Here is a 71,819-nt window from a genome sequence, read left to right as displayed (position 1 = left end):
GCAGCGTAACAGGAAGGATGCGGAGCGTAACAGGAAGGAAGCGCAGCGTAACAGGAAGGAAGCGGCGTGTAACAGGAAGGAAGCGCAGCGTAACAGGAAGGAAGCGGCGTGTAACAGGAAGGAAGCGCAGCGTAACAGGAAGGAAGCGGAGTGTAACAGGAAGGAAGCGGAGTGTAACAGGAAGGAAGCGCAGCGTAACAGGAAGGATGCGGAGTGTAACAGGAAGGAAGCGGAGTGTAATGGAAAGCAGTTTGAGGAGCGGCGGTCGGGGGGAATTTTTTTACCTTTTTCACAGGCCAGGTTCACTTCCCAGCAGGAAGGGAGGTTTGACCCATTTTTTTTTGAAGGAACTGAGTGTCTCTTTTCTTTTTATTTTCCTAACAGAAAGTAGATCCGGCACGGCGACTGCAGGACTCTTCCGCGGAACAGGGAACCATGGTTTCATAAATCATTTTTCTTCCTTGTTGATGTTGGTTTCTGTGCTAAAGGTGTTATTTTGGGAGTGAATGGAGAGATACAAATCCAGTGCTGTGGATTAGCAGCGCAGCAGAGCACACACACACACACACACACACACAGGGACCTAGACAACACCACACTGCATGTGGTAAGGTTTACTTTAAGCTAACCTGAACCAAACTGCTTTGCTGCACATAAAGTACAAATTAAAATGTTTGTATTTTGGTGCTTTGGGATCGCTTCATTTGCATAAATCATGTCTGTTAGTGAACTGCTTTATGGTTCATGTTGTGACGTTTTGTGTCTGTGGATTAAAGCTGACGTGCCGACAGTATCGCCGGGCTGAGCGGAGAAGACCTGAGTGTTGAGTGGAACCAGATGAAACGTTGAAAAAATAAAGTAAAAGCACTTCAGGTTTGTCTTTCCTCTTCATTTCCTCTCACATCAGCGAGCAGGAAGCCACGTGGAGTGGCGGCGGTGGCGGCGGCGGCTCTCATTCATCTCCTCTGAAACAAACAGACGGGCACTGAGGGGTTTGTTTTTGTTCGCTGAGAAGTTTTGTTGGCGATAAAAGAGCGTCTTCCTCCTGGAGAAACTGGAGCGAGGGCGGCGGGGCCGGCCAACGCTCCCGACGCTTTTCAGACACATTTGCATGACATTTGCACATCCATTTCGCACATCATCACACGGGCAGCGCGCAATCAGCCGCCGCCTCGCCTACAGCAGGACGCCGCGCTCCGCCGCTTCGTGTGCGCCGGCTGCGTGGGAGAGACGGAGAGACCGTCGCTTGGCAAAAACAAACCAAAGGAAAAAAAAAGGTGGTGAGAAAATAAGAGGGAGGGAAGTGAGGGAAGGTTCAGTGTGTTTGCAGCACAGCCTCACTCACTCAGCTTCAAGGAAAATATCACTTTTATTTCATTCATGTTACTGCAACTGAGCAGATTTTGTGTTTTTTTTTTTTTTTAAGTCTGTAATGTGACTTTTCCTTCAGTCCGTTTCTGCTGGAGTTTTGTCCTTCACTGCATTTTAAATTAGATCCATCACAGAGAACAGACTGTGGAGCCTTTCAAAATAAAAGCTCAGTCAGCAACGATGAGAAGAGGAACCTGCTTCTACTTTGTTGCTTCCACTTTTTGTCCCTTTATGTCCCGTAATGTCCCTTTAAAAGCATGCAGTGTGCAGCGTGTTCTCTCCTCCTTTTCTAACTGCATGGAAAAGATCCCAGCTAACACAGTTACTGTTTGGAAAAAGGAGCTCAGTCACTTTTACTGCCAGGACATTTGACATGAGACACTTTGGACTTTTACTGCAGGACATTTTTACTGCACTACTTCTACTTCTACTGCAGTCACATACCAGCAGAGGAACAGTACTTCTACTTCTACTGCAGTCACATACCAGCAGAGGAACAGTACTTCTACTTCTACTGCAGTCACATACCAGCAGAGGAACAGTACTTCTACTTCTACTGCAGTCACATACCAGCAGAGGAACAGTACTTCTACTTCTACTGCAGTCACATACCAGCAGAGGAACAGTACTTCTACTTCTACTGCAGTCACATACCAGCAGAGGAACAGTACTTCTACTTCTACTGCAGTCACATACCAGCAGGTGTGTTATCTGCTCAGTGTGTAATATCACACACCTCCACGCTTAATCACTTCAAACCACAGGCAGCAGCTCCCAGACTGAGGCTGTGGTCTCTCCCTCACACACACACACACACACACACACACACACACACACACACACACACACACAGATCTATAAAGGCTGGAGTGGAAATGTTTGAGGAAGCGTCCCTCAGGTGAAATTTCCTCTCCTGAATTTTCCTCGAGCTGATTTCACTTCCTGCCTGTTTCCCAGAGATCACCTGTCAATCAAACACTGTGGGCGGGACTTGGACTAAGGCGGTTTGCGTGTGTGTGTGTGTGTGTGTGTGTGTGTGTGTGTGTGTGTGTGTGTGTGTGTGTGTGTGTATGTGTGTGTGTGTGTGTGTGTGTGTGTGTGTGTGTGTGTGTGTGTGTGTGTGTGTGCAGCAGCCCTTGGGGATGAAGAGTTTTGTGTGTGGAACTACTTTCTGCTGAAGAACACCAACAAACCGTATCCATCCGCCCCCCAGGAGCCTCGGATCCCCCCGGGATTATAATTTCTGCTGATGCATCAAAAATGAATGTCAGAATAAAAGCCTGACGTCTGGAACCAAATTCAGCTCCGCACAGATGATCCCGCCACGAGCCTCCCTCCCGCTCTGAGCCTCCTGCTCAGTTTTAAAGGGATATTTCACTGAAGTCTGTTCTCAGGTCCGTCCTCGTTAATTTGCTCTTTGACTTTTTCCTCATGACTGCGACAGAGAGTCAGTCAGTCTGCTGGGGAAAAGATGAAAAAACACTATCAGCAAAAAACAACCTAAACAGATTAAAACCTAAATAGATTAAAAAATGGAAATATATTTCTAATTATGAAAAGTAATTAATAATTACTGTTTTTGGAAAGAAATGCGGTGAAAAGGTTAAAGGTTCATTTCACTGGACAGAAACGGGTCGGAGTGTTTATGTGAGCCTGAGGCCCCCCGCCCCCCCCGCCTCGTGCAGCCCAGAGCCGACCTGCAGGTGTGAGACAGGCAGACAGACAGGTGAGCCTGAACCCTGCTGCTGGTCCTGCTGGTTCTCCTGGGTTCTCCTCTGGTTCCTCTGCTTCCTCTGCATGTGCATGGAGGCTGATGGGGATCGAGATGAAGAATAAAGTCCCTGAGGGTCGACTCCAGAAGCCCCTCCAGCTGTGCGTCCTGCCGGAGTGCCTCTGAGCAGCGCCCTGCAGCCTGAGCCTGCGATGGCGGCGGCGAGCGGTAAATCAGCGGGGGAGAGGGGGGGTCCTCAGAGAGGGGAGAGAGGGGGGTTTCATTAATATTTTATGAGCGAGGAGCAGCCATTAACGGGACGAAAGGTCAGTCCTGCAGAAAAGCCCCAACGCAATTCTTCCCCCGTCCTGCGATCTGAGGCCACACACACACACACACACACACACACAGCTTTACTGCCTGCGAGCCAGGAGTCAGTGCGCTCGTTCCAGGCAGCTTTAACCCCGTCACTCCGGGACGCCTCATGGTGCTGCAGCGGTGGCTTCCTGTTCCATCACTATTCCAGCAGCACCTGAACTCAGTGAGCTCTTTAGAACCAGACGCTCTGTCACTGATGTTGGTGAAGGCAGACTGCATGGCTGCTGCTGGAGGTGACACACCTGTGGGGGCGGGGCTGAAGGAAACACCTGAGCTCACTGAGGAGGAGCTGTGGCTGATGCACAGTGAACACTCTGCCAAGAGCAAAGAGATTTTCAGGCTCTTTGACTCGTCCAGCTCTGATCAGCAGGTGTGTGACCAGGTGTGTGACCAGGTGTGTGACCAGGTGTGTGATCAGGTGTGTGACCAGGTGTGTGAGCGGGTGTGTGATCAGGTGTGTGACCAGGTGTGTGAGCGGGTGTGTGATCAGGTGTGTGATCAGGTGTGTGATCAGGTGTGTGACCAGGTGTGTGATCGGGTGTGTGACCAGGTGTGTGAGCGGGTGTGTGACCAGGTGTGTGACCAGGTGTGTGACCAGGTGTGTGAGCGGGTGTGTGATCAGGTGTGTGACCAGGTGTGTGAGCGGGTGTGTGATCAGGTGTGTGATCAGGTGTGTGATCAGGTGTGTGACCAGGTGTGTGATCAGGTGTGTGACCAGGTGTGTGAGCGGGTGTGTGACCAGGTGTGTGACCAGGTGTGTGACCAGGTGTGTGATCAGGTGTGTGAAGGTGATCTGTCACTGTGAGGAGAAACCATCCGTCTGCGTCGCAGTGCTGACCTCACAGCCGACACCGACCCAAGTACAAAGACAGATCAGTGACGGGCCTCCAGGGGCCTCCAGGGGCCCGGAGAGAGTCTACTGCCATTAGGAAGTGACACAGATAGAAGAGAAAGTGATAAATAGAAGAGTCAATGTGTGTGTGTGTGTGTGTGTGTGTGTGTGTGTGTGTGTGTGTGTGTGTGTGTGTGTGACGGGTTTCTTTGCCTTCTGCCCAAAGAAAAAAAAAACTGACTTCCATGACCGGACAGTCCCACACACTGACTCTCTTTTCCAGGACAGCTGACCAAACTACCCAACTACCCAGAGCCATGATGATGATGATGATGATGATGATGGTGATGATGATGATGATGATGATGATGATGATGGTGATGATGGTGATGATGATGATGATGGTGATGATGATGATGATGGTGATGATGATGATGATGATGATGATGATGATGATGGTGATGATGATGATGATGATGATGATGATGATGATGGTGATGATGATGATGATGGTGATGATGATGATGATGATGATGATGATGATGATGATGATGATGATGATAATGACGATGATGATGACGATGATGGTGATGATGATGGTGATGATGATGATGATGATGATGACGATGATGATGACGATGATGGTGATGATGATGGTGATGATGATGATGATGATGGTGATGATGATGATGATGGTGAATAAACCTGGACTCCACACTCGGAGAAATGTGGTTTTGATGAAACTTTAAAAATGAGGCAACACTTTTCCCAGCTGGCCAAACTCACTAACATGTATTTGACTGTATGTCAGAAAAATGAGCATGGAGTTATCACAAAGCACCGTCTCTGTGTTAGCAGTTAGCTCTCCTGTTCACGACAAAACATAAAACATAAAGCTCCTCACAAAGACGCTCAGCAGGATTTGAACCCGTTGCAAAGAACTCCAACAAAACAGATCCAAGTTCAGCCGACGGGCGCAGAACAAATGGAGGGTTTCCCCTGACGTCACCGCCGTCCCGAGTAAAACTGCACACAACAAAAACAGACTGACGTCCTGTCCTTTGGGCTCCCCTCTGCCTGTAGAGCCAAGCGTTCTGCAGATATGAGCTCATTTCCACAGAAGGCGGTGGACGTGAGCGCCGGGCGGCTCCTGAGCCTCGCCGCCGCTTCACCTGAGCCTCGCCGCCGCTTCACCTCAGCCTCGCCGCCGCTTCACCTCAGCCTCGCCGCCGCTTCACCTGAGCCTCGCCGCCGCTTCACCTGCAGGTTTGTTTTCTCGCTCTGCTGCACCACGGCCTCACCGCGGGCTCACCGAAAATTATGAAGCCTTTTGTGGCGTTCGACTCGTTTAACGATATCACAGACGGGAGGAGCGACGGCATGTCAGCCGGCCTCTCAGTCGCTGCTGAGGCTCAGAGACGGAGGATCAGTCCACATATTCACTGACATATTTACTGAAATATTTCTGTGCATCAGATCAGCAGCGAGGGATGGAATGACATGAAATAAGTCCACTGCCATCCTAGGGAAAAAATCCTGCAGGCCCCTCCCAGGCCAGCGTGGCGTCGCTCCTCCTCCTCCTCCTCCTCCTCCTCCTCCTCCTCCTCCTCGCTGTGGAACCAGCTTTGTCTGCTTGGCGTTTCTCTTCGCTACATTTCCCTTTTTCCCGTGATTTTCGTGGCTTCCTATTGGACGTGCTGCTATCGATCCGGCACAGTGCTGCGCTGTGATTGGCTGGGAGCGACACACCCGCCGCCCAAAGGCCGACGCCCACAAGAGTCATGAGCTCAGCAAAACAAGGAAATCCAGGCAGAGGGCAGGGTCACACACACACACACACACTCACACACACACACACACACACACACACACACACACACACACACACACAAGGTTCCTGCTCGCTCTGCCTGGAGGAGCTCAGATGATCAAAGGTTTCTGGAAGTTTCCCGGCTGCAGGGTGAGGTGGCGGCGCTGGTGGGCGGCGGCGAGAAAACCCCCACATCAGCACAGCTCCCCTCCCCCTCGCCCCCCCCCACCCTCCCCACCCCCCGAGGGACTTCAAGCTAATTTTAGCCGAAGTGGCGCTCTGGCCCCCCTGCCCTCATTAGGCACGCCTGACTTTAAACACACAGCCTCGCCCGCTCCAACATGACTCATGCGCCTCATTATGGATTTAACACGGGCCGTTTCCTCGCCGGGACGTGCAGCACGCCGCCGCCGCCGGCCGCGTTTGGCTCCACCGCCTCGCCGCAGAAGGTGTTCGGCCGCGGCGACTCGTTATTATTCATCACAAACGATTGTTGCTGTGGAGGAGAGCAAAGCGGGACGTCCCGCGGCTGTTTGTCCCTAACGAGACTCCGACAGGGAACACAACACACACACACACACACACACACACACACACACACACCTCTACAGCTCTGGTTCATCCAATGACTCATGTCCCTTGCTTGCAGCACTGACACACACACACACACAGACACACACACACACACACGTGGCGTCCCGTCCTGGCCGGGGTCAGGGAGCACAGCAGGGGGCCGGGCCACGTGGAGGAAGGGCTCGGGGCGTCTGCAGGCCAGCGGAGCGTTCAGCCAGGACTTCTGCCTGCCTGCTCACACGATCACACACACACACACACACACACACACACACACACACACACAACCAGGGCCATGTTGGTCACCTGATGCTTTAAAAAAATGTATTTGGCGACGTCGGTTTCCTCTGACACTCTCATCTGACTTTATTTGGGCCCATTTGAACTCATTCTGATTTTACAGTCACCGAATAAAAAAACAGATTCAGCTAAAAAAATAAAAGAAAAAAACTCATTCTGAGTTTTTTCTCAATAAATTTGTGAGAATTTTTTCTTGAAAATGTGTCAGTATTTTTCAGGTAAATTTACCACTTTAATCTCAGAGAATATCTGAGTTTTTATCTCTTTTCTATTTCTTCTTTCTTTTTCTTTTTCTCTTCTATTTAATTCTTCTCTTGAGAATCTGAGCGGCTGCTGCATGTGCATGGAGGCTGATGGGGATCAAGATGAAGAATAAAGTCCCTGAGGGTCGACTCCAGAAGCCCCTCCAGCTGTGCGTCCTGCCGGAGTGCCTCTGAGCAGCGCCCTGCAGACGGAGCCTGCGATGGCGGCTGGTTCCCCCTCGAGGATCAATAAAGGTTTTCTGATTCAGATGAATTTCAAAATTTTACAAATTAAGGCGCTTAACAAAAACACAGTGTTCACTCCTTCAGGTTCCAGCTCTTCTGTTTGGCCTCTCCTGTTGACCTTTGGCCTCCCCTGCTGCCACCGTGTTCTCCGCCGTGTTCTCCGTCGTGTTCTCCGCCATGTTCTCCGTGTTCTCCGCCGTGTTCTCCGCCGTGTTCTCCGTGTTCTCCGCCGTGTTCTCCGCCGTGTTCTCCGTGTTCTCCGCCGTGTTCTCCGCCATGTTCTCCGTCGTGTTCTCCACCGTGTTCTCCGCCGTGTTCTCCGCCGTGTTCTCCGCCGTGTTCTCCGCCGTGTTCTCCGCCGTGTTCTCCGCCGTGTTCTCCGTCGCTCGGAGGAGGAAAACAAAAGTTGTCAGGAAGATAAAGACGTGGTGAGATTAGAGAGCGGAGCGAGGCGCCGCCATCCCCCGAGGAAACTTAATTACAATCCTGTAACGAATCGCCTGCTATCGCTCTGCCTGTGTAATGAGTCACACACACACACACACACACACACACACAGACACACACACACACACACAGACACACAGCAGGATCATTCACACTCTGTGCTGGCAGGAGATGTTTGTGGGAGCAGGTACAGATCCATCACACTCACACACACACACACACACACACACACACACACACACACACAGTGTCATTTTAAAGGACATATTCAGGCTCTAAAACCTTTCTCTAGTTATTTACTTGATTTATCATTTGTTTTATATTTTTTTAAAGAAATGTTCCTCAGGGTACGATGTATTTCCCTGCGTCACACCGTCTGTAAACTCCATGTTTGTTTTTTCCACAGGACGTCCCCCCCCGGCCTCACACTGAGCACGCTCTAACGGCCTGTCATGATCGAGCTGCATCGGCTCCTACGACGAGCCAATCGAGCGCGGGGCCTTTACTGCCCTCGACGCCGCGTGGGAAATGTCAACGCCGCCGACTCCTCGACAAAAAGAGTCAGCAGCCGAAAAAAACCCAGGGCAGCGATACCGGACGGTCAGAGGTAAATGAACTGAAGCCCAACATTAAACATGATGCAGTGAAGCTACAGAGGTGACCTTTGACCTCTAGTAGCGAGCATGACTTCACCTGACAAAGCAGCTCCTCACCTCCCAGATCCACACTGATCAAACCAATCAATTATCAGCTGTGTGGAGCCTCAGGTCTCTGTTATTGACGACTGACAGAGTCACAGCACACACAACCTGCAGCTGGAGAGCCGCTCGTGTGTGTGTTGTGTGTGTGTGTGTGTGTGTGTGTGTGAGAGAGAGTCATGAGAGGAGTAAGAGATAAAAATAAAGCCCTCAGACCTGCATCAGGCTCGGCTGTTCTCTGGAACGAAGGAAACACAGGAGCCTCGTCACGTCAGGACCTTTTTTATTCCCTCAACAGTTTTCGGACAGACAGACAGACAGACAGACAGACAGACAGACAGACAGACAGACAGACAGACAGGAACCGGAGGAGGAAGATCAGATCGCTTCGTGTCACTCCACAGAAACCCGTGAGCACGATGTGAGAGCGTCAGCTGAGATTACAGACAATTCTGGGGTGAAACCGAGAGGCATCACTTTTTGCGTCTCTGCATCGATAAAATCCGATCCATTTAATCATCACATGTTCTCTGCTTTTATTTACACGACCCATCCAGTAATTTGACCTTATGGACTATTTCCTCTCTGTTATGTGACGTTGTGGAGCGGGTTGAGGCATCACAACACACACACACACACCAGAAAACCACAGATCCAGAGTCTGGAAGCACCACGGATTGTACAAGTGAGACGGACAGCTTGACCAATCACATTGCGCCGCGCTGCTGTGAAGTCCACAGGCAGCACAGCGAGCCTCATCACATCACACACCTGAGGCGGCGCCGCGGCGCGAGCCTGGAGGCGTCGGCCATGTTGTATTGTCATACTGCATCAAACTGCATGGTGCTGAATGAAACTGTTAAATTGCTCTGCAGCGCGGCTGGGGGGTGAATCAGACGGAGAGACGCATCGTGTTGGCCTCACACCAGAGATACACAACCCTAAAATGGAGCGTGTGCAATTATTTAGATACACAGGACAGGCAAATGAAAAAAACTAAGATTGGTAAAAGCAGCATTATGACTTGTTAGGGTCCCAAACCTCAACATTCAGGAGTTGGGACTTGCAAAACAATGACCTGGTCCCTCTGGCTTGTGCATTCACACACACACACACACACACACACACACTGTTGCCTGGACGACCCCGTGTCAGTGTTCAGACTGAAGTTCACACACTCATGCGAGGAGCCACAGACGACACAAATCGGACGGCCTGTCTGAGAGGCTGAACCTGCTTTTCAAGATTCAAGATTCAAGATTCAAGATTCAAGGTTTATTTGTCACATGCATGAATGTACAGGTACAGCAGCAGTGAAATGTAATTGCAACAACTCCGGCACTGTGCAAGTAAAAAATAAAATAAAATAAAATAAAAATACAAATTTGCTTTGGTTCTGCGATTCCAACTAAAATGCGTCTCTGGTCTCAGTTCTCATCGTTATGGGCGGGAAGATGTGCGACATCATGTTGGCGCATTCTTAACAGAAACACAAAAAACACAGCGGTTCCTACCTTGAAGAGTCGCAAGATGTTGGCCACCATGATCGACACGGAGCTAGCCGCCGCCCCGATGACGCCCACCACCTTATCCGGCTTGGCGAAGATGGGCGGGTCTCCGTTGGCGCAGCGGACGTCGGAGCCGTCCCGCTCGATGAGCGCCTGCACGAAGGTGAGCGACTGCTCCAGTGCGTAGGTGTCACGCGAGCACGTGTCCAGGATGCGCGCCCCCAGCGTCACGTTGGGCAGCAGCTCCGGGTCTTTGTTGATGAGGTCGATGGCAAACAACATGGCCTCCAGCCGGTGGATGCCCTTCTCCTTCTTCAGCTCGCCACAGGGCACCCCCCTTTCGCCACGGGCGTGCACGGGGAACAGGCCGCCCAGCATGATGTCCCCGTCCAGCCGGATGGTGTGGGCGTACTCCTGCTGGGCCTGCTGGGGGTCGGCCGACGCCACGGGCTTCTGGGTGGTGGAGACCGGCAGCCAGCAGCTCTGCAGCGCTAACAGGGATAGGAAGAAGGAACCAGAGGGCACGGGGCGCCTTAAACCCTTAGCCATGATCAGGGTGAGTCAGGCGGCGGGACGAGGGGGCGGGGGTTCAAAAACGCTTTTGTAACCGAATGGCAAGCGGGCGATGAAGTGGCGCTGGTGGTGTCGCCTGGACGGGACGGGACAGAGCATGAGGTCCCACCCAGCGAGCGGTCCCACCTACACGGGGCAGCCTCCGGGAGTCAGCGCCGCAGGCTCAGGTGGCGAGCATCGCCGTGAGCAGAGGAGGAGGCGGAGCTTCAGGTGATCTGGCTGCTGTCTGAGACCCAGCACCTGTGGGTGTCACATTCTCACTGGAACCTGTTTGGAATTAGACAAAGAGAGGAAACTGTAAATGTGCTTTCCCTAAAAAAAAAAAAAAAGACAATTTCAAACAAGTGGGTAAAAAAGTTAAATCTCTTAGGCTTTCTTGCCCTGGACGTGAAGCTTCAGGAAGCTTTTACCTTCCTCTGCCACACAAACTGCTGGCTTTGAGCTGGGGATGATCAATAAACCACAATCCATTAAATAATAAAAACACAACCCCAGTGTGCAGACAGCAGTAAGGAACATGGTTCCAGTGTGATGCTGTTTACCGGTTTAGCAGAGTTATTGCACTGGGTGTCAAAAACTTTTCGTAAATGGTCTTGGTTGCTGCAGCAGCTCTGTAGCGCCCTCCTGAGGCCACTGTCTTACTATTGTTCACAGAGAGGCCTCAGTCTTCACAGCACTGAGCTCAGCAGTACGGTGGAAACATGCAGACCGAGTCACCGCGTCGCCTGTCTGCACGAGACGAACAACACCAAGTCATCAGCATATCGGCACAACTGGCAGGCTGAATCCATAACACAGGAGCTCGAAAAACCTTGGTAAAATAAATCTAGGCGGTAAAACAATAAAAGATGTTACATTATTTTGTTTTCATGGTTCTCCTCTGACTCGGAATCAGAATAATGCTCTTTGTGATGTTTTTGCAGATGAATTCAATTTTGTCTAAAGTCAAATTAAATAAACCTGGCCAGCTGACATGTGAAACCCTCTGGCCACACACCAGCTGAGGTGATAGCTTAGAAGCTACAAAACAGCCGGACCAATCAGTGTTGTTTAAGGGGCTATGGCCGTTGCCTTGGCGACAGTTTCCTGAACTGGAAAACAGCAACAACAGGACATCAATGTAATTTTTCCAAACAAAACAATCCAGTCAAGGTTGTCAAGGTTTGTGAGCCAAAAATACGGCTAACAGCTGATGTGGTGGAGCTGCATCAGCGTCACCTGACTGTCAACATTCACTCATGCACAAATGCTAGCTAACATTAACTTGTTAGACACTTTAGCCACTTTGCTTCATTTGCTGCGTTTGCCACCAAATCTACTTGGTTAAGGTTTCCAGGGTGCAACTGCAAACAAGAATTTGTTCTTAATGACTCGCCTGCTTAAATAAAGGAGCTCAACTTGGTAGAATCAATTAAGTGTCTGCAAGAAGGAACATTATTCACACACAGACCATCAAGAATAAATATTAACAAAAGGAGAAAACGACTAATCAATCGAGGAATAAACCTAATCATTTACACACAAGGCAAACACACAGGGAGAGGAGAAGTCGGGAGGTTTCCCTCTCTCTCTCTCCAACACTGACACCTGCAGAGCGACACAGGTATGACATCACCGCTTTCTAGTCAGGGACTAAACAGCCTTTCTTACACTTACAGTTAGGAAAAGGTCATGGCTAAGGTTAGGAAAATGTTAATCGGCGTGGTTAATCTTAGGAAAATATTCTTTATCAAGGTTAAGGTTAGGAAAATGTCATGTTTAACGTTACCAAATGTTAGCTAATAATTTGGTTATTAGTTCATTTAAAATAGCAGCTAAAAAGGAACATGGCTGTTGCCTGACATGGGACTCAAAGCCACAAACAAGGCCCTGCCCCCTTGGACGGATCTCAGCGATTCTTATAGTGAAGGAGCCAATCAGGACGTCTTTGAGCCTGTCTGGACTTTTCTTTGTTGATATCCACTGTTGTCCATTTATTTTGCACGACGGCACCTTTAAAACACCGAGCAACAACCAAACTCTGAGGCTCGATCACAGAAAATCCTTTAGTGCCGCAGGAGACCAGAGGAGAGAATCTGAAACAGCGACACTGAGCAGAGTGAAGCTCCTGAAACATCACAAAGCTTCATGAGAACGTCACACACACACACACACACACACACACACACTGCGGCCAAGGTATGATATTAATCTGAATGTCTGATCACTACACTCACCTCTTCTTCTAATGGGATTATAATCTGTCTGTAATGAACGGCATGTCACCGAAGGCGCAGAAAGTGGATGATGGCTCAGTTAATACACACACACACACACACACACACACACACACACACGCATGCACGCACACACACGCACGCACGCACACACACACACACACACACACACACACACACACACACACACACACACACAGTGAGAATATTTTATTTTTTCCTTTGAGGTTTATCCAGCAAAGTTTAAGTTTAAATGACATGACTGACTGACTGATTGATTGATTGATGATCGATTGTTTGATTGATAAATTCAGTTGATTTCATCTCTTTGACAATTCACCTAATTTAGCTTGAGAAAACTCGTGCGATGAGCAGTGCCAAAACCTCTCTCTCTCTCTCTCTCTCTCTCTCTCTCTCTCTCTCTCTCTCACACACACACACACACACACACACACACACACACGCTCATAAACGTGCAAACTCGTCGGAAACATTCAGTCAACACACACAGATCTGCAAACGCAAAAAGGCTCAAGGCCAGAAACAAGCAAACTCACACTTGCATCAGTCGCTCGCCGCTGCACGCACACACACACACACACACACACACACACACACACACACACACACACACACACACACACACACACACACACACCTCATCAGCATGAGATCCTCTAAAATTCAGCAGCATCAGCTGAAAAGAATCAGGACGCAACTCAGATCCCCGTGAATCTGAGACTCTAATCAGCCTGAAATCCGGCAGATTTGGAATCAGATTTGAAATCGAGATTGAATTAGTTCCGCTGCTGGAATCTCTCCCAACCAGCAGCAGCTCTCCGCACACAAACCAAACACTGCACACTCACTTAATTACTGAGATCAAAATGTAAAATCAAGTCGGAGGCATCTGTCATCATGATCCGCTGTCAGCACCTGGCAGGAAGGAAAATTAAGTCCAACTGTTTCTTTTTTTAAAATGTCTCTTATAAACTATTAGAATATTCTCTCACATTTATTTGTAAATCTTTTTTTTTTTTTTTTTTTTTTTTTAAATCTCAGTCAAATTACCTTTTTGCCGCAATAGCCGGAGCGTGAGTCCGCGCTCCTCATGACAGTGGAGCTGCTCCCCTCAGTTTGGCTGTCAGGTCGCCGCCAGCTGCTCAGGCTCTCCGCTGCTCTCCGGTAAATTCCTCTGCAGCTCCTCCGGCCGCGCCGCGCCGCTCCGCTCCGCTCACACCAAGTGTAAATCCCACTTCTTTAATTAGGATGCGCTGCAGCGGCGGAGCGTCCTCACACAGCAGCACAGATCAAGTGGAGAGAGAAAAAATCCCAGAAAACAGATAATGTGTGTTTGTCCCTCCTACTGGCCGCAGGAATGTGAGCGGATCCCACCTGGAGCTGCCGGTTCGAGTCCCTGCCGCTGCGCAACCGGACAAAGCTCCAACCCGCCACCGCGACGCGACCGCTCCCAGATCAGCCTCGGAGTGCCGGGCAGGTTGCCGCTAAGGCATTTCCACACGCAGCTCTCCACTCAGCATGTTCGCGCAGCGCAGACTCCGCCGCTGCGATGCCAGCGGACGGACGGACGGACGGACGCGCGTCCCGCCGCTCAGCTCTCCAACCGAGCGCAGCGCGTCCTGCGTCACAGGCAGCGCGCACCGCGCCGCGGAGCCACATGCAAACCGACCCCAAACTGCTTATCGGAGCGCACACAGCAACAGTGTCGTGAAGTTTGCAGTCACACAGATCCCAGCAGGTGACGGCAGGTGTGGTCCAGCCGCAGCGCGCGGTCTGTTAAAGTTGTTTTTTCCCGCGTGGAGGGAAATAAAAGGCGCGCTGAGCTGCTGGAGACACGGAGGACTGATGAGCGAGGAGAAGCATGCAGACACACAGGACGAGGGACCGGGCTTCCTCACACTGTGGCTGCTTGATGGGTGAACTGGATTTGAGACGGGTGGAGTGCGCCACCATGTGGACAAAGCTGAAACAACCTAATAACCTCAGGTTCAAGGCTGTGAAGTTTTAGTTTAGTAAATGTTAGAAACGTCATGGAAATATCACGACACAACTTAAGGCTCAGTAGGAATATTACAGTAAAAAAAAAAAAAACACTGTAAAATAAAGGAATAAGGTCCACTCTGAAAAATACTACAGTATATCTATCTATTAATTTTCTGAGTTTTCCAGAGTGTTTCTCTAACACCAGTCTCTTTTATGTCTTCGTCCTTTGGAAAGTGTTAAATTTAACGCTGAGCTCCGTTCCTGGAAGCTGCACTTCCTGTAAAACTTATAACTTGATAAATCAGATTCTTTCAGTGATATAAAACCATCTGACTCCACACGGAGAAACTGATTTAAAGTGATAAAAGTGTGTGACAGGATCAGATGTTTTTAGTGGATTAAAACGCCGCTGCAGAGCAAAGTCCCAGGATGCAGCGGGGAATAAGAACGAGGACATGTGACGCGCACAGAGTTTCTATCAGGGATCAATGACACTGATCAGCTGTGGATCAGGGCCTCATCAGCAGTCTGAATGGTAATTATTATTGTATTTATTCAGTGTGTGGGCAGAAACGCAGACACTCGTATCATCACAAACACTGAAACCCAATATGAATGAGAATGTGACAACTTATTTTAAAGTATAATTTAATTACAGAAGTGATTCAGTATAAAGACATTCTCATTAAAAATATTTTATTTTTTGAAGCGTACTTTAATTGCAGCTTCAGTTTGAGTTGAGTTTAATTAAGCTGAGTCTTAAAAAACGTACCAGAATCTGACAGAAGTGACAGAAGTGAAAATGAACAAATGTCTCATCTCATACATAATTTTTTACAAAATTATTTGGATAACTACATTTAGCACAATTTTTAAGACAAAGCATGGATTTCTTTTCTTTTTCTTTTTTTTTTTTTTTTTTGGAACAAAACTACTGTAGCATAAACTGGAAGCGGTGGAAACACTTTGGCACTGTGTTTTAACGTTCATAAAAAAGGTGCTGTACTTAAAGGTTAAACCTGTGGACTGTCAGGTGTCAGAGCTGCGGCTCCACCTCGACTCTGATCAAACTTCTAGTTCCTGAGAGGAAAAAGCAAAAGTTGTTTGTGTCTGGCAGGCGAGAGGCCGCCCTGCTGCAGCCTGCAGCCTGGTGTCGGTGATCTGGCAGCAGAAATGTGTTTGTGGCAGATTGTTGTGGCTCAGTCGGCGCTGCAGTAAAGATTCTCCCTCAGGAAGTCCAGCGTCTTCCTCCAGGCGTCCTCCTGAGCGCGGGAGTGCGGCGCCACCTCTCCGCCCCACAGAGCGATGACTGAAAACAGAACAGCAGCAACACGGTGAATGAACACTAAACTGACCCGACTCCACTTCCTGTCACTTCCTCCGACATGACGGCCTGACTGCCTCTTCTTCTGTGGTGTTCAGATTAGGGCGTGGATCGGGTCGCACGTTTGTGTCTGAACCCGACCCGAGGCCCAGATTCTGCTGGTCCTCCATCGCTAGGTGACATTTACCACCTGAAACAGCCTACGTGTTGCCTTCAGTGTCGTCACGTAAACTCTTCACAGTAGAGTTTCACAAAACTAACGCCGTGACCGAACCCAAACATAATTAAAGCTGCAAGCAGCGTTGGACGGCCCTCGCACCCGTGCCCCCCGCTGGCCGGCAGCTGTGGCACAGGCAGACCGAAATGCAGGCAGACCGAGAAATCCTCATTCAATCCAATGGAGAAATCGATCAAAATAAATTTTGTTCAACGCAAAATTTCGGGCGTGACTTTTACTTTGAAAGGCAAATTGCTGGTTTGGTCTTTCTATCACTTTCCTGTGGGCTGCAGCGGCCGATTTAGTGTGCCTAGGTGGCGCTAGAGAGCCCAGTTTTGCACTTTGGGGGTGCGTTTTTCCATTTTATCGATTTTTTTGCCAGACCTGGGGGGCGTGCGAAATTTGGTGAGATTTTGAGCATGTTTAGGGGGTCAAATTAAACGTTAAAGTGACGTATATATAATAATAATAAGAAGAAGAAGAAACGGTACAGAAACAATAGGCCCTCTCTCCGATGGAGGGCGAGGGCCTAATTCCTCCACTTTTGCCCAACGGGCTCAGGTCAGGTGTCCACACATGAAGGAACAGCTGACTGTGAGCATCATCATTGTGTCTCCTCCTGCCCTTCATGACCTCCTTTACACTCAGCGTTAAAAAGTGTTTGGGTGATCGGATTGCATTCAGACCAAGCTGGACCAGGTGGAAGTGAGTATAAATAAGTTTTAATAGTTTTCTCTGTTTTTTTTCTTATGTTCTGGTCATTGGGAAAATATTTTAGATGAAGATTTCCACCGATGTGGAACTGGAGGCTCAGGTTGGCAAAGCACCTTGCTAAGACACCTGGCTGCCTTTACCTGTACCTGGTAACCAGTCTGAATCTTGACAGGAGCAAAGTGTTGCATAGAAACCGCTCAGCTGCTCTCTGGTTTTGATGTGAGCAGATGAAAGTGACATTGTGGGAATCAGACAATGTTTGGCTTATTTTCTTGATAAATGACAAATGATTGATCCATTATCAAAATTCTGATCAGTTAATCCTCTGTCCTCTGTTTTAGGCTGCTCTCTTATTTATTTATTATTTGAAATCAGTCAGTTTCAATCCGACCAATCAGCGAGCAGGTGCGTGTCGGCTCATGAAAACAACACAGAATGTAGAATTAGATCAAGCAGAGGAGGCACATGCAGCAAACACACAGCAGGCAGGTTTGACTTTTACCTTTGACTTTAATAGGCTGGAAAATTCTACTCTTTTCCCCTGGGTTTCCTTTACTGGGTTTAATTTTACTGCCAGCCAATGGAGTTTTAGTTTGTGTAGTTTGTGGTCCAATTAATTGATCATAATTTATCATCATTAATCATTCATTTATCATAGAAAACTCTTATTTTGCTCATTACACAGAGTTGATAATAACTGGATGCTAATATTTAAATAACAAAAAAGATTTAAGACATATTTCTGTTTGTTTTTTCTTTGTTTGTCCCCTGAGACACGGCCAGCAGGGGGCAGCACATGCCCCCCCCCCAAAGTGGTTCTAACACAGATGAAATGTGCTTGCAGGCCATATCTCTGACATTTCTTGTCTATTCAATCAAATGTTTTTTCAGTGATGATTTAATCACTACATTCACTTAATAATTAAAGATCAGAGACGATAAAGTGAATGATTGACTAAGTGTCGTGTCAAACAACAACAAAATGAGGCAAGTCCTACAGCTTAATGCTTCCTTTTGCAAACACACACACACACACAGCCTTACATTTCTTCCTGCTGCCGGCCGCCATGAACGTGCCGGCGCGGCAGTGTGGGCTGTACGGCGGCTCGATCAGGTGACCGGCTCTGGGATACGACAGGACGGTCAGCAGGTGGCTGTTCCCCGCTCCCTCCATCATCTCCCTCATCTGGGAACAAACAGGTGAAACCCTCAGGACACTCTCACTTTCTCTCACCGGATCTTTTTTTTTTTTTTTTTACTTAACTGCCGTCTGTTATGACTCAGCTTGTTAGTCCGGAGCAGGAAACTCACATCGTCTGCAGATTCAGGTACAGGCCAGTTCTGATCATCCTCGCCCACAACCAGCAGGAGAGGACACTGCAGCCGGCCCACCTGCAACACAGCACACACACACACACACACACCTCCTGTTAGGGATAAAGTGTCGTAATTTACCTTTTCCTTCTGACAGTGAAACCACTTTCCACCTCATCCTGCCCTCTCTGCTTCTGCTTCTTTTGATAATTTACTAGAATTCCCAGAATGCTTTTTGACAACCCCCAGGTCATGAACCGGTGGGTTTCATAGGTGGAGGGGGTGTGACGGCGTATTGGGGCCGCTGCAGGGAGAAACAACAAATAACCAAGATTATAAACTGACAAATTTATGAGAAAAAAAAACTTGGAAAACTAGTTTGTCTTTTCCTTCCTGTCCAAGGCTCCACACGTGTTGACTCATTATTGTGTGTGTGAGATTTTATAATTGACAGTTAATGGCTTGTTGGCTTCCGCCCGTCATCCTCTGTCCTTTGTGGTGTTAAAGCCCCTGCACGGTGTTTTAGTTATTCGTCAGTGGGGAGAATGTGGAGCTGGTGCGATGCAAGAGGCCAGGGAAATGATGTCTGGGGGAGTGGAGCTGGAGAAAAACCCTGCAAGGAGTTTGCTGTAGCTGACATTCACTGATACAGAACTGATTTACTTGTAAAGCCTGTTAAACACATTTTCTGTGCAGATAGCAGCAGCCCCTGCAGGAGGATTTAAACTCTTTTAGCACAGTTAATAATAATTAAAAAAAAAAAAAAAAATCAGTGCCTCTGTTAGACTTCCAAAACTCTCAGCAGCTGAGGGCGAAGGTTTTCTAGGTTTTCAAAAGACCCTCAAGTTTATTTTCAACAAGCTGCCGACCCCCTTTTGAAGTGACTTTGCCCTGCAGGGACTCTTACATGAAGAGATTTATTTTTACACACAAAAAAAATCTGCCATCATTCCAGCATCACTGAACTGATATTTAAATATATAATTTGAAAAATTATAAATGTAGTTTTCTTGCAATTTATGCCATGATCATTATTATTATCATTATTACTACTAGAAGTAGTAATAGTGCAATTCACATTTGACATTTGGCAGTAGTACTACTGGTATTGGTGTTATTAGATTATTAGATATTAGTATTTTTAGAGGTTTTAGCTCCTTTTATACTAAACCACAGTGTTGTTCTTGACATGACCACTAGAGGGCACTTAATTTTAAAATGTAACTACAGCTGGTGATAACCTGCTGTACAAATGATGTATTGGGTCATTTTTTACCAGCAGACAGTCTCGAAAATTAGCCACAAAAATATGTGAAAATGAAAAGAAAAAAATATGTAGGACTTATTATTTTAATATTTAATTATTTATTTATAATTACTAAAATGACATGCTGAAATTTCAAATGTCTTCAGTTTAAATGCTTGCTCTTGACTCACATCCACTTTCTTGCTCAGGTCGGTCGGGACGGGCAGGAGCAGGTCGCGCCAGATCACCTGGTTCTCCTCGTTGTAGCGTGTCTTCTTCTGGTTCCTGGTCGGACACAAATTGAGGATTTCTGAAAAATCCTCTGGCTTTCAGAGAACTTTATGAACGAGGCGAGAACCGGCAGCACTGGAGCTGCCGACCAGCTGAACCCACAGCCCCATGACTTACTTCGCAATGTCGGCAAAAATATCAGCCAGAGTTCCTCCCACGTGCTGGATGTGACTCCCACTCACACACACTATGCATCTGGGCTGGGAGAACACACACACACACACACAAACACACAAATACAGTTTAAATACACACATCCATGTATGGAGCTAAATATTAAAAAAATAAAAAAATAAAAATAAATAAAATGATTTTTTTTAAAAAAGTAGGACTGAATTTTGCCAATGACCCAAAGTTGGAGGAAACATGATTCTATCACTTTGGCCACCTGGATGTTAAACTAGAGGTTGGAATCACAGGTAACACCCAAATTGTGAGCAGGACAAGCAGCTGGTTCAGAGTGGAAGGGACCGGTGGAGCAGACGGGACAGTTTAAGAGGATCTCAGATTTCGCTTTGATCAAATGAGGGAAGTTGTGTAACAGCTTTTCATTTCCACAAGACAGGACATAATGTGATTTGACAGAATTGACAGAATCTGGATGTACAGCCGAGTGTCATCTGCATAACAGCAGAAATTAATATCGTGTCAAACAAAGACAGGGATCGTTTGCTGAATGAGGTTTATTTCTGATTGGAGTTTGGGGGATTTTTTTGGAACTGACTGATTGATACAGAGATGCATCCATATTATAGCTATGGAGAAAAGGAGGAAATACAACTCTGTGCAGGTAAGACAGGAAGTGTGCAGGCATTTCCTCACCTGGATCACATTGGAGTAAACAGACATTTTCAGAGCCACAGAGGAGCCGAAGGAAAGTCCCACCAATCCGATCCTGTTCTTGCAGACCTGAGGATGCTGCTGCAGCACTCTGTAGGCGTCCTGCAGGACAGCCACAGCACCAGACCTCAACACAGACCCAGGGCTTTTGAAACAACACTGAGGTGTCATAACTTTGCAGAGAGGTGCACAGAGCAGGCAGGTGTGAATTTAAAAGAAACAAAGCGACAAAGTCCGTGAAGAGAGACTGGTGAGGTGGTGGAGTACCTTCACTCAGCAAACCCAAATTCAAAGTCTGTCTAACAATAGTAATAATGATAATGATGATAAGGAGATATTCCCTGGGGATAGAAAAAGTCACAATGGCCTTTATTTTCTCACTGACAGCCATGTATTTTTTTACTTTACATTGCAGGTTTCAAGGTCCAGAGTTTGATGAGGCTCACTTAATACGTATGTAACTGTGGAAGTTTTTCCAGGTGGAGCAGGTTGGAGCGGGTTGAGCTGTAATTCATTTTCATTACAGGTGTGGCACACCAAAGGTCACTGGACTCATCTGGAAAATCAAACTGGAGAATCCCTGAATTATACGTTCATAAAGCTATTCAGCTCAGAGGGCTGTTAAATCTTAGCCAAGCAGGGGAAATGAAGTTTGTACAATATGGAGTTTGCTAAAGACAGAGGCCAAAGTAAATGAAAGGGCAGCCATAAAAAAGCTTCTTATCAATACAGCAACAATATAAAATCGGTGTGTTTGTGTTGATTTTTTTTTCCTTAGTCATGAAAACTGAGGTTTACTGCTCAGGTCGTGTTGTAATGCAGCATTATCACTGTGGCAGCTCTAACATTATGCCATCTGTAGAGGTGAATGAACCTTCATGCCTCTGAACTGCTTTTATGGGTCAATGATCACGACCAAACACAGCAGACACCACCCCACACCAAAGACCAACAGGCTGCAGCCCAGGAGACAGTGTGGTGTCTGCAGCTTTCATCCAGTCCAGTTCAACACGTTTTCAAAGCATTTATGATCTGGCCTTGTTATGCATGACAGTGCTGAACAACTGCTCTCTGAGATATACTGTCACTTTGTTTTCTTATTTTTAGGTACCCTGTATTAACAAATTCAAAATATTTGCTGATAGATTCATTTTCAGTTTCCAGTTTGTGCTACAGTTATTTTGCATATGCAATTCTGTAATTCAGTCACACTTTTTATACATACATCTCTACTTTGTGTTTCATGCTGAATCGTGCTGAATGCATTGGTTATATTAAGCTTATGAGTACAGTTTTGCTACAGTATATTCTTTTTGTTATTGTATTTTGCTGTATCCTGTTATTATTTGCTGTTGTAACAACGCAATTTGCCCACTAGATGACTAAAAAACAAAATACTGTCAAAATTACTTTTTCAATCAAAATCCCATGAAATACTTGCACCTGAAAAAATCAATCAACAGCATCTGCACAGTATTTTTATTTTAATCCCCAATCTATCTCCAACTTGATGTCCTAGTGGCTTTCAGTCATCCCTCCCCATGTTATGTCCCGCCCCCACATCCTGTTTCAACAGGAAATAGATTAAATTAAAAAAGTAAGTGTCTGATCTGATTGTTACCTCAAAGTATTCATTCTTCACATCAGCCTGTTTCAGGTAGTCCAGGGCCAGAGAGGCGAAGCCGTGAGAGGCCAGCAGTGCTGGGCGGTACTCCACCAAACCGCCACCGCCGCCCCATAGGTCCATCAGGCCGGGGAACGGTCCGGGCCCTGCAGGGGCAAACGCCAAAACAGCTGACTTTACATTCAGAAACCTGCAGAAAGCTTATTGGTCTCACAGTCTGCAGAACATGGTGCAGGTAGCACTCTTTATTAATCACAGGTGCATTTCGGGTGTAACATGCAAGAAGGGGGAGTTGGTAAATTTAGAAGAGGGTGGTGCTAGAGGAAATGTTACTAAAACTGACAGGGTGAATAAAATGTTTTGGGATTCCTCTTTGCAGGAATGGAATTAGGAAATTTCATGTTAGTGTTTAAATTACATACAGTGGTGGACTGGGCCGAGGGCTCACCAAAACACAGATAGTGATCATTCAATGGGAATGATAGCACTCATCAAATGACAAGCTCAATCCACAACATTCAAAGACAAATGGAATCGAGTCAAATCTTTGGCCTGAGGGTGGCGCTAGAGGAAGAGACATGAGGTCACAAAAGTTGGCAGGGTCAAGCTCTGGGTAGCATGAGCTCTCCACATTCCAAGGCAATCCGCTCTGTAGACTTCACAATATAAGTGTACTCATCACATGGTGCTCTTGCTAGCAGGACGCACTCATCAAATGTCATGGAAATCTGCCCAGCAGGTTTAAAAATGTCAGATTTTACCTTCTGGCCAAAAGGTGGTGCCAGAGGAAAGGTCATAGGGTCACTGCAATCAAAGGGAATCTTCCTCTGGCGAGTACTAACACAGTCACCAATCATGTTTAACCACTGAGTAGATTTCATGGTACCTTGTGTAGAATTCAGCACTTTGACCTCAGGGTGGCGCTACAGGAAAGGTCATGAGGTCATTAAACAAACAGGGTGCATGCATGTAAGTCTCATGAATGAGGTCACCAAATTATAAGGCAATACACACAACAGATTTCTCGACATGTTGCCTTGGAAAAGCCTTACAAACCAACACGGGCCCCACCAGCCGGCGGGGCAAAAAAAAAAAAAATCTTTGACGCTCAGTCTGGCAGCTCAGGAACTCTCCTCTGCTCCTACCTGGAGGCAGGAAGAGGGTCCCGGTGACTCCACCCTCTGTGATGTTGACTCTGCGGACGCCAGGCGCCATGTACCAACGCTCCACCATCACACTGGCCAGCACCGCCCGATCCATGAAACCCTCCGACTGGTGACCCTGGTACACCGAGAGCCTCACCTGCATGGGCGTCTGGGCGTCCCGCTTCCTGAACCTGAAGACGGACGATACAAAGTTTGCTTAGAGGAGATGTGTTGTGAATGAATGAAAAATTGACCGCTGGGGACAGATCGCCTGGTAGAGCATGTACCACTCGTTAAAGCTGAGTCCTGATCGCAGCGTCCTGGGTTTGAATCCGACTTCAGGCCCTTTGCTGCAGGTTGTCCCGTCTCTCTCCCCTGCCTTTCCTGTCTCGCTCTACTGTAACTATCCCATAAAGCAGAAATGCCCAAAAAATAACCAAAGAAAAAAAACTGACCGACTGAAACTAATTCATGCATTGATTTCCACAGACTTGACTATTATAATGGTGTTTTTTGACTTCCTGTGTGTCAAAGGACAGACTTTAAAGTCTCATAACCTGTTGTCAGAGCACCAAGTGTTTCTGGGCCGGGATACCTCTCTGATTTACCCCCCAAGCCCTCAGGTGGTCTGGGAGAGGTTCGCTCAGTGTTTCCCTGAATCCAAACCAAACCAGGTGAAACAGCTTTCAGTTCCTCTGCTCACCTGTGGAGCAGCTTCCTGCTCACCTGGGCACTGCTGCAACAGCGAGCTCACTGAAATCAGGGCTTAAAACTTTACTGTTTGCTGCAGCTTTCCACCTTTTCACCTTCTAATCATAAAGTCATTTTTTTCCTTCTTCTTTTGTTTCTGCTTTTATCATGTTTAAACTTTTCTTGCTTTGTTTTTTCATTCTTGTGTTTAATTTTTTTGCTTTTGTTGATTTTAAACTTTTCACATTGAATGGTGCTGCATAAATAAACTTGCCTTGCTTTGCCTTGCCTTATATGTATATGGCTCATACAGCGACACCTGCTGGAGCCAAAAAAGTCATTACTAGGGCCCGACCGATTTATCGGTCAGCCGATTTAATCAGCCGATTATAGCCATTAGGGAATAATCGGTAATCGGCCAAAAGTTGGCCGATTGACGCCGATGTTAACACTTATTTTTCCACTAGTAAAATGCAGGGAATATGGTGTTTTCTTAGAAGTAATGTCCTTGCGTTACGTATCCAGTAGAGGGCGCTCCGACTCCTTTCACATCCCGCTCCACAGTAAGCCTGAAGAGCCGACAGCGCATTTACTGAGCCCAGCGGTTTGCCTCAAGGGTAAATTTTAGGGCTGGGCAACAATTAAAATCTTTAATCGCAATTAATTGCATAATTTGCCTGATTAATCACAATTAATCGCATTGTATTCGCAAAATCCAATAAGTAGTGTAAAGAGCACTTTTATTTCAATGTTCTGCTGCCATATAAACGAAAGTGCCATAACATTTGTTGTGCAAACACTTTTAACATCACCACTTATCAGTAACACATATTTAGTGTAAATCTCAACTTAAAAAATGTCATAATAATAATAATAATAATAAATAAAATAAATAATAATAGTAATAATAATAAATTAAAGCTTATTGCCACTGCCAGGACATTCTCTTTATGAAAAAAAAAAAAATCTACCAACAAAATCCTGAGCCACAATCAGGACAAACAGGCAATTTCTGAGGTAACAGCAGAAACTTTTAACAGGGAGCAGCATTACCAGTCTATGTTCAATACCAAAGTGTGAAGCACAAAAAAGTTCACTACTGAAACTTCCTTTACAGGGGACTAGAATGTAAAGCGCATGTTTTACTGGACTTCTGTTTTTTTTCTATTCCTCTGCACTAAGCCAGTTGCTAAGGCACACACGATTATTTACATTTTCATAAGATAAAGAAGCTCTCTTTTTATTTTGCACAATGTGACCAGCAAGAGAAAACAACCTTTCACAAGCGATTGTTGCGCAATCAATAATCAACCATGTTGTCTGTGTCGCTGTCCGTTGTGCTGCTGCAACCGCGTATAAACAAAAGTCTGTTTATAATGAAAGTACAACAGTCTGTGTGCGGGGATCCGGCAGACCTGGTGCTGGCCGGCACCGCGTCAGTACAGCCAGCACCGGCCGCGGCACCGCGCGGTGTGCGGCAACCCGGTCAGGTCTATTCTGCTGGATCTGCCAGGTGCCGCTCCGGCTGTCAGTTGGACCTTTCAGAAGGAGGAGGAAGTTACCTCCGAAACTGTCACGGTAAATAAACATCCCATGTCTGATTAAAAGGACCAAAAACGTCTTTTAGTTAAAAGGAAGACATGATGAATGTATTTGAACTACACTGATTTATAATGTCGTCGGGCCATGCCTGTGTCTGTTTCAACGTGATGACGCGCACACCAGGGGCAAACGTGCTTGGGCGCGTTTGGGCTTTAGACTGAGTGCAACAGACTTTTACAAAATAAAAGCATGTGAGCAACATGCGTTAATGCGCGATAAAGTAAATATCGGCGTCAATAGTCTAATGAATTAACGTGATAATAACGCGTTAACTTGCCCAGCCCTAGTAAATTTATAACTAATTTGTGAAATAAACATAACTCAGTAAGTTTGTATTTCCCCATGGCGTGCCTCGTTCTGTCTGTCACGCTTGACTGATATGTTAACAAACTAAAGTTAGGATGACCTAGCTTAAATATTACCTTGCTAAGCACTTTGCATGCTGACAGACTAGATCAGGCCGGAGCACATTAGGATAACACGTCGTCACCGTGCAGAAACCCTGTGGGCTGCATTCATTTACAGCAGAGCACCGACTGCTTTGCCTTGCCTTATATGTATATGGCTCATACAGCGACACCTGCTGGAGCCAAAAAAGTCATTACTAGGGCCCGACCGATTTATCGGTCAGCCGATTTAATCAACATAACATAACGTAACGCAAGGACATTACTTCTAAGAAAACACCATATTCCCTGCATTTTACTAGTGGAAAAATAAGTGTTAACATCGGCGTCAATCGGCCAACTTTTGGCCGATTACCGATTATTCCCTAATGGCTATAATCGGCTGATTAAATCGGCTGACCGATAAATCAGTCGGGCCCTAGTAATGACTTTTTTGGCTCCAGCAGGTGTCGCTGTATGAGCCATATACATATAAGGCAAGGCAAAGCAGTCGGTGCTCTGCTGTAAATGAATGCAGCCCACAGGGTTTCTGCACGGCGACGACACGTTATCCTAATGTGCTCCGGCCTGATCTAGTCTGTCAGCATGCAAAGTGCTTAGCAAGGTAATATTTAAGCTAGGTCATCCTAACTTTAGTTTGTTAACATATCAGTCAAGCGTGACAGACAGAACGAGGCACGCCATGGGGAATGGGAAACTTACTGAGTTGTGTTTTTTAACTCATGGTGTTGAGGAGGAAAAAGCATTTCTGGTCCAAGTTCTAACTTCATGGAGGAAAGAAAATATGAACGCACGTTTAGAGGACATCAGAGAGGCGCATTTCAGATCATGTTTTACCAGAGACTTTTATGACGCTGTTTATCCACCTACCTATTACCTACAGATAATAATTTATTAATAATTTGTAATTTATTACACTCACTGACCACTTCATTAGACACTGTGCAATGTAATGCACACCAATAACAGGCCTACCATGAATTCTACTTTAATAAATGTATTAGGCTACTTTGTAAATGCTGACACTGTCAGAGAGACTTCTTTATGTTTACTGAGATGATAGTGGGTGTTGCTGTTGGTGTGCAGAGCAGTATATTGAGAGGGGTTCAGAGTATTTTGACCCTCTGATGCATGTAAGTGGGGTTGACAAAATATCAGACACCCGAATAGGATGCTCCTCACACCAACACCGCCTACCACCTCAATAATAACCATAAAGAAGAATTATCAGCTTTCTTGCAGTCAACAACATTTTAAAAGTAATAGGTTTAGTCTAGTGAAGTGGCCAGGAGTGTACAGGCCATATTCATGTGAACACAAGACAAATGCTTCATGTCTGAGTTTCAAAATGGCCCACGTAACTAGACAGATTTGTAACGTTATTTTTTAACTAATGTGTATCATGTCTTACTGTTTTTTTTCAGATGGCAAAAGAGGGTGGACTTGGTACGGTGTGGGACTACGTCACCAAGGATGTCACTGGTGAAGCTGTCTGTAATATTTGTGCTACTTCTGTGAGCCAGGGATCAAGCAAGCAGAAAGCAAAAAACACAACCAACCTATGGCAGCACCTTAAAGCTAAACATGATGACATGATGATGCTGCCTTTTTGCACATATTTTTGATTTGTTTTATGTTCAAATTGTTCATATGCTGCTTGTTCCACACAATTTCTGGTAATAAAAGTATTTGAAAATAGTAAAATGTTCTCCCTTCAATTAATATCTTTGTAACAAGTGTTTGGAATATATTTAAGCCATCCAAAGCAGGTATTTTGTCTTTTTTTTTTTTTTAATTTGAAAAATGTAAAAATTTAATCGGCCGATATATCGGTTATCGGATTTTATTTTATTTTATTTTATTCCCTAATATCGGCATCGGCCCCAAAAAATCCATATCAGTCGGGCCCTAGTCATTACATCATCGATATCAGTCAATTTATTTGGTGAACATGAAACATTTGATTCATGGTTGGATGCTGAACTGTCAGCAGAAAAAAAAACAAGGAAACAACAAGGATAGCGAGCAGGACGGCGGACTGCATCACGTAGCAGGTTAAAGGCCTGAACAGATGGGATGGGGTGAAGTTTCATGAAGCGGCTTGTTCAGTGCCTTTCGGTTTTCATTTCGAACAACTCAAACTTTCTGTGTGACACTTTTCACCATTTCCTGCCACTGTTAAATATAGTTGTATCACTTTTCACCAGGCCACAAAGACAGGCAGCTTCTGTGTTTTCTTAACGTTTTTACATGTTATCCTGTTTCCTGAATGGAAATGAGAAAGGACTGCTGGGTTTGGGTCGTCCTTCCACAGGAACAATTTCATCAAGCAAATTTGTCAGTAAAACAGGATAACAACAGGAATCCTAATTCTAAGACCAGATTCTTTATGTTTATTGACATATTCAGTATGTGTTGATGTCTTTAAATAAAATACTGAGACAGAAATTGGATGCCGTATTGATCGATCAGCCTACCTGAGCCCTGGTCTGCTGCCTGGTGCCGGCCTCAGGCTCCACAGTAAACCCATCGGTTCCACGCCATCATACGTCCCTCCCAGACTGGGGTCTTCAGAAACTGTAAGGCACAGGGAGGAAAACCAGACATTTAATTAGTTGCTGACAGTGTTTTCAGTGTTGCTGCACATATTTTTACTCAAATTTCCAGACTTTTCTCCAGACCTCCAGCGGTTTACGAGTGAGTGTGAAGAATGATGTCTGACTGTCAACAAAAGCTCACACGAGTATGTAGCCAAACATTATTCCACAATACAGCTGAAGTCATGATACCCCTCCTGTCCAGATACTTTACACAATTCACAAATTTCTAAAGTCCTGGAAAGTTCATATGTTCTCCATATTCCAGACTTTTTGTGCAACTAATTTTTCAAGACGTGGAATTTTTTTTTTTTTTTTTTTTTTTTTTTTTTTTTTTTTTTATCAATTTCTACATTGTTTTCCAGAATATTTGTGGAGTTTCTGCTTTCCAAGACCTGAGCTTTTTTTCCAAATTAGTTTTCCAGACAAATTTGTGTGAATCTCAAACTTTTCAAGGACTTAAAAAAATTGTAAAACAATGTTTTGACTCAATGCTCTTCCAGAATGAGGCTGAAGATTGTGACTGTAGTAGTAGTAGTATTTTTATTTCAGTCACCCAATGCCATTTGCACAAACAATATACAGTATACATAGAAAATAATATTTAAACAATGTAAACCACATTATGAACAGACAACAATCTATGTAGCCTATTTGGTGGTGACTGAAAAGGTATAGGCTGAATCTTTTGTTGTTGTTGTTTTTTCATGATTTCATAATTTTTTCTCTCTGCTTGGTCTAAAAAAGTAACTGTTACTGACTACCACATTTTTTTTCTTGATTTCTTTTAGCAGTTCTTAAAGCCAGAAAGTTGCCATCTGAAATGACTTTAGTTTTGTGTCATGTCTGTGATCTGCTTTTTTTCTACTAAATTAAACAACTGAATGAACATCCTCCGAGACTGGTGATTCCATAATTTTTGCCAGGGGTTGTATATGCCTATCCTTTAATTTATCCATTTATCTTCTAACCCCCAGAATTTAATTTAAGTAGTAATAATAATAATAATAATAATAATAATTTAATAACAATACCAGTTTCAACAATAATCATCCTTCACTTTTATAACCCTCAAAGATAGAATTATAAACCATTTTTTTGAAAACCAAAAGCAAATTACACAATCTTATATTTTCATCAGCATCATTCCAGAGTTTTACCCCAACAATAGAAATACATCTCTTTTTAATCTCTTTTTTTAGCTTTTTGTATAGTAAGCTTAATACCTCTCAAATTATATTTACATTCCTTTATTGAGAAGAATTTTTGTATGTTGTCTGGGAGTGACTTTGTTTTAGTTCCGAACATAATTTGCATTATTTTATAATCAACCAAATCTGACTTTATAAACAGCGGATTTGTGTGGTCGTAGTAAGCAGCCTTATTTATAATACGTATGGCTCGTTTTGAAGTAACGGTCAGGGAAGTCTGTACCGTTCACGTCCCCGCCAGAATCCGTGACGTAGTGACCGAACGCCTCCCAGGTGTCTCCGTCCTCTGAGTGCAGGAGGGCGTGCATGGTCAGCGGGTGAGCAGGCGGCGCGTTCTGCACTCGAACACTGAACTTTTCATCCACCAGTCCTCTGGATGGCTGGACTGACAGCAAGAGACGCCACAGGTTTGTCTCCATCCTGAACTGAGAGGAAAATAAAGCAGTACCACTGAATATTAAGGGGGAGAAACGGGTGGATTTTAGTTTTTCTTTTCCTCAAAATGTTCTGCTGTAACTCTCCTCGAACAAAAACATTTGTGCCGGAAAAAAGAACAGAAAAAAAAGATGCAAAATCCTCTCCTCTCCTTCACCTCCTCCAGCTCTTCCTCCTCTAGTTCTCTCTCCTCCTCCTCTTCCTCTTCCTCTCTGTCCTGCTCTGACCTGCACTGTTGCCCAAACCAAATGCTCACCCTCTGCCTCAAACTCTGATTTTGTTTTTGACCTCAGTGTTTTCTCCTGTCTACATGTGGAGAGGCAGAACATGCAGCGCTGCAGAGAGCAGCAGAGTGTGAAGCACATTAATTATCTGCAGAGTCTTCTGCAAATAATTAATGTTTCACCTTTATCTCTGTGTGCGTGTGTGTGAATGGTTGATTTGTTGTGTCGTTTTTGTGCGTGCTCTGTCTATTACTGACCCAGGTCTTCATGGTGTTGGTGTCTGTGTGGCTCGGGTCCCTGGCTGCTCTGGTGCATCTGGCTTCCCTTGGCGTTCCCTTGTTTTTACACTACATCCTTTACATTATACATATCTTTTATTGTTTGTTTTCTGTGTCTACAACATCTATTGCACGTCTGTCCGTCCCGGGGAGGGATCCCTCCTCTGTTGCTCCCCTGAGGTTTCCTCCTATTTTTCTCCCTGTTAAAGAGGTTTTTAGGGAGTTGTTCCTCATCCGATGTGAGGGTCTAAGGACAGAGCAGAGGATGTTGTATTTCCTGTACTGCTCACGGCCTACAAATGCATTCATGGACTGGCACCCTCTTATCTGTCTGAGCTCCTCCATCTCCACACCCCCTCCAGAGCCCTGCGGTCAGCTGACCAACTGCTCCTGGTGGTACCTAGGTCCCGACAAAAGACCCGAGGAGATAGGGCGTTCTCGGTTGCAGCCCCCAGGCTCTGGAACTGCCTTCCCATCCACATCAGAGCAGCCCAGAGCCTGGAAATGTTCAAATCCCTGCTAAAAACCCACCTTTTCTCACTGGCATTTCCTTCCTGTACACCTGTTTTTAAATGTGCACTTATTTTTACTGTGAAGCACTTTGGTTCAGCTAAGCTGTTGTAAATGTGCTATAGAAATAAACATGACTTCACTTGACTTGACTTGACTAAAGCCCTTGGGGACAAATTTGTAATTTGTGATTCTGGACTATATAAATAAATAAAATTGAAATTGAATTAAAATTGAATGAGCCTCGGTACCGTGGCCAAATGAAGAGGTGGAGACTTTCCTGTGCTTGGTGGCGGGGCCGCCTTGCTATGACGACTCCACCGACGATGAGGTGCCACTCAACTGTCACGGAAAACGAGCGAAACCGAGGCGAGCCGAGTCGGTGCTAGTGGAAAAGCGGCATTAGACTCACCTGGTCTAAGCAGCGGCTGCAGGTGTTACAGGTTTCAGACACGGAGCTTCAGGAAGCACTGACGCACTTTAAACACCCAGGAACAAAAACTAAACTTAATAACACAACAAAAAAGATAAACGATACACATCCGGCTCTGAACGACAAAATGGGAGCATAACAACAGCGAACAGGGCTGAGGAAATATCTGTGCTGGGAGGCTCCGCCCACCTTCCCTAACATACGACAACATGCACATGCATGCCGATTTTAGGGTTTGGAATATTTTGTGATTAAAAAAAAATTGTGAAGCATTAAGTGTTTTGAAGTTGCAGCTGAACGAAGAGACTTTCTAAATAAACATCTGACGTGTGCATCGACTGCTGACAGTATACACACACAGCAGCATGCACACACACACACACACACACACACACACACACACACACACACACACACACACACACACACACACACACAGCACACACAGCACACACACACACACACACAGCACACCGCGGGGCGGGACGGCCCGGGACCCGACAGATTTGAGGATCATGTTGACCGTTTAAAGGAGCGGTCCTGGTTTCTCCCCTGCGCTCGGTGCTGTTTGGGTCGGTGTCCCTTTAACAGAAAGACAGAAAGACGGGCTGCAGAGCTTTAAGAGAGTCCAAGTTCATTTGTAGCCTACTTTGTTGATTTGTTTCAAAATAAAAGTCTGCACATTCACGTTAGATTTTCAGACAGAGTTACCAAAATGGGATCTCACATGCTCCTGAATAAATATTGACCAAAGATTTTTCACGTCATCCCGTCTCCACCATGACCATCTAATAAAGCGGAAATGTCCCCAAAAATAATAAAAAATAAACAAAACATTAATGAGTTTTACTCTGATGTTGTTTTCTAACCACTACCCTCAGGGCGCAGGTACAGAACAATCAAGTTCAGGAGGGCTCGCCTCGGGAAAAGCTTAATCCCCGCAGCCATAGCTGCCCTGAACGGCAAACCACACTGATCTGTCTGTCTACCACTGCTGTGTGTTGCTATTGCTGAACTGCTATATATGCACTGTTAGGTATGTACAGTTATGTTGGTATGTGGTATTGTTACTGCTGTTGTACGTTTGTGATGTGAAACTCTCCTGTCATGTACAGTCGGTGAAGACAAATCTCCCTTCGGGGACCAATAAATCAAATCAATCAAATCAATCAATCAATCAATCAAAAATTCTGTCTGACTTTGTGTAACTCTGAGCCTGTCTGCCAGATCTGGGGTTTCCTGGCCTTTCCTGCAGGGTTAAGAAGTCAAATAAATTATGACATAAAGACATACAAGTACAATTTAAGAACTGTCTAAAACCCTCCGGTCCATCAATTTAAAGACGGAAACAATAAAGTAAATCTCAGATATATGGAGAGAATAACATGCAGAGTTAAAGCATAAAAGATGCCGGTTTGAGTGGATGAGATGTGACTCAAACTCAGATAAACAAAATTAATTTGCAAAAGGACAGAGGCAACGCTTCAGAAACATTTTCTAAACGTAGAGATAGACTCAGTGTGTGTGTGTGTGTGTGTGTGTGTGTGTGTGTGTGTGTGTGTGTGTGTCGGCTGTGTTTGCTTTGGATTACACACTACGCTGCCTCCTAGTTTAATCTTTAAACGGACTCGTTTCTCTGCACTGCAAACAAAAAACGACATCAGAAATCAGTTCAGACGCCGTGCAGTTTAACCTTTTATTGTTTTAGGTGCAAGTATTTAATAAACTCAAAAAATATATGTTTTTCATCCACTGCAACACATCTGCTCTTAATTAGAATGTTAACTATCATCTGAGAGGAGGAGGAAGAGGATGAGGAAGAGGAGAAGAGAATGAGGAGGAGCAAAAGAAAAAAGATAATAAAGCAAAAATACAAATGAATTTAAAAAATGCCAGTGTATGATAACAGACTCACTTAAAGACTTAAAAATACTGTTCTGAGAGATTTTTGTTTTGTAAATGTGGAATTTGGCACAAAGTAAAATTAAATCAATAAGAAAAAATGCCTTATCATCTTTGTTACTATAATCACAGCCACCGAATAAAATGTTTCCATAGGAAAGAGTGAAATGTGAGGAAATGTTTCCCTGAATAGAGTCTGAAAAACCTGAAACCTGGGACTCTGCTACCTGATTTGTTAGAAGGAATTTGAAGGTAAGGACCAAATTTTTTTCGACTCAATATTACTAACAAAATGATGAGTGAATGCAGCGTTTTTTCTGGATGTTTTGCTGCTTGCGACCAGCAGGTGATCCAGGAGGTCAGGAGGGAGCAGAGCAGGGAGGAGCACCTGAGGCCTCAGGTGAGAGTGACCTCCTGATTCACCTGGAAGCTGCCAGGCTGATGCGATGCTGCTGCCCAGTTTTTTTTGTTTTTTTTTTTGCTGTGTTCCTTAAAGTTTAGACTAGTTTAGATGACTCAGTCTCTCAATGTGAAGCCTCCCCTTCAACACAAAGGTGGAGCTGACAAACACCAACATCTAACCAACAGTGCCCCCTGGTGTTTATGTTGAACACCAGTATCAGTGTGGCAAATAAAAGCCATCAGCATCTAGAGTTTTTCTGCAGCAGCTAAAGAACCCAGGAGGATGAAACAGGATTCAAAAACCTGCAGATCCTGCTAACACACATGGAGAATATGAAAAGCAGCAGTGAAAGAGCAGAAAAAAGAACCAATAAAAACAGAGAATCAGATTATAAACAGAATATAAGAAAAGAATATATGTAGCTACAGCTGTGGGGATGTGTAAATTAAATTTTTGCAGTGAATAAAGGTGAAGCAGCCATCAGATCACACTAAGCTGTCACATTCAGTCAATACTGAGTGCCAGCCCGGCAGGGCTGTCCAAATACGACCGAACAGCAGATAATAACAGGTAAGTTATAATATCAGCGGGGAGATTCGCATTTCAACGTGTCCTTTAGTCCAGTGGTTCTCAAACTTTTCTCAGTGAAGTACCCCCCATGAATTATTTTTGCAGCCAAAGTACCCCCAAGTTCAGCGGTGGGGGGTGGGGTGGGGGGAGTGCATCTTGATTTCCCGAAACTGAATAAATACCAAACATAGCAAAACAAAACTGCTCTGCTAGCTCAATCATGTTGTAACTAGAATATCCGCTGGAAAAAATATTTTAAATGGACTGATAGTTATACTTCTGCCGACTTCTCAGTCATTTTTAATCTACAGGTGCCGTGACAGCGACTCAGCAGCACAGCTGATCTTTATCTACAACTAACTTATATTAACAGTTATATTTAAATACAGGCTGCTGCTTTCCAGTGTCTGCCAGAACAAACATCTGTCTTTTCATAAACTCACTGGCAGATATTTTATTTCAGCTGGGGGTGTGTCACTCCAATTTAACGCCAGCTCCGATTAATGTGGCTAAGCAGCAAAAGTAAGGACAGTAAGCAGTCACATTAAGGCTGAACAGAGTTATAGAATCGCCTTTTCAGGCTGTTATCAATTTACCTCTGAAATAAAGACGACAGTTTTCACAGATGTGTTGATTTATTAAATGTTCATTTGAATGTACAGATGCAAACAAATTGACAAATTAATTAAATCTTTGGCCCAGGAAACTTATAAAGACTGAACAAATTAATAACGATTAATAGGCTAATTAATAACTGATAATAAACAAGAACAAAGTTAAGCTATAGCCTGCACATCTCAACAGGTACTGTCCATGGTGCTGAATCAGCCTCAGCAGGTACTGTCCATGGTGCTGAATCTGCCTCAGCAGGTACTGTCCATGGTGCTGAATCTGCCTCAGCAGGTACTGTCCGTGGTTCTGAATCTGCCTCAGCAGGCACTGTCCGTGGTGCTGACTCTGCTGAAAAAAAATCTCAAGTACCCCCTGGAGTTCCTCCAAGTACCCCCAGGGGTACGCATACCCCCAAACACTGCTCTAGTCTATTGGATAAGTGCAGATAATTGTAACATAACTTCCAATGTATGCTGTTTGAGTGACTGGGGTCTCTACCTACCAGAGTTAAAATGTGACTGAGCATTAACAGTAGGCTGAACTTTTGACTGAGAGATACTGTTGGGGTTCTTGGCTCCGCCACTGCCTGGATAACTACAGTTTCAACTGAGACTGGTGAAAACATTTTGACATTTACAATGAAAAAAGGAAAAAAAGGTTAAAACTCAGAGTTTGATAAAAATGATTTTTTTTAAAAAAAAAATTATTATATACTATATATGCTCTTATTATGGGTAAAAGCAGGCGAGAGGCTGCCCTGCTGCAGCGCTGCAGCCTGATGTTGGTCATCTGGCAGCAGAAATGTGTTTGTGGCAGATTGTTGTGGTTCAGTCGGCGCTGCAGTAAAGATTCTCCTTCAGGAAGTCCAGCATCTTCCTCCAGGCGTCTTCCTGAGCGTGGGAGTGTGGCGCCACCTCTCCGCCCCACAGCATCATTACTGAAACCAAAACAGCAGCAACACGGTGACTGTAAGTTCACCATCACCTAAAGCCCACCTGCAGGCCCTCAGAAGCTGCTGGGGACCCTGATCAAACTTTAGCCAAACTGCGTCTGCAATACATGGTTTTAATGCACACCTGCCAGCTAGTGAGAAAAGAACATTTATAGAGCTGCAACCAGAGATTATTTTGAGCTTTTTTTTTGGCATTTCTGCTCCAGTCAACAGCAACAGTAGAGAGAGACAGGAAAGGCATGATGACATGCACCAAAGGGCTTGGGCATGAATTGAACCCGGGCTGTGTTTTTGGATATTACTGAGTGTTAGGAACATGAGGCTGCATGAGACCTTGGTGGAAGGTTGGTTACGGGACAAGGAGGAACTGGGGAATTACCTTTATTACCTTTTCACACTGACTGCCCAAAGGGGGGTGAGACTTTCAAACAGATTCACACAACACCATGGAACGTTGTGGAACGGCTGGTCATGGGTCAAGGATGAACTGATTCAGCTGCATCATGTTGGCAGAGGTACGCACTCTACTGAGGGCCATCTAGTTTTATCAAACATCAGATGATAGTAATGTCTGAGTGATCTTTGTGAAGCTGGAATCAGATGATGTTTGGCTTTTTCACTTGGTAAATGACAAATGATTCATCATATAATCAATTATTGACTGTTTCAGCAGTAATTTAATTATTATCATTACCTGTCAATCAATACAGGTTAAAAATAAGATTTAAAATGTGACAGATGCACACACACGCACACACACGCACACACACACACACACACACCATGGTTAACTTACATTTCCTCTGACTGGTAGGTTTTATAAACTTGCTGGCCCGGCAGTGTGGGCTGTACGGCGGCTCGATCAGGTGACCGGCTCTGGGATACGACAGGACGGTCAGCAGGTGGCTGTTCCCAGCTCGCTCCATCATCTCCCTCATCTGGGAACACACAGTTAAAATACTCAATGTATTCTCACATTTTCTTTACCACAGGTGGATTTGCAAGATGAACATATTTACAAAACACAAAGAGGAAGTCATTAAGGCAGAAAAAAAGAGGGGAAAAAAGAGGATAAAAGCAGGGTGGGGGTACCAGTCATTATGGACAGTGTTGAGTAAGCACACTGTAGGTCACTGTGATTTACCCATCCATAACTGGTCTTTATACTATGTCAGCGTACAGGGTCCCATTTAACTGGTTGAGGCAGACTGATGACAAAAATAGATGATAACAGCCTCTGACCACGAGAGGGTTTACCACTGATAATGTCCACTCAATTGTGTGACAATATTCAAAGCAGGGGTACTGACAGTTTGCTGATTCATCAGTGCCGCCTGATCTAAGACCGTCTGTTATGACTCAGCTTGTCAGTCCGGAGCAGGAAACTCACATCGTCTGCAGATTCAGGTACAGGCCAGCTCTGATCGTCCTCGCCCACAACCAGCAGGAGAGGACACTGCAGCCGGCCCACCTGCAACACAGCACACTTCCACTAGTTAGTCATTTGGGGATAAAGTGTTGTAATTTACTTACAAGTGAACTCATGCGGTAGATACAAGTTTCTGCCATTTGGGGCTGACCATGATACCCTCACTCCCCCACCCACCCCTTCCCCATGTGACCCTAGCCTCCTCCTTGTGCTGGTCTTCCACACCCCTGGGTTTGGTGAAGCGAGGTCTGCAGTTGCCCCCTTGTTGCCCTGCATTCCCTCCATATGGTCTGACCCCCTCCATGTGGTGGTCTGACGTCTACCACTACTTCAAAGAGAGGAATTTGAGATATCTGCCCTATAGGCTCAGGTACGTCAGGCGGCTTCTGTGCTCACTGGGTCCTGTGGAACGGCTGCATGAGTATATTGTATTTCTCCAGTCTGTGGTGGCACTGCTGGTACTGTTATGACTGGGGCCTGGATTTCAAGAGCTGGAATCTGTCCTTTGTTCTTTGCTCTTTTTCTCTGTAAGCTCTCCTGATTGTTGCTGTGCCATTTTGGAAGATACTTACTTTTCCGTTCTGCCACCTAATGCTTTTCTCGAGTTGGCGTCCTTATGATGTACAATATGCTCCTCAAACAATTCCCATGAGTCCTACTGCTGACTCCAAACATCTCTGCACCTCCTGGCTGGCTCGCCAGTTATCGCCGTGGCTTTCTTGCTTCAGCTGGGTCAGCCAATCTTCAGGTTTCCATAACTCATTTTATCAAAGAATGACCCAGGCAATGAAATACAACTCATAGTCAGGCAGAATCTGGTGCAAAGTTAAAGATTTACTGTAAAAAAGAAACAAAAACACCTTCTTTCCTCCCTCGCTCCTTTCCAGCTTACTAAGAATGTGAGCTCCACATGGGATGGATGCAGAAAAATTCAACATAGGCATTCCATAATAACTGCTGGGAGTTGTTTACCCCATGGTGTGGAGCAGGAAGTCTGGACCCAGTCTTTTGCAGGAGGCTGGATGTCATGCCCTCTGCTTCTACACAGCAAGAGCATCTTTCTCTTTCTCTCTCTCTCTCTCTCTGCATATGTGACTGTGCTTGATTACAGGAGTGGGATCAGGTGTGCAAGACTCAGGTGGCAGCTCATTTATCATTTATCTCATTTATCCTGGTCACCATTGGCTTCATTAATAGCCTGATGTGATCTGTCCTTCCCCAGAAATACTTGGAGTCTCATTATCGATGGTGTGTCCACTGTGTGCTGTGTGTCCTGTATCCTGTGAATATGAACCTGCTGTATTTAGTATTTATTATTTATTCATGTATTGTCTGCTGGCTGTACAAAGAATTACCCCATGGGGACAATAAAGTTTGCGTAACCTTAACCTTAAACATCTACTCAGCTATATAAACCAGGCCTCGACTCAACCACGCCCAAATCTTAGACTCAGCGACCAGTCAGTTAAGTTCTACCTCCATCTCATTCTAGACCAATGTGCCACACATTCTGGATCTGCTCTCCACCCTCAAACTCTGGACTCATTTTCCTTTCTTCTGCTCACTCTTCATCAACTATCCTCTGGCTCCCGGCTCCCCCTTCCTGCAAAAGACTTTATTTAAGTATCATTACAATAAATCCCTTTGTTGCACCAGTCCGCTGTCTCAGTGTTCTGCGTTCTGCAATTGGGTTCAAGTTTTGCTTTCATGCCTAACACTGGATCCAACACTTACAAGACATATTTCAGGCTGACCATGCAGATTAAACCTTGAAAGTCCATAAAGCAGCTGTATCTGTGCAGCACGGCTGTGTGCTTAGTAGACCAGTTGGGGCATATCACTGTTTGCTACGCCCTCCATGGCAGGGCCGGCTTTTGGCATAGGCGGTATAGGCAGTTGCTTAGGGTGCCATCTGCTGGAGGGGCGCCGCTAGCGGCCGGAGGGACGCCGGCAGCAGTTGTTTACCGGTGGGATTTTGTCGGCGTCTGCTCCGGCACTGCTCCATGGGAAAGGTGTACCCTCACATGGGACCTCCGTTTGGTACTGCGGGCACTGAACATATCACCCTTTGAGCCCATGTCAGACTTGAAACTTGTTAAGCCAGCTTAACATATTTTCTTGAAGATAGTCAAAGTCTCTAAAAGGGGATTTAAACACATTCATCACAGCTTTCTCTTATTACATGGCAGAAATACATTTAAGGCTGATGAGACAAAAAAAAATGCCTCTGTTAGACTTCCAAAAGTATCAGGAGGTATGAGACAGAAGTTTTCTAGCAGATTTCACTCACATCCACTTTCTTGCTGGTGTCGGTTGGGATGGGCAGCAAAACATTACGCCAGATTACTTGGTTCTCATCATTGTAGTGTGATTTCTTCAAGTTTCTGGTCAGGGATAACATGAGTTACCAGACTTGGAGGAAAAAATTGTTCAGCTTTCACTAAAAATTGCTAGCTACTACTGCTAACAGGGAAAACAGTTGAACCCAGTTAAACGAGTCACAGCACGTGATAAAGTCATCTACCACAATATGACTTACTTTTCAACTTCATCAAAAAAATCAGCTATAGTTCCTCCAACTGGTTGGATGTGAGTCGCACTCAAACACACCAGGCATCTGGGCTGGGAGACCACACACACACACACACATTTAATTTCATTTCATTTATTTGTTTCACACATGTACAAATACAAAGAGAAAGGCGGGGAATCACATAAAAAAAACAACAGCAACAACAACAAAAAACAAGAAAAATATGTGTGAGGTGTGGTCAGAAACCTATAGAGGCTTATATGAAAACCACACCCAAAAAATACTAATGTTAAGATACACACAATACAAAAATCACAAATACATATTAAACACACACACACACACACACACACACACACACACACACACACACACACATTCATCAGCTGGGAATAAACCCCATCAGCTTAAGTAGCCAAATAATTAAAGTTTAATTTCATGGATTTCAATAAAACAGGAACAAAAGTACTGTCCACCAATAACTGATTACTAAACTAATGAGCTAATGACTTAAGTTACTCATTACTGCAAAAAATAATCAGATTCCTTGTTTACTTTGTAACTCATTACCCCAACAATGGAGCAATAAAACAGGATTGACTGACTGACTAATACAGCAATACATCCATATTGCAGAGTCTGGCTGCACCTTGATACAAATCTCATTGAAAAAGCACATGAAGACAGTGTGCAGGCATTTCCTCACCTGGATCACATTGGAGTAAATAGTTTTCAGAGCCATAGAGGAGCCAAAGCAAAGACCCACCAATCCGATCCTGCGCCTGCAGACCTGAGGGTGCTGCTGCAGCACTCTGTAGGCGTCCTGCAGGACAGCCACAGCACCAGACCTCAACAACTGACAGTTTACAAAAACCCAAAACACTCTGCCTCTTACTTACTGACAGAGCTGTTGAAACAACATCTAAGAAGAGTTAAAGAACAGTTTGTTTTTCAGATGGATTTTATGTCACGCCCCCACATGCTCTGTCAACAGGAAACACATCAAATTGAAAATCGAAGAGGCTCTCAAAAGGAACCTTGAAGCTCTCATGCTTTCCAGTCTGAACTGATCATTACCTCAAAGTATTCATTCTTCACCTCAGCTGGTTTCATATAGTCCAGGGCCAGAGAGGCAAAACCATGAGAGGCCAGGAGTGCTGAGCGGTACTCCACCAAACCGCCACCGCCGCCCCACAAGTCCAACAAGCCGGGGAACGGTCCGGGCCCTGTAGGATCAAATGCATAAACAGCCGACTTTACATTCAGAGCCACACTGGCCACAAGATCAGATCCAAAAGGTGTTGGTCTACCAATAAAGTATTGCCTGAGGCTTGATCTCAAAAGGTCAGATCCTCCTTTCTGAACCACATTAGAAAAGTTCACTTTGTTGTGTTGATTTTAGGGCTTCATTTAACCAAGCATTTAACCAGCCATTTTTTTTTTTGTCAGTTAATCTACTGATCATTTTTTCAGTCAGTAATTTCATTAAAACAAAGTCTCATGGGAAATGCAGAGCCCAAGGACAGCACATCATATTGCTCCCAGCAATTGCATTTCCTCTGCCAATTGCTTCTACCTGGAGGCAGGAAGAGGGTCGCGTGAAGTCCACCCTCTGTAAAGCCGACTCTTCGGACGCCAGGCGCCATGTACCAACGCTCCACCATCACACTGGCCAGCATCGCCTGATCCATGAAACCCTCCGACTGGTGACCCTGGTACACTGAGAGCCTCACCTGTATGGGAGTCTGGACGTCCTGCTTCCTGAACCTGAAGACGGATGAGGCAAAGTTTGCTTAGAGGAGACGTGTTGTGAATGAATGAAAAACTGACCGCTGCTATAAGCTGGGTTGATATATCTCCGCACATAAAGTCCAGTCCATTTACCACTGTTAATCAAGCTAGCTAACAACAACTGTAGTGGCAACTTACCGGTTATTACAAAGAAAAAAAAAGCCGGAGCAGATTTTCAGGTCCCTTAAGGCCCTTTTATGGACAGAGATGCTAACTTATGTCTGAATTTAAAATCAAATGTAAATGTGAAGCAATCATTAATAGACTTAATTGTATTATTGTGACAACATCTGATAGTGACAGAGGTAAGTACAGTAAGTATAGCACTGGTTTTTATTAATGAGACTGAAAATTGATGCAGTATTGATCGATCAGCCTACCGGAGCCCTGGTCTGCTGCCTGGCACCAGCCTCTGGCTCCACAACAAACCCATCGGTTCCACCCCAACATACGTTCCTCCCAGACTGGGGTCTTTGGTAACTATAAAGCAAAATGATGAAAACAATAAATTGGGATCCTCAGAGTTTAAGGTTGATTACAGCAGGGCTGTAGTTTTGTTCTGAGAAATGAAATAGCCACTGAGGAAGTCCTATCTTTAAGATGCTTTAAGAACATTTCAGTGTTGTACAGTTAAAAATAGCAAACAAACAAACAAACGAACAACAACAACAAACAAAAAAAAACACCCAGGAAAATAAAAACTCAAAACTCACTCAAAAACACTCAAGGAATTTTGTTGATTTTGGTGATAAACTTAATTAATTACAGACTAATTTAATTAATTAAATTATTTTGCAGAATGGGGCTGAAGATTCTGACCATCAGGAAAGTCTATACCATTCACGTTCCGTAAACAAGGTCATATGAGTATGTGGCTAAACATTATTTTACAATACAGCGGACATCATGACAACGCTCCTGTCCAGATACTTAACGCAATTCACAAATTTCTAAAGCCCTGGAAAGTTAATATTTTCTCCATATTCTCCTTTCTAGACTTGTGGTGCAACTAATTTTTCAAGATGTGGAATTTTTTAAAGGAATTTCTACATTGTTTTCCAGAATATCTGTGGTATTTCTGCTTTCCAAGACCAAGACAAATCCCAAATTCCAAGACAAATTCCAAACATTTTGTGTGAATCTCAAACTTTTGAACAGGGGCGTGTGGTCCATTAAGGGCGCTGGGGCACCGCCCCTCTTGCAATTCCAACCGTAAAATGCATAATTTAATTAAAAATCGTTTTTGTTGTTGTTGTGTTGTATGTGTGTGTACATTTCTGTTGTTACTCTCAGATAAATCATATGTAATCACAGAAACATCTAATAACTAATACAAAAGCGCTGCCGACAATCTTTCTGTGTGCCGAAGGGCGTACTTCTCTCCGACCGACGGTGTGTGTATGGAATACGTTGGCTTTTCTGATAGCCCCCGATTGGCTGACACCATACACCGAAAATAACTGGATCTTTCGGGCGGTGAATTTTACGCCCAGGAAATGTTGCCACATTGGGCGATTTTCTGCTTAATTCGGTGGCGTTACAGTGGATTGTGTCGCTAAACATGAGCTTCGGTGGGTTGAAAAAATGTTGGCCTAGTTCAGGTTACAGACGTTTTAATAAGGCTATTATTATTTCAATGTTTGGTCATATTCTTTTCCGGTAATAATTCAAGTTTTTTTAATCAACATGGCAACCCTGCTCAAGTGCGCCGTCTGCATTCTAGCTGGTCAGACGGATAGCAACAGTGGCTAACGTTAAAATAGATGTACACTTTGCTGAAAACAGTATTGATTCACTACTCAAAAATCCATTTAGCCGGTGGACGTTATCAGAAAAGCTCACAGTGAAAAATCTTGGGCCAGACCAGCCGAAGGACCTGAATATCCAGCAGCCTTCTGGACGTGATCGAGGGAAATTCTACATTCGGAGTTTTGCTAGCGAGTGGTATCAACGCAAACCGTGGGTTTCTAGTTGTACCAAAAGGCGTGCTCTTTTTTGTTTCCCATGCCTCCTGTTTCGGACGTCCACATCTGACACAACGTGGGCAGAAACGGGAGTGACAGATTTGAAGCATCTTTCAGAAAAATGTAAAAAAAAAAAAAAAAACATGAAGAAACCAAGTATCATATTGATAACGCAATGAAACTGGCTATGTTTGGAAAAGCAAACATTGCTAGCCAGATTAGCGACAGCTATCGGGTTGGTATAGCTAAGCACCATGAAGAGGTCGGAAGGAACCGAGCCGTTCTTTCAAGGATTATTGACTCAAATTTTGTGGTGCATATGAACTTGCATTACTTGGCCACGATGAGACCTATTACACGGCGAACCCTGGGATTTTTAACGGACTAGTGGATTTTGTAGCTGAATTGGACAGTGTGTTGAAACACCATTTGGAAACGGCCACGGTGTTTAAAGGTACGTCCAATACAATACAGCATTTATCCCCTGAAAGCAGGCAAAGGGTACACGGATCTTTGTTTGTGATAATGTGATAATAATCGTAAAGTGAAAGCAGCAGGCCACATATATCTTTTTTTTTTTTTTTTTTTTTTGTAAGTTATAGAAACCACTAGCCTAGCCGTTAGCCACAAGCAGCTGGCTTTCTGCTACCTTTACGGTGCATGAGAGGTGCCAGAATACGCGGAGGCTCAGAGAAACCTTGGTCCATAGCCCCACCTAGTGGAAAAGTCACGCCACGCTACTGCTTTTGAAGGACTTAAAAAATTGTAAAACAACGCTTTGACTGAATGCTCGTCCAGAATGGGGCTGAAGATTGTGTCCGTCAGGGAAGTCTGTACCGTTCACGTCCCCGCCAGCGTCCGTGACGTAGTGACCGAACGCCTCCCAGGTGTCTCCGTCCTCTGAGTGCAGGAGGGCGTGCATGGTCAGCGGGTGAGCAGGCGGCGCGTTCTGCACTCGAACACTGAACTTTTCATCCACCAGTCCTCTGGATGGCTGGACTGACAGCAAGAGACGCCACAGGTTTCTCATCTGTCCAACTGTCCTGAACAGAGAGGAAAATCAAACAGTACCACTGAATATTAAGGGTGGAGAATGGGCAGATTTTAGTTTTACTACTGCAGACTTGAGTTGAATCTGCTGCTTCAAAGGATGACCAGGGGGAATTAATCAGCAAGGCAATAAGCAAGCCCTCCTGTAAATATGGATAAATTATAGAACTGTGTATTTACAGTGTACTTACTGCTGCACAGAGGAGATGCGAGTCAACACACAGAGCACACTGGGTTAGAGACAGAACATATCCACTCAGCTGCTGGCCGTCCTGCTTCCTCTCTGCTCATCACACAAGCTCTGGCAGGTAAAATTCATAGAAACATCTACGTCAGAAGTATTAAATTCAAATTTTGGGAGGTTTGATTAATCAAATTTCCTCCCCAGCATAAAGGTATCCCATCATATCTTGATGTCCCACTTTTCTTGTGATTGGTAAACCTAAAGGGATGTAGTACTGAGGATTTATATTTACAATAAAAAAAAAAAAAAGTAATAAAACAGCCATTGCTATTTCATATTTCAGGAACTGTTTGCATAATCGTTGTGGGCTTTTAAATTTTGCTATTTTAATTTGTGCTGTTTTTGAAAGCACTTTCTGTCAAAGAATCTGCACTTGTCAGAGTCAGGTGCCACAAAGCATTATGGGAAACAACTGCTTTACCTCTGATCTCGGTGGTCATTGGCTCAAGAATGTGACCAACATCACCATGTTTCTGTGGTGAACCGTACCACAGTACCTGGAAGCTTTACTCTCTCATGTAATGTGTGTGTACATGTGTCTGTGTGTGTGTGTGTGTGTGTGTGTGTGTGTGCATATATCTGTAGGCTGTTTCCATGCAGTCTTTGCAGAAAATAATGAGTAGACATGGCAAAATGTTTATCTAGACTTCCTTTGGGTGCTTTGGATCACATATTGAACTGGCTTGTACTTCAGATTCAGATTCAGATTCAGCTTTATTTGTCCTTTACAGGAAACTTGTTTTCACCAGCCCGTACAAAAACAGGAAAACCTCCTCAAGATACAACACGCATTATAAATACGTCACACACATATAACAAAAGAAAACACACATTTAACGACCAATTGATTTGTTTAGCTCTGTTATAGCAGAGGGGACAAAGCTCCTGCTGAGCATGACGTCACTTTAAGACAAGGAGGCGCGTTGTAGTTTGTGACATTCCGTGGTTGTAGATAGTTTTTAATTTACTTTTATGGTGGTAAGATGGTGATTTCCTGCTGTGCCGTGCAGTGTGCCAACAGGCAAGGCTGTAAGCCTAATCTAGCCTTTTACAGGAGACCTTTTGATGCGGACAGTCGTAAGGACTGGCAGCCCTTCAAATACTCCTGCAGCGAGCATTTGTTACAAGGTAAGTTTCATATTAAAACGTTATCAAACTTATATAACCTTATCCATGTTAGAGTGAGTCAAAACAAACTCAGTGTAGTTAGCTAACGTAGCTACCGTTAGCTAACAAACTAAAGTAGGGTTTGTTTACTAGTAGCGATGCTAGCTAGCTACTAACATTAGCTAGCTAGTCCTTCTCAGGACTCTGTTCATATTAGCTGGCACTCCTAATTAAGCAATAAGCCCTGAGAAGCTGTGGGTTACAGTGACGGAGCTAATACTAATACAGTGAATACGAACAGAGTCCTGAGAAGCCCTGAGAATGCCGCTTCAGTTCAGTCCTGTAAACAGGAAGCAGGATGATGAGGTTGTGGTCGCTGTAACCTAGTGGTGCTTGGCAACGAGAGGTGTATGCGTCCGGGATATTCCGATAACACAAGTCCAGTATTTTTTTCCTCCTTGTCGGTATGTTCATGTAGGGGAGACTGGGGTAAGTTGAGCCAAAGGGTAAGTTGAGCCACCCCCTGTTGCTAGGAAATGGTAAAAAACATTGATCATTTGACCAAATATTTAAGAGGAAGGCATCATTTCATGGAGTCTGTGAAGGTAAGAACCACATGGGTAAAGTGGTTAGACATTTATTTCCAAAAAAAACATTTTTTACTCTTGAAAGTGAATTCAGTCTATCATCAGTTTCATGAGAATTGTGTTAAGGCCAAAACAGATCATTTTAAATTTGTTTTATACATCAGTTGTGGTATCTATGAGCTACAACATGAGGTCATAAACCTAGCATAAAAGTGCACCGTTTTAGCTGTGGGGACTAAAAAAGTCAAAATGGTACCTCTGGGGTAAGTTGAGCCATTTGGCCAGGGGTAAGCTGAGCCACTTCAGGAACAGCTTGAGAAGAAGTGTAAAGGCAGAAATGTCGGAGAGTGGGCTCAACTGGGGAGAGCTTGAGCAAAAAGCCACGAACAGAGTGAAATGGAGGATATTTGTCAGTGGCCGATGCACCCAAGAGGAGCAAAGGGCTTAAGTCAAGTAAGTCAAGTTGAGCCGGAGCCCCATACACTTAATAAGTGTATTTTGGCTGTAGCCTAAATGTCTTAAGTATTAAATAAATATGAAATATTGAATGAATGAATGTATGAATAAATGAATAAATAAATAAATAAATATTGATTACTTATTAAGTGTATGGGGTAAGTGTATTTTGGTTCAATGTTCAAATGTGTTACGTTCATATGTTCATAACTGACCTTACTGTCAGCAAGGACACCAAGAAACTAGTGTTCTAGTGTTTTCTTTCCAAAAACACAGCTGTTAATGTTCTCTTCCCAGGCATGTTAAAACAGCTGTTTATTGTACCTGTTGAATTGTGTTTAATACATAAAAATGCACATGAATGTGAAGAAGTGACTGTTATTTAGGGAGGGAGAAGGTGAGGGAGGGGTGGGATGGAGGTGGGGAGGAAGGTAGGGGGTAAGTAGGGATACGGCTCAACTTACCCCGCTCCTACGCTCAACTTACCCCATACACGGGGTAAGTTGTGCCACGAGACCACTTTTTTTGGTCATGCTATATTATAGAAACAGTTATGTTTACACTCATTCTGTTTGTTTGAAGAGATGCACAACATCCTGAAATATATGCAGATATATTAGTTAGCGACAAAACTATGATTGCCTTGATGTAGTGATCCTAAATATGAAAAATGGCTCATCTTACCCCAGTCTCCCCTACTGGTGAAATGAAGGCACAACCTTGTCCAGTCTGCAACTATTAAAATCACGTGTTATGAACACCGGAGTGCTTGGGTATTTGCCCTGCATGTCGCTAATGGTACTAGCCACTATCTCGGATGCTGTGTTAGCATTAGCGCTTGGTGGAACATACAGACAGCTGATGACAACAGTGGGAAACTCCCGGGCTAGATGGAAGGGGCGAAGGGACAGGGTCAACATTTCCACGTCAGGAGTGCAAATCTTGCTGTGGGTCTTAATGTTCTTACACCACCTGTCATTGACGTACATGCAGACCCCTCCACCTCTCCTCTTACCGGATTTCTTTGTGTGGTCAGCCCTGATTATGGTAAAGTTTTCAAGGTCCACTGCAGCATCTGGTGTTGCCTCGTCCAACCATGTTTCTGACAGGGCGATGACAGAGGCTTCCACGTAGGTTCTCTCGACTCGGCATTTGGCATGGAGTACATCCATTTTGTTTCGGAGAGACCGTACATTTGACATGATAATCAAGGGGAGAGGGGGTTTAAAGGGCCGCTTCTGCAGCCTAGTCCAGAGCCCCGCTCGCTTCCCTCTCTTCCTCTTCCTCCTTCTGCCGGCAGGACACTGGATGGCTTAATCCCGCAGGGCATGGAAGAGCGGAGTTGGAGCAGAGCTTCCCTGGTGTAGGAGAGTCCATGATTGTCCCGGGACCTTGGGAATAACGCTCGGCTATTCCTTGTTACAATCCATAGGATGTATAGTATGATCACGGTCGCTCTGTGCAGTTTTATCCACATAATGACAAACCAACTGACTAGACGCTTGACTGGACTTAGAAAACAAACAACAAACAAACAAAACGCAGACAATTACTTGAGGTAGACAAAAACGCACGGGCAGTGTCGTCGCAGCAGGAGCATGTGCCGTAGATCCTGCTTCCTTCCAGATTCAGCATTCCCCTTTCTTTTCTTTCTCTCGACCCCACAAAGGGTTAACACAAAGGGTTAACAGTAGAAGCCAAACAGAAGTGGTAAACATCATTTGCAAGCTGGGAGCCTGAAGTTATTCTAGACATTAATCTGTAAAGAACATTGTGTTCTGATTAGATAAAAGTGAAGGACAAACTATCCAGAGGCATCAGTGTGGAAAAGAGCGCCCTCGCCCAAAGACAGGTGCTATACAAACACACCTGCACTGTCATGCGAGTTTGCGAGCCAAAGCACACAAAAGGAGTGTATCATTATTATATTTACACTAGTATGGACACACCTTCTCATTTAATGTTTTTTCTTTATTTCCATGACTATTTACATTGTAGATTCTCACTGAAGGCATCAAAACTATGAATGAACACATGTGGAATCATGTAGTAGTAAAGAAAAAACAACATTTTAGACTTTAGATTCTTCAAAATAGCCACCCTTTGCTCTGATTACTGCTTTGCACACTCTTGGCATTCTCTCCATGAGCTTCAAGAGGTAGTCACCTGAAATGGTTTCCAACAGTCTTGAAGGAGTTCCCAGAGGTGTTTAGCACTTGTTGGCCCCTTTGCTTTCACTCTGCGGTCCAGCTCACCCCAAACCATCTGGATTGGGTTCAGGTCCGGTGACTGTGGAGGCCAGGTCATCTGCCGCAGCACTCCATCACTCTCCTTCTTGGTCAAATAGCCCTTACACAGCCTGGAGGTGTGTTTGGGCTCATTGTCTTGTTGAAAAATAAATGATGGTCCAACTAAACACAAACCGGATGGGATGGCATGTCGCTGCAGGATGCTGTGGTCGCCATGCTGGTTCAGTGTGCCTTCAATTTTGAATAAATCCCCAACAGTGTCACCAGCAAAACACCCCCACACCGTCACACCTCCTCCTCCATGCTTCATGGTGGTCTCCGTTCACCTTTTCTGCGTCGCACAGAGACACAACGGGTGGAACCAAAGATCTCAAATTTGGACTCATCAGACCAAAGCACAGATTTCCACTTTGTTTGGGCCAAGAAACACAAGCAATGGACATTCCTTGTCTCTTCTGCTTGTTGCTTTTCCATAGTAGTGGTTTCTTAGCGGCTACTTGACCATGAAGGCCTGATTGGCGCAGTCTCCTCTTAACAGTTGATGTCGAGATGTGTCTGCCACTAGAGCTCTGTGTGGCATTTATCTGGTCTTTGATCTGAGCTGCTGTTAACTTGCGATTTCTGAGGCTGGTGATTCGGATGAACTTGTCCTCAGAAGCAGAGGTGACTCTTGGTCTTCCTTTCCTGGGGCAGTCCTCATTTGAGCCAGTTTCATCATAGCACTTGAGGGTTTTTGTGACTGCACTTGGGGACACATTCAAAGTTTTTGCAATTTTCCGGACTGACTGACCTTCATTTCTTAAAGTAATGATGGCCACTCGTTTTTCTTTAGTTAGCTGAACGGTTCTTGCCATAATATGAATTCTAACAGTTGTCAAAAAGGGCTGTTATAGCTGTGTTGTGCATGACTACTGCACAACACAACTGATGGTCCCAACCCCATTAAGAAGGCAAGAAATTTCACAAATGAACCCTGAAAAAGCACACCTGTGAAGTGAAAACCATTTTAAGTGACTACATCATGAAGCTCATTGAGAGAAGGCCAAGAGTTTGCAGCGCTGTCAACAAAGCAAAGGGTGGCTACTTTGAAGAATCTAAAATATAAAACATATTTAGTTATTTAACATTTTTTTCTTTGCTACACAATTCCATATATCTTGCTTCATATATTTGATGTCTTCACTATGTATCTACAATGTAGAAAGTAGTAAAAATAAAGAAAAAACATTGAATGAGAAGGTGTGTCCAAACTTTTGACTGGTAGTGTATGTTCCAGTTGGTGTTCCTAGAATATAGATGACTGATAAATGAAAAAGACCCAGGGCTGTATTTTCTTGGAGCCGAAATGACCAGCACAGTAGCCCTTCTTTTCAATAAAGAACATTTAAATCTACATGCCTTGGTGATGTCATCCTTTATATAGCCTGCCTACCAATTGTTTTAAGCACAGTAAACACAGGTAATATTTCACCAGACTTTCTCCAATTTGTCTGGGACAATGAAATCTACCTGGACAAATGGATCGGCACTCAAAAGTCCCTGCGAGACCTTCCATGCTGCAACTTGTCAGAGCACTTGTGCAGTTAAAACAGAGCCCTCAGCCTTTTCCTGTCCGGCTGTATCTACACGTTGTGACAATAAAGGCTGCTCTCAGTTAGAGGCCGGGTCTTAATTAACTGTTTTTGTGATTACCACAGATGTAGTTTTATTTCATTTCAGTGAACGTGTTTCACCCTTGGATCAGGAACATTACACCAAATTAACCCTTACCTGTGGGTGTGACGTCAACAGTTGTATGGTACATATACGTCAGTCACCCACACACTCTCTCTCTCTCTATCAGCAAGAACTTATACCAGTGTGTGGGCTGCCTTGTTTCACTCATTACTCATGGTTTGATTGCCAGTTGTTGGGCTGTCTTGTGTTGGGCACCCCCCTTGGATTTGTTGCAGGCAAATGTGATTGCTGCATTCAGGACATGATTCCATACTTCCTCTGTGAGTTTGTATGTGTGATCGTGTTAGTGCTTCTCTTTCAGTAGCTACAATATGGAATCTCAGAACAAATATTTTGCTAATACTTTAATGCAGCTGACCATGGCAAGGCAACATATTTGGCAGAATCAGTAAGGGCTGGCAGGTGCAGACTGTGCTGCAGTTTTGGATGCTGCCATTGCTCCAGGTGATGTATTTGGTCCTGCAGTTGATGTATTTGGTCCTGCAGGTGATGTATTTGGTCCTGGATGTCCAGCTGTTCATGAGGGTTGGACCTTTGCTGGGGAGGAACTTTTTAAGTTTAACCTGCCAGAGCCGCTCTTCATTTGTTTGCCAAGCAGAAAAGAAGCAGGACGTCCAGCACCTGAGTGAATATTTTGTTTCTAACGCAGTGTGCTCTGTGTTTTGAGTTGCATCTCCTCTGTGCAGCAGTAAGTACACTGTAAATACACAGTTCTAATATTTATTCATATTTAAAATGGTTGCTTATTGCCTCACTGATTTTATTCCTTCTGTTCACCTTTTGACACAGCAGTTACATCTATATAGGAAAACAGAGGTAAAAAGGTGAGGAAAATGATGTCTCCTCTGGAAGCTTCAGCAGCTCTAACTGGAATGAAGTGATGTTACTTGTGAATCCAAGTCAACCACAGACAACATGAGCCATCAATATGACATGACTGACATGAGTTTTTTTTTTAAATAATTATATAAAATAAAAAATAATTAAATTAAAAAAATAAATAAAATAAAAAGTCCCAAAGCTGCTATTGTGAGAAACATGATGCATCGCCGTTGACAACCAAACAAAGGGCTGTCCCATTCCCTTTTTATAGTACTTCAGCCCCTTGCAGCCTCACGCACTCAGTCACTTACCAGGTGCAGCTCCTTAAGTCAGTGAGGGCTCAGGGCTCAGGGCTTAGGGAGGAGATTGAGATTCAGCCCCTGTGTGTGTGTGGGGCGTGCATTACCAACTAACGCCCCCCCTGCTACAACAGGTAACCGGAACTACCAAAAAACTTGCATATACAACCAATATAAATAATATAAACGATATAAACAATATAGACAATATGGACAATATAGGCCAAAGTGGTGCTGAGGCAGCTAGTAATATTCATTTTAAATCAGAATATATTAATAGGTTTTGAGAATGTTCACAAAATAGCATACCACAATAATTCACTATAAAATATTTACTCACATATGCACATTGTATACATCTATGCACATTGTTTTTTGCACATTGTGTACTTAGGGCTCTAGTTTCCCGGAGCAGCGCAGGGTGGCACAGTGAGGCGAACCGCCCGCAGAGCTATTTTCGAGCAGCGCAACCTGAAGCGCGCTCAGTTTTGTTGTATGGCAGACTGAGGTGCGCTGAGATGGGAGTGGCGTTGCAGCCGGGGGAGGTGTCGACAGATTCAGCTTGGCGTAGTGACAGTTTCGTGCCAAAAGGCTTCGCCGAGGTGCGCTCCGTCTGAAACCAGGTCTACTTTCAGCGCAGGCTGTGCACAGCTGGTGTGGTGGAAGTTTGTCTGACCGGCGTGTAGTGCGCACACATCACCAAAATCTCACAGGCAGGTGTCCAGAATGTCAGGCACATTAACAATGCAATAAATACCGACAAAAAACACTATTCGGTGCTACTGTCTCAATCAGCACATACATTTATCTCCATATCGACTGTCCCGTCACATCTGATGTCAGATCAAAGGAGATTGGCAGCGTAATGGAAACCCAACCTGATCACCTGTCAGTCAAACAATGTGTACTGTGATGTCTTTTTTCCAGTCATGAATAGTCAGAATAAATCTAGTAACAGCAACAAAGCACAGCAGACTGACAAACTGATAGAATGTGTAATATGTATTTTAATTTTAGTAAATGACAGTGTGTTGAGGGACTTACCTTTTTATGCAAGGATACAGCTTCTGCTGAGATGCTTGTGAATGTCCTCTCAGCATCATGGTCACTCAGGAAGGGCAGGGACTTGAACTGGGGGTCCAGAGCTGTTGCAGTGTAGAAGAGATCATCGAGGCCAGTGTAGCGTTTCTCCAAGTCATTCCTGAACGCCTGCTTCATCTCTCTGATTACCACTGAGTCTTTATCTGATGCTTCAAAGTTCTTTTTAAGCTTTGCTTTGATTGGGGAAATCATTGAAAGTGTGGGCCGCTTGTCTTCAGACATGGTCATGGTCACAAGTTTGACCGGTGCCATCAGCTTGACAATGTCTTCACCATCACCAAAGTCTACGTCCATTAGAGTGTTCACCCCTCCTTCTTTTCGGAGATCCCTGGACAAGAGTGCAGCAGAAATGGCAGGCTGTTGCTCCAAAAAGCGTTCAAGCATGTCGTATGAGCTGTTCGAACGGGTTGACACATCTTGTATAAGCTTGTGGGAAGGCAAGGCCAGCTGTTTCTGTTTCTCTTGTAGAATTTCTGCTGCCCTAACACTGTGGTGAAAAAAACCAACCACTTTCCTCACTCTTCCCAGCAACCCTGTTACTGTGTTCACCTTGAAGGCTTTCTGTGTGGCAAGATTGATAGTATGTGCAAAGCACATGAGGTGAGGGGTCATCTCTGCTTCCTCTCCAGCTATCACCATATTACTGGCATTGTCAGTAACCAGGGCTGGATCCTTATCAAGAAGATTCCAGTCAACACATGCCTGTTTCAGCAGAGCACATATATTCTTCCCAGTGTGCGATCCTTTGAACACCCTGGTCTGTAAGACATGACTCTTTAACTGCCAATCTGGAGTGATGTGGTGGGCTGTGATCGTCACATACGACTCAGTCGCACATGACGTCCAAGCATCAGTCGTTAAAGCCACTCCCTCTGCATTTGCTAGTTCTTTTTCAACTTAGCGCTTCACTTGAGCATACAACTCCGGTGCATGTGTTGGCGATATGCTTTCGGGACGGTACTGTATACCTTGGCTCTAACGTATGCATCAAGTCCTGAAATCCTTCCCACTCAACTATACTGTAAGGACATAAGCCCTTGGCGATGAAACGGGTTACTGCAGCCGTGATTTCCTGAGCCCGTGATGAATTGTGGCCGAGTTGCCCTAAATAATTAGGAATAACGTTACCTGTTTTTCGCTCTTTGCTTTCACTGTTAGCATGCTCCTGCTTGTTGCTTGTTTGTATTTCACCATACTCGTCACCGTGTTTTCTCCTTTCATGAAAGTCGAGATTTGTAGTGCTACCTGTGTACTTCAGAGCTGCTCGACATAGCTTACAAATGGCGTGGCTTTTATCGAGTTGTCCATCTTTTTTGTGAAAACTCTTGACTTTTGTTTTCCTGGTGCATTAAAAATCTGGCGCACTGAATCACCGGTCAAGCTGGCGCTGGTGTCGGTGCTGGTGCTGTTGGCAGTATTATTCACATCCATTTTTTGTCGTCGCTGTTAGTCATGTTAACTGAAGTTTTGAATCGGGGATGCATACGGAGCATGCGCGAGAGTAGTTTCGTGAGCTCTCACGTTTTTTACAGATGAAAACTGTAAAGCCTCAGGCAACCGATTCCTAGTCTCGCGATATCCGATCCACAACTCTACAATCGATTCATCTAAGGATTCATGGCTAAATTGTATCGATTGAGGAGTCTGCTACCGACACAGCCGTATCTCTCACCTGTAAAATCGGTTATCCGGTCGTATTGGTTTATCGTTCCCAACCCTAGAAGTTACGCACGTAAGTCAGTTGACAGCACTCATTTTATTTGATATAGCCTACTTTTCAATAAAAAGATTACGCTATAAATTGACATGCCTTGATATCATTCTTATATAGCCTGCATATAATTTTAAGCTCAATAAATTCAGATAATATTTGACCGGAATTTCAAACATTTGTCCGGTAAATTGAAAACCTGTCGGTCACGTTGTCCGGTGCCAATTTTTTCTCGTGGAAACCCTGATTCCACACATATCGAAAATGTAAAATGCATCAGTTCCTTGCCAGACTCTGGGTGTTTAGAACCGTGAATGTAAAAGCTTTCATGAGCCGGATTTTGTTTTAATCTCTAGTGTGTTGTTGCATCAGTAAGTGATGGAGTCGAAAGTTGCAAAACAAACATGTATTTATATGAATATGGCGAGGATTATCCTTTGAGGTAAAAACATTTATGAAAAATGGGGGCTTCACAGTTAAATTTATATTTGCTTGTAAAAATCAATAACTTTAACAGAGCTGGAAAAAGAGAGATGCGAGGCAGGTAGGTAATGGAAAGACGGGGGACTGAGGAAGACGAATGTAAGGATAGATGCATGGATGGATGGATAGATGGATGGCAGGTAGCTCCTGCTATCCATCTTAGTGGAAATCTTAGTGGGCCCTTGTATAGCTGGCCAATAGGCCGGTGAAAAATTTTGATGCTGTTTTATATAAAACTATGCATTTTAATGATATTTTTGACTATCATTCCCATAATTGTGAAAAGAACAACACGACAGTTACTTGGTTACTGCTCACTGTCTCCCTTGTAGTCCAATGCAGGTCTAATTTATCTCCTAAACTGTAGACTCACAGGTGGTGGCACTGGATTTGGGGTGAAAAAATACATATATGAGGAATTTTCTCCTCATATATAGTTTGGGTGAGAGTCCCAAACTACTGACCAAACATTCTATTTCAGTGATAGCTGAATTTGAACTATATTATATATACAAATACATATACATATGTTTACCAAGTATACCACACAAATCCTTGTTTAAATCTGAATCGATTGGTATATATATCTATATATATCTATATATATATATATAGATATATATAGATATAGATATAGATAAAGTTAGAACAAGGCATTTAAAAAAGGCAAACTACAACAACAACAACAAGGCATAATAATAATAATAATAATAATAATAATTATTATTATTATTATTTAGCACCTGGGTTACAATACAAATTCACAAAAAGAGTACAGAAATGAAAATGACAGAAACCCTAAATGCCACTGTGTGTGTCATTTAGCCAAAGACAGGCAGAATAAAATGTATCACTTCACTGTGATGCCCTCTTGTCCGGGCGGGGAACTGAACCCCTGCTCTCTTGCATGGCAGGCGGAAACACGGTCCGCTCTGCCATCGGGGCTTGTGTACTTTTGCTGTAGTTGGGCCGATTCTCCATTCATGTTGATAACTTTCGAAAAACAGCAAAGTCCAATCGGTTTGAAGAGCTAGCGTGGCTGCAGGACCAAACCATTTCATGCAGATAGGGGGGGTTACTTTGTGGTCAATGGGCATTTTTAACTTTATGCACTTTATTGATGAAAGTTGTCAAATCAGACACGTCGCTGATTAGGATTATGGGTAATGTAGTGCTTCTCCGTGATATGACATTGCAAATAAAACGTGTTTTTTTAAAATAAAGTTGATATTATACGGGACTTGTGGACTCGGCAGAAGTACATGCCATCGTTACACAACCTCATAGCTCGTGGTAAGTCTGCCTTGGATGGTTACAATGTTATGGCTAATAATCAGAACTATTTTTCAGAATATCGATTAAATTTGCACTTCCGGGATCTATGAACCACCACCCACAGCGTGATGGCTTTGAAGCCGAGAATCCGTGTGTCCAGCATGGATCCTCGCTGACTTTCAGTGGACACTGTTTGCGTGGTGACCACACGGAATTAAAACCATAGAAATCTATGATTAAAACAGTTTTTGTGCGAGGAGTAAGAGGTCGTGCTCATTTCACTGATTTCTGTGAGATCAGGTTGGGCAGACCATAGGGCAGACTCTATTACCACGTTATATGACGCAGAAAACGTCACGTTACCATGACAACAAAGAGAGAGAGCAACTCGGTCCGTGACCGACATCAACTTCCTTTCGGTTCGCTGTTAATAGCGTCCGTGGCTACCACCTTAGCAACAACAAAAACGTATTTTTACTACAGTTTCGTAGGGAGATCTGAAAGAATGTACGTCGAAACGATAAAACTACGGATCGTATACATAAACCGAATGAATACTATGAAAAGAAAGTGTACATTTGTCGCTAGAAAAGTTATCAAAACAAAGCTAAAGCCACAAGCTATCTTAAAATATAGCAATTTCCAGAAGGGATGTCTGCCATGTTTTTTGTTTACGCCGGGGAGAAACTGGGCAGTCACATGACCGAAAGTATGCCCGCAGAAAAGACTTGGCAGATAAGACGTACCCAAGTCACAATTTCAGAGCCGTTTTTGTGAAATGACTACATTTTGCCTTGTGGACCAACATAGCTATTACACAATTTGGAGTGAGACTGGGTTGCCCAAGACGTTGACCGGGCCGTACCGGCTTCATTTCCTGACCTCTCCAGCTGATCCAGCTCTTCACTCGTCACTCTCGCGTATCTCTCCTTTTTTCTCTTCTGTCTCGTCTTCCTCGTTCAGCCATTTATCCAAACTTAAGTCGCCAAATAAATCAAAATTGACAACAAAACGGTCCATTATGCAGACTAACAAAGCCAGCGGCTTTTGAAGCGGGTTTCAGTGAAACGTTTCGTGTTGCCATGGAAACCACACAGACTCGGGCAATAAGATATAGGTGGAGTAGCCTAATATTTTCAGTGATTGATTCAGTATTTTTTATTTGCACACGTGCTGTGACAACTACAGTTTCAACTGAGACTGGTGAAAACATTTTGACATTTACAAAGAAAAAAGGAAAAAAAAAGAATCAAAGGTTAAAACTCAGAGTTTGATAAAAATGATTTTTTTTTTTTTTATTATACACTATATATGCTCTTATTATAGGTAAAAGCAGGCGAGAGGCCACCCTGCTGCAGCGCTGCAGCCTGATGTTGGTGATCTGGCAGCAGAAATGTGTTTGTGGCAGATTGTTGTGGCTCAGTCGGCGCTGCAGTAAAGATTCTTCCTCAGGAAGTCCAGCGTCTTCCTCCAGGCGTCTTCCTGAGCGTGGGAGTGTGGCGCCGCCTCTCCGCCCCACAGCATCATTACTGAAACCAAAACAGCAGCAACACAGTGACTGTAAGTTCACCATCACCTAAAGCCCACCTGCAGGCCCTCAGAAGCTGCTGACTGCTCCGACCATTTTTGGGCAGGAAACAAAACGCTTCAGTTCATGATGCAAATTAGTGTGATGTGGTGAGAGCAGGTGGCGGGGCCCGGGACACTGATCAGACTTTAGCCAAACTGCGTCTGCAATACATGGTTTTAATGCACACCTGCCAGCCAGTGAGAAAAGAACTTTGTGGAAAGGCTGGTCATGGGTCAAGGATGAACTGATTCTTTTTTCACGGCAAAGGAGGGTGTAGCGGTGGGCCTGATGAACTCATCCTGAATATCCAACAAGTGGAACTGGCAGATCTGGACAGCTGCATCGTGTTGGCAGAGGTACGCACTCTACTGAGGGCCATCTAGTTTTGTCAAAGACCAAATGATCCTGACGTCTTAGTGATCTTTGTGAAGCTGGAATCAGATGATGTTTGGCTTTTTCACTTGATAAATGACAAATGATTCATCATATAATCAATTATTGACTGTTTCAGCAGTAATTTAATCCTTATCATTACCTGTCAATCAATACAGGTTAAAAATAAGATTTAGAATGTGACAGATACACACACACACACACCATGGTTAATATACCTCTCTCCTTATGGAGTGGTGTTAAAAACTTGCTGGCCCGGCAGTGTGGGCTGTACGGCAGCTCGATCAGGTGACCGGCTCTGGGATACGACAGGACGGTCAGCAGGTGGCTGTTCCCAGCTCGCTCCATCATCTGCCTCATCTGGGAACACACAGTTAAAATACTCAATGTATTCTCACATTTTCTTTACCACAGGTGGATTTGCAAGATGAACATATTTACAAAACACAAAGAGGAAGTCATTAAGGCAGAAAAAAAGAGGGGAAAAAAGAGGATAAAAGCAGGGTGGGGGTACCAGTCATTATGGACAGTGTTGAGTAAGCACACTGTAGGTCACTGTGATTTACCCATCCATAACTGGTCTTTATACTATGTCAGCGTACAGGGTCCCATTTAACTGGTTGAGGCAGACTGATGACAAAAATAGATGATAACAGCCTCTGACCACGAGAGGGTTTACCACTGATAATGTCCACTCAATTGTGTGACAATATTCAAAGCAGGGGTACTGACAGTTTGCTGATTCATCAGTGCCGCCTGATCTAAGACCGTCTGTTATGACTCAGCTTGTCAGTCCGGAGCAGGAAACTCACATCGTCTGCAGATTCAGGTACAGGCCAGCTCTGATCGTCCTCGCCCACAACCAGCAGGAGAGGACACTGCAGCCGGCCCACCTGCAACACAGCACACTTCCACTAGTTAGTCATTTGGGGATAAAGTGTTGTAATTTACTTACAAGTGAACTCATGCGGTAGATACAAGTTTCTGCCATTTGGGGCTGACCATGATACCCTCACTCCCCCACCCACCCCTTCCCCATGTGACCCTAGCCTCCTCCTTGTGCTGGTCTTCCACACCCCTGGGTTTGGTGAAGCGAGGTCTGCAGTTGCCCCCTTGTTGCCCTGCATTCCCTCCATATGGTCTGACCCCCTCCATGTGGTGGTCTGACGTCTACCACTACTTGAAAGAGAGGAATTTGAGATATCTGCCCTATAGGCTCAGGTACGTCAGGCGGCTTCTGTGCTCACTGGGTCCTGTGGAACGGCTGCATGAGTATATTGTATTTCTCCAGTCTGTGGTGGCACTGCTGGTACTGTTATGACTGGGGCCTGGATTTCAAGAGCTGGAATCTGTCCTTTGTTCTTTGCTCTTTTTCCCTGTAAGCTCTCCTGATTGTGTTGTGCCATTTTGGAAGATACTTACTTTTCCGTTCTGCCACCTAATGCTTTTCTCGAGTTGGCGTCCTTATGATGTACAATATGCTCTTCAAACAATTCCCATGAGTCCTACTGCTGACTCCAAACATCTCTGCACCTCCTGGCTGGCTTGCCAGTTATCGCCGTGGATTTCTTGCTTCAGCTGGGTCAGCCAATCTTCAGGTTTCCATAACTCATTTTATCAAAGAATGACCCAGGCAATGAAATACAACTCATAGTCAGGCAGAATCTGGTGCAAAGTTAAAGATTTACTGTAAAAAAGAAACAAAAACACCTTCTTTCCTCCCTCGCTCCTTTCCAGCTTACTAAGAATGTGAGCTCCACATGGGATGGATGCAGAAAAATTCAACATAGGCTTTCCATAATAACTGCTGGGAGATGTTTACCCCATGGTGTGGAGCAGGAAGTCTGGACCCAGTCTTTTGCAGGAGGCTGGATGTCATGCCCTCTGCTTCTACATAGCAAGAGCATCTTTCTCTTTCTCTCTCCCTCTCTGCATATGTGACTGTGCTTGATTACAGGAGTGGGATCAGGTGTGCAAGACTCAGGTGGCAGCTCATTTATCATTTATCTCATTTATCCTGGTCACCATTGGCTTCATTAATAGCCTGATGTGATCTGTCCTTCCCCAGAAATACTTGGAGTCTCATTATCGATGGTGTGTCCACTGTGTGCTGTGTGTCCTGTATCCTGTGCGTATGAACCTGCTGTATTTAGTATTTATTATTTATTTATGTATTGTCTGCTGGCTGTATTACCCCATGGGGACAATAAAGTTTGCGTAACCTTAACCTTAAACATCTACTCAGCTATATAAACCAGGCCTCGACTCAACCACGCCCAAATCTTAGACTCGGCGACCAGTCAGTCAAGTTCTACCTCCATCTCATTCTTGACCAACGTGCCACACATTCTGGATCTGCTCTCCACCCTCAAACTCTGGACTCATTTTCCTTTCTTCTGCTCACTCTTCATCAACTATCCTCTGGCTCCCGGCTCCCCCTTCCTGCAAAAGACTTTATTTAAGTATCATTACAATAAATCCCTTTGTTGCACCAGTCCGCTGTCTCAGTGTTCTGCGTTCTGCAATTGGGTTCGAGTTTTGCGTTCATGCCTAACACTGGATCCAACACTTACAAGACATATTTCAGGCTGACCATGCAGATTAAACCTTGAAAGTCCACAAAGCAGCTGTATCTGTGCAGCACGGCTGTGTGCTTAGTAGACCAGTTGGGGCATATCACTGTTTGCTACGCCCTCCATGCAGTGGCGGATTTAAGAAATTTGGGGCCCAAGGCAAAGGCAGGCATGGGGCCCTCTGAAATGAGAAGACAACACCCAAAACAGGGGCCCCGAGACACACATAATACGATAAGCATTCTGCTGGCATTTTAGCGAAAGGATTTTAATCAAAAACATAATTAATGTGCGCAAATAAATAATAACTGTACTAACCATAAGTGTATGAGGAGTTTTATGGGGCCCTCAGGAACTTGGGGCCCTAGGCAACCGCCTAGTTTTGCCTAATGGTAAGTCCGCCCCTGCCTCCATGGCAGGGCCGGCTTTTGGCATAGGCGGTATAGGCAGTTGCTTAGGGCGCCATCTGCTGGAGGGACGCCACTAGCGCCAGCAGCAGTTGTTTACCGGTGGGATTTTGTCTCACCGGTAAACAACTGTCCCACCGGTTTTGACCAATCCATAATCACCAACATCTTCAACTGCATCAGTGAAATAAAGTCCTGGATGGCAAAAAACTTTCTTCAATTAAACGAATCTAAATCTGAAATCATCCTCTTTTGCCCCCCTGACAACACAAACCCAATATCCAACAGTCTTGGCAACCTTTCCACCCTCATCAAACCTCACGTCAAAAACCTCGGTGTCACCTTCGATTCAGCACTCAAATTTGATAAACAGGTAAAGTCAGTAGTCAAAGCCAGCTTTTTTCAACTTCGCACGATCTCAAAAATCAAACCATTCCTCACCTTTACAGACCTTGAAAAAGTCATCCATGCCTTCATTTCCTCCCGCCTGGACTACTGCAACTCCCTATACACTGGTATCACTCACTCATCTCTATCCCGGTTACAACTGGTACAAAATGCTGCAGCCAGACTCCTGACAGGCACCCGAAAGAAGGACCATATCACTCCTGTCCTAGCCTCTCTCCACTGGCTCCCAGTTAAATACCGTATCGATTTTAAAATTCTTTTATTTGTTTACAAAGCCCTGAATGGAGCGGCCCCCTCCTACTTGACTGAACTTTTAATCCCCTACTCCCCTCCAGGCCCCTCAGGTCGGCTGACCTGGGGCTTTTAACTATCCCACGGACCAATTTTAAACTCAGGGGTGACCGTGCCTTTATGGCCGCTGCCCCCAGACTCTGGAACAGCATTCCCCCCTCTGTTAGATCTGCCCCCTCCATTGACTCTTTTAAATCCAGGCTTAAAACTTACCTTTTAGTATAGCTTTTGAGTCCGCCTGATATTGCTGTTTGTGTGCCTTGATCTTTGTTGACTGTTGGTTTTTTTTGTTGTGATTATTACTTTACTTCTTGTATTTATTTCATGCATTTTTAACATTGTACTTATTTTATTCATTTTAACTGTACAGCACTTTGGTCAACTTGGGTTGTTTTTAAATGTGCTTTATAAATAAATTTGATTGATTGATTGATTGATTGATTGTCGGCGTCTGCTCCGGCACTGCTCCATGGGAAAGGTGTACCCTCACATGGGACCTCCGTTTGGCACTGCGGGCACTGAACATATCACCCTTTGAGCCCATGTCAGACTTGAAACTTGTTAAGTCAACTTAACATATTTTCTTGAAGATAGTCAAAGTCTCTGAAAGGGGATTTAAACACATTCATCACAGCTTTCTCTTATTACATGGCAGAAATACATTTAAGGCTGATGAGACAAAGAAAATGCCTCTGTTAGACTTTCCAAAAGTATCAGGAGGTACGAGACAGAAGTTTTCTAGCAGATTTCACTCACATCCACTTTCTTGCTGGTGTCGGTTGGCATGGGCAGCAAAGCATTACGCCAGATCAGTTGGTTCTCATCGTTGTAGTGTGATTTCTTCAACTTTCTGGTCAGGGATAACATGAGTTACCAGACTTGGAGGAAAAAAATGTTGAGCTTTCACTAAAAATTGCTAGCTACTACCAGGGGCGGACTGGCCATCTGGACGTTCTGGAGAATACCAGAACGGCCGGTGCTGTCAGTTGACAGGCGGTCTTTTTTTTTTTTTTTTTTTTTTTCCCTCCCCTTTTTGCTTGTAATCTACTGTTGTTCCATGTCCAGACCGATGGGTGGCAACAATGCGCCGTTAGGCCCTTAGATGCGCAGGCTTACTCGCCACTCAGCCGTGTCAAAGATACTCGTGGTAGTGTGTACAAGTTGAGATGACTAGAGACCATGGACACCACTCGTGTTGCTAATCCTAAAAAAAGGAAAGAAAAGGGTGTGGCTGAGAAGGTAAGAGAGAAAAAAATTAGGCAGTTAGAGAGCGAAGCATCCAAATGTCGGAAGCTGACAGAAATGTTTGCCAGCGGCAGCGGCAGCAGCGCTGCAAGTACCAGCAGCAGCTGTTTTGGAGGCGGCACCGTTGGCTGTGAGAGCCAGAGCGCTGTGCAGGGGGCTGACTCAGCTGAGGCTGCAGCCGCAGCACAGGGACAGATAGATGAGGGACAGATGCATGAGCTGGTGGAAGTTCCCCAGACAAGCGCAGGACATGTAAGTATCAAAGGAGGATAATGAGTGTTAAATGCAAGGTATTGGTAATCTGATGGTATATTATTTTAGGTTGCTACGTTTTTATCTTCACTCAGAAATTTACCAAACTATTAGCCTACAGTAGTTACAGCTGTTTAGCTCTAAACAAAATATTAACATGCCCCAGCAACATAAATGCAGAAGAAATATTTATTTAAAGTAGTTGAGCTGTTTTTTTTTTGTTTTTTTTTTTGTAGTAATTTTTGCAGAAACTAATTAAGATTATTAAGTAATAAATCCATTTTGAGAATAGACAATTCAATACATAAACCCTGTGTTTTTAATCCATTCTTTCACTTCTGTATTTAGGTAGAGCATAGAGAGGATCACGATACACACTCCAGCTCCATTATTGCATTATTTTAAACGCCCAAAGTCAGACAGTCAAAGCCTAGAGGTGATTTTCTCTTACCACCCTCAGAGAAAGACAAAACACCTCACAGTACAAAAAGCCTTAACACGCAAGGGTGGTACAGAGAGGAAATGGCTGACATACTGTGAAGAAAATAATACAATGTATTGTGCAGTATTTCTAGCATTTCCCAAGCCACACGGAACAAATCCTTTCAGGCAGTCACCTCACCTGCATTGCATTCATCAGCAGAGAGACTTTAAGAGTGTTTTGTTTATTTCTCAGTGAGTATTCTACACTAAGCTCTTCACACACACTTTTAGTCAACATCAGTGATAATTCTTTAAAAGGTAAAATTGGAAGGTAAAATATCATGGGTTAATATTTAAGTATTTTGAGACCCGTGTCTGTGGCTGATGAGTTTTCGTGCATCTGTTGTTTTGGGCCGGGCTTAGTCAAAGTCCAGAGCTGTTTTTTAGTCTCAGTCCGCCCCTGGCTACTACTGCTAACAGGGAAACCAGTTGAACCCAGTTAAACTAGTCAGAATACACAGCATGTGATAAAGTCATCAACCACAATATGACTTACTCTTCAATTTCATCCAAAAAATCAGCTATAGTTCCTCCCACTGGTTGGATGTGAGTCGCACTCAAACACACCAGGCATCTGGGCTGGGAGACCACACACACACACACACACACACACACACACACACACACACATTTCATTTCATTTCATTTCATTTATTTGTTTCACACATGTATAAATACAAAGAGAAAGGCGGGGAATCACATGAAGAAAAAAACAACAGCAACAACAACAAAAAACAAGAAAAATATGTGTGAGGTCAGAAACCTATAGAGGCTGATATGAAAACCACACCCAAAAAAATACTAATGTTAAGATACACACAATACAAAAATCACAAATACATTAAACACACACAGACACACACACAGACACACACACACACACACACACACACACACACACTTACACGTACACACACACATGTACACACACACACACATACATTCATCAGCTGGGAATAAACCCCATCAGTTTAAGTAGCCAAATAATTAAAGTTTAATTTCATGGATTTCAATAAAACAGGAACAGGAAAGTACTGTTTTCCACCAATAACTGATTACTAAACTAATGAGCTAATGACTTAAGTTACTCATTACTGCAAAAAATAATCAGATTCCTTGTTTACTTTGTAACTCATTACCCCAACAATGGAGCAATAAAACTGGATTGACTGACTGACTAATGCAACAATACATCCATATTGCAGAGTCTGGCTGCACCTTGATACAAATCTCATTGAAAAAGCACATGAAGACAGAGTTTAGGCATTTCCTCACCTGGATCACATTGGAGTAAATAGTTCTCAGAGCCATAGAGGAGCCAAAGGAAAGTCCCACCAATCCGATCCTGCGCCTGCAGACCTGAGGGTGCTGCTGCAGCACTCTGTAGGCGTCCTGCAGGACAGCCACAGCACCAGACCTCAACAACTGACAGTTTACCAAAACCCAAAACACTCTGCCTCTTACTGATTGACAGAGCTGTTGAAACAACATCTAAGAAGAGTTAAAGAACAGTTTGTTTTTCAGATGGATTTTATGTCACGCCCCCACATGCTCTGTCAACAGGAAACACATCAAATTGAAAATCGAAGAGGCTCTCAAAAGGAACCTTGAAGCTCTCATGCTTTCCAGTATGAACTGATCATTACCTCAAAGTATTCATTCTTCACCTGAGCTGGTTTCAGGTAGTCCAGGGTCAGAGAGGCAAAACCATGAGAGGCCAGTAGCGCTGAGCGGTACTCCACCAAACTGTCAACGCCGCCCCACAAGTCCAACAAGCCGGGGAATGGTCCGGGCCCTGCAGGATCAAATGCAAAAACAGCTGACTTTACATTCAGAGCCACACTGGCCACTAGATCAGATCCAAAAGGTGTTGGTCTACCAATAAAGTATTGCCTGAGGCTTGATCTCAAAAGGTCAGATCCTCCTTTCTGAACCACATTGGAAAAGTTCACTTTGTTGTGTTGATTTTAGGGCTGCAAATACACATTTTTTTTTTTTTTTTTAACATTGCTTAATCTATCAATATTTTTTTAATTCATTATTCATGGGTCATGGGAAATGTGCAGAGCCCAGGGTGATGTCTTCAGATTACTCCCAGCAACTGCTTAGCTTCCCCTCAAAGTGTCTGAGCAGCAGTCAACAGTCCTTCCAAAAGATTGCAAGAAATGCTGCCTTGGAGTGTTACAAGACTTACAAGCCAACACAGTCGTTCTTCAGCCTTGCCAGCTCGCATGAGGGGAAAAATTTTTTTAAAACAGTGCAGAACAGTTCTGTTTAGCTGTTAAATCTAATTTTGACGCTCAGTCTGGCAGCTCAGGAACTCTCCTCTGCTCCTACCTGGAGGCAGGAAGAGGGTCCCGGTGACTCCGCCCTCCGTGATGTTGACTCTTCGGACGCCAGGCGCCATGTACCAACGCTCCATCATCACACTGGCCAGCACCGCCCGATCCATGAAACCCTCCGACTGGTGACCCTGGTACACTGAGAGCCTCACCTGCATGGGCGTCTGGACATCCTGCTTCCTGAACCTGAAGACGGATGAGGCAAAGTTTGCTTAGAGGAGACGTGTTGTGAATGAATGAAAAACTGACCGCTGCTATAAGCTGGGTTGATATATCTCCGCACATAAAGTCCTGTCCATTTACCACTGTTAATCAAGCTAGCTAACAACAACTGTAGTGGCAACTTACCGGTTATTAGAAAGAAAAAAAAAGCCGGAGCAGATTTTCAGGTCCCTTAAGGCCCTTTTATGGACAGAGAATCTAACTTGCGTCTGAATTTAAAATCAAATGTAAATGTGAAGCAGTCATTAATAGACTTAATTGTATTACTGTGACAACATCTGATAGTGACAGAGGTAAGTACAGTAAGTATAGCACTGGTTTTTATTAATGAGACTGAAAATTGATGCAGCATTGATTGATCAGCCTACCGGAGCCCTGGTCTGCTGCCTGGCACCAGCCTCTGGCTCCACAACAAACCCATCGGTTCCACCCCAACATACGTTCCTCCCAGACTGGGGTCTTTGGTAACTATAAAGCAAAAGGATGAAAACAATAAATTGGGATCCTCAGAGTTTAAGGTTGATTACAGCAGGGCTGCAGTTTTGTTCTGAGAAATGAAATAGCCACTGAGGAAGTCCTATCTTTAAGATGCTTTAAGACCATTTCAGTGTTGTACAGTTAAAAATAAAAAACAAAACAAAACAAAAAAAACAAAAAACAAAAACAAAAACAGCCAGGAAAATAAAAACTCAAAACTCACTGAAAAACACTCAAGGAATTTTGTTGATTTTGGTGATAAACTTAATTAATTACAGACTAATTTAATTAATTAAATTATTTTGCAGAATGGGGCTGAAGATTCTGACCATCAGGAAAGTCTATACCATTCACGTTCCGTAAACAAGGTCATATGAGTATGTGGCTAAACATTATTCTACAGTACAGCGGACATCATGACAACGCTCCTGTCCAGATACTTAACGCAATTCACAAATTTCTAAAGCCCTGGAAAGTTAATATTTTCTCCATATTCTCCTTTCTAGACTTTTGGTGCAACAAATTTTTCAAGATGTGGAATTTTTTAAAGGAATTTCTACATTGTTTTCCAGAATATCTGTGGTATTTCTGCTTTCCAAGACCAAGACAAATCCCAAATTCCAAGACAAATTCCAAACATTTTGTGTGAATCTCAAAATTTTGAAGGACTTAAAAAACTGTAAAACAATGCTTTGACTGAATGCTCGTCCAGAATGGGGCTGAAGATTGTGTCCATCAGGGAAGTCTGTACCGTTCACGTCCCCGCCAGCGTCCGTGACGTAGTGACCGAACGCCTCCCAGGTGTCTCCGTCCTCTGAGTGCAGGAGGGCGTGCATGGTCAGCGGGTGAGCAGGCGGCGCGTTCTGCACTCGAACACTGAACTTTTCATCCACCAGTCCTCTGGATGGCTGGACTGACAGCAAGAGACGCCACAGGTTTCTCATCTGTCCAACTGTCCTGAACAGAGAGCCACAGTGTCAATTAGCTAGCTAGAAAACTTGAATGCCAAAGAAGAAACTCTGGTCAAAACCTAAAGAAAATCTGTCAGGTGTCAGGAGTTAGGTGAAGATAACTTCACTTCTTTTCCTAAATAGATATAACTGCTGCTTCAAAGGATGACCAGGGGGAATTAATCAGCGAGGCAATAAGCAATCCCTCCTGTAAATATGGATAAATTATAGAACTGTGTATTTACAGTGTACTTACTGCTGCACAGAGTAGAACATATCCACTCAGCTGCTGGGCGTCCTGCTTCCTCTTTGCTCATCACACAAGCTCTGGCAGGTAAAATTCATAGAAACATCTACGTCAGAGGTAATAAATTCAAATTTTGGGATGTTTGATTAATCAAATTTCCTCCCCAGCATAAAAGCATCCGATCATACTCTACTCACAAAAAGTTAGGGATATTTGGCTTTTGGGTGAAGTTTGTGGAAAATGCAAAATGTTCACGCTACAGTGATATTATATCATGAAAGTAGGGCATTTAAGTAGAAGCATACACTGGTGATTTCCTCATCTCAAACAATTTCTTGAAACAAAAGCCAACAACAGTGGTGGATATACCACAACAAAAAATGTCAATGTCAATAACTAGTCATGTGCCCTTGAGCATCAATTACAGCTTGACAGCGACGTCTCATGCTGTTCATGTAACAGGAGTTAAATGGTTCATTCCACTTGCAGGTTATTACCTGTCATATTTGCAGGTTATTGCCAGTCATATTTGCAGTGTAAACATATGGTGGATTCTGATTGGTTAGTGGGCCTTTCCGTGGCACATAGACTCCGCTTCCTGCTTCCGCTCTGTGCCAGTAGAATATGGATTGTGCCCATGCTGCCTGTGAGCTGTGCCGACTGCTGTGTGACACTACCCGACCAATCAGTCTCCATTTATGTTCAACAGGTTCAACAAGCCAACAGCAGTAAAGTTACATAAAGCATCCCTGGTTGTCGTCATTGTCCCCGAAACACAACACAACGCAGAGTCACAACAAAAATGACAAAGGTTACAATGGTGCCGTGACCGTACTCCAGGATTCTTCAGACGGGAGGAGCCTCGTCTTTGCCTATGGAGAGGAACCGTGGTTTGCTCAGCAGTTGGTGCGCTTTGGTGCAGTTCGTATTTTCGCCACGGGGAGGCAGGAGCGCTACATGGTTGCTCGAGTGAATGTCAGAATAAATTGGATAAGCCAGGTCAATGCTTTCCATGTAGCCTACTGAATAGAGACCTTTGCTACATTTGAAAGAAGTGGGTGGCTTGTTTGCCTATATATATATATACATATATATATATATATATATATATATATATATATATATATATGTATTGTTGTTTTGTTTGTTTTACATCTGTTGTAGTGGAGACCTCAGGTAATTGACAACTAGAGATCTATAAATAAATGATTTTAAAACAAGAAAGGATAATAATAATAATAATAATAATACAAAAAAGTGAAATAGGTGAGAGAAACATATGTTGTGAGGTAGCTGAAATTATTTGTCATTCCTTGTTTTTGGGGATGTGGGTAATGTATATGTGATAGTGATTAATATTTCTTTCTACGCTGATATTTTATTTCGGTTTGAGTCTTTGTGGCATTGCTGGCTGTGAGCCTGGGTTAATATTTTCAGTGATCGTGTCCTTGTTATTGCTGCCCTTGATTGCTTTACTCTTGATTGTGATATTGGTGTATAAATGGGTATTTTTCTTTCACTACTACTGTTTATTGGTTGATAAAACTGCAATGGAGTATAGTTTTGGGAGGGGGAGAGGAACATTTGTGTATCCTCCCAAGACACCTGTTGGTAGGGGCAGGGCACTGTTGATGACTGGACCTGTCACATCGACCCCTATGCCCATTCTTGACAATAACCCAGCTGAGGATAATGATGAATGTTCTACTCAGCCACAAATTAGCTGTGTTGGACTTGACTCACCCAGTACAGATAAGGGAAATGTTCCTGTACATATAATCGCAGGCATTGCCAAAGAAATTGGGATGTCTATTGGAGAGAGTATTGCCGCTAGCAACGATGCTAAGCTTGGTAGTGGGGCCAATTCAAATTCTACAGCTGACACTAACAGATCTGACAGAGTAGATACTTCCCTGGTGAACCTGGTTGCTAAAGTTAAAGAGCCAGTGTTCTTTAAAGGAGACGGCTTGGATGCCTACACGATACATGAATGGGAAACAGTGGTCATGATGTATCTCAGGAAACGAGCCGTACCAGTGAATGAAGCAGACTCATGGGGAAAGCTAGGGAGGTTGTTAAAGTTGGCATACATAGCAATCCATCCCTTGTTCTGTCTGATGGCCCAGGTCCCATCTTTCATATTTTAAAATAGCATTTTAGTGACACCGTCTCATCCGTTATGCCCATGGCTGATTTCTATACTACTTTGCCGTTTTCTGATGAGGATCCTTTTGAGTACTGGCTCAGACTGAACAGGGCTATGGAAGTGACTAAGGACTGTCTCAGGAGACAGAATAAGACAGTTGATGACCCATCACGTAAACTCACTACCATGTTTATCAGACATTGCCCTGACTCTCCCTGATTTTCAAGTGCAAACCTCTGCAGCAGTGGACCGCCGCTGATGTGCATGTGAAGCTGGTGGAACACGGACGTGAAAAGAGACAGTCATCTCAGCCTAGGAGCGCTGCTGCTGTCACCATGTTGCAACAAGATGTCCGTCCTGCCAACCTGTCTCCTGTACCATCCGGTGAGCACACCACTCATTCTAACCCAAGCCCAGTTTTGTGCCAGCCATCACAGGGGTCTGCTGAGTCGCTAGACCGTATTTTCGGCATGTTAGAACGTCTTCTGGAGCAGGGAACCCAGCAGGTTCAACACTATTGCAGGC

The 71,819-nt window shown here is 44.3% G+C and overlaps 3 protein-coding genes across 3 annotated transcripts; all 3 read right to left on the bottom strand.

Annotated features, from left to right (window-relative positions):
- Positions 1–15,798: 15,798 nt before the first annotated feature.
- Positions 15,799–32,112, bottom strand: LOC115361132 (acyl-coenzyme A thioesterase 1-like). Its single transcript, XM_030054443.1, has 11 exons — positions 31,991–32,112; positions 30,355–30,556; positions 28,801–28,900; positions 23,625–23,815; positions 22,477–22,625; positions 20,838–20,957; positions 20,133–20,215; positions 19,916–20,009; positions 18,476–18,556; positions 18,209–18,350; positions 15,799–16,218 (listed from the first exon to the last, which is right to left on the bottom strand). The coding sequence occupies exons 2-11, from the start codon at positions 30,548–30,550 to the stop codon at positions 16,109–16,111; spliced, it is 1,266 nt and encodes a 421-aa protein (XP_029910303.1). The 5' UTR covers positions 30,551–30,556; positions 31,991–32,112; the 3' UTR covers positions 15,799–16,108.
- Positions 32,113–36,325: 4,213 nt separating this feature from the next.
- On the bottom strand, positions 36,326–54,203 carry LOC115361032 (peroxisomal succinyl-coenzyme A thioesterase-like). Its single transcript, XM_030054268.1, has 12 exons — positions 53,763–54,203; positions 50,187–50,191; positions 45,005–45,210; positions 42,584–42,683; positions 41,989–42,179; positions 41,490–41,638; positions 41,119–41,235; positions 40,419–40,501; positions 40,170–40,263; positions 37,841–37,921; positions 37,247–37,388; positions 36,326–36,435 (listed from the first exon to the last, which is right to left on the bottom strand). The coding sequence occupies exons 1-12, from the start codon at positions 54,201–54,203 to the stop codon at positions 36,326–36,328; spliced, it is 1,719 nt and encodes a 572-aa protein (XP_029910128.1).
- A 4,463-nt stretch (positions 54,204–58,666) lies between these two features.
- Positions 58,667–68,895, bottom strand: LOC115361031 (acyl-coenzyme A thioesterase 2, mitochondrial-like). Its single transcript, XM_030054267.1, has 10 exons — positions 68,703–68,895; positions 67,843–67,942; positions 67,248–67,438; positions 66,557–66,705; positions 66,186–66,302; positions 65,407–65,489; positions 63,687–63,780; positions 60,064–60,144; positions 59,470–59,611; positions 58,667–58,817 (listed from the first exon to the last, which is right to left on the bottom strand). Exons 1-10 carry the CDS (start codon positions 68,893–68,895, stop codon positions 58,708–58,710), a joined length of 1,260 nt encoding a protein of 419 aa, XP_029910127.1. The 3' UTR covers positions 58,667–58,707.
- Between the last annotated feature and the right edge of the window lie 2,924 nt (positions 68,896–71,819).

The sequence above is a fragment of the Myripristis murdjan genome, chromosome 6 (genome assembly GCF_902150065.1).
Source record: "Myripristis murdjan chromosome 6, fMyrMur1.1, whole genome shotgun sequence".
In the NCBI taxonomy this organism is placed as follows: domain Eukaryota; kingdom Metazoa; phylum Chordata; class Actinopteri; order Holocentriformes; family Holocentridae; genus Myripristis; species Myripristis murdjan.
This window is presented reverse-complemented; position numbering and strand designations above follow the sequence as displayed.

What these genes read in the sequence shown, in the direction of transcription:
- LOC115361132 (XM_030054443.1), bottom strand. Translation starts at nt 30,550, where the DNA reads ATGGAGACAAACCTGTGGCGTCTCTTGCTGTCAGTCCAGCCATCCAGA. An exon ending in GGCAGCAGACCAGGGCTCAG is followed by an intron (nt 23,816 to 28,800) that starts GTAGGCTGATCG and finishes GTCCGTCTTCAG; the next exon opens with GTTCAGGAAGCGGGACGCCC. An exon ending in GGCCGGCAGCAGGAAGAAAT is followed by an intron (nt 16,219 to 18,208) that starts GTAAGGCTGTGT and finishes TTCTGTTTTCAG; the next exon opens with TCATCGCTCTGTGGGGCGGA.
- LOC115361032 (XM_030054268.1), bottom strand. Translation starts at nt 54,203, where the DNA reads ATGCTTGAACGCTTTTTGGAGCAACAGCCTGCCATTTCTGCTGCACTC. An exon ending in TTTACTCCAATGTGATCCAG is followed by an intron (nt 40,502 to 41,118) that starts GTGAGGAAATGC and finishes GTGGTCTCCCAG; the next exon opens with CCCAGATGCCTGGTGTGTTT. An exon ending in ACCTACCAGTCAGAGGAAAT is followed by an intron (nt 36,436 to 37,246) that starts GTAAGTTAACCA and finishes TTTTGGTTTCAG; the next exon opens with TAATGATGCTGTGGGGCGGA.
- LOC115361031 (XM_030054267.1), bottom strand. Translation starts at nt 68,895, where the DNA reads ATGAGAAACCTGTGGCGTCTCTTGCTGTCAGTCCAGCCATCCAGAGGA. An exon ending in TTTTTGGATGAAATTGAAGA is followed by an intron (nt 63,781 to 65,406) that starts GTAAGTCATATT and finishes ATCCCTGACCAG; the next exon opens with AAAGTTGAAGAAATCACACT. An exon ending in TACCTGAATCTGCAGACGAT is followed by an intron (nt 59,612 to 60,063) that starts GTGAGTTTCCTG and finishes GTGTGTTCCCAG; the next exon opens with ATGAGGCAGATGATGGAGCG.